General features: G+C 37.8%; 12 protein-coding genes and 1 pseudogene across 12 annotated transcripts in view; 11 read left to right on the top strand and 2 right to left on the bottom strand.

The window, feature by feature from the left end:
- LOC106653668 overlaps window positions 1–9,929 on the top strand; it is a 24,575-nt gene extending 14,646 nt beyond the window's left edge. The window contains exons 8-10 of the mRNA XM_023460962.1: window positions 2,949–3,654; window positions 4,128–6,161; window positions 6,838–9,929. Of these exons, the coding sequence (XP_023316730.1) occupies window positions 2,949–3,654; window positions 4,128–6,161; window positions 6,838–7,043 (2,946 nt within the window). The 3' untranslated portion in view covers window positions 7,044–9,929. The remainder of the gene's footprint in view (window positions 1–2,948; window positions 3,655–4,127; window positions 6,162–6,837) is intronic.
- A 216-nt stretch (window positions 9,930–10,145) lies between these two features.
- On the top strand, window positions 10,146–12,019 carry LOC111694094 (zinc finger protein OZF-like). Its single transcript, XM_023460899.1, has 4 exons — window positions 10,146–10,486; window positions 10,563–10,662; window positions 10,731–11,752; window positions 11,837–12,019. Exons 1-4 carry the CDS (start codon window positions 10,452–10,454, stop codon window positions 12,006–12,008), a joined length of 1,329 nt encoding a protein of 442 aa, XP_023316667.1. The 5' UTR covers window positions 10,146–10,451; the 3' UTR covers window positions 12,009–12,019.
- A 2,057-nt stretch (window positions 12,020–14,076) lies between these two features.
- LOC111694091 (zinc finger and BTB domain-containing protein 41-like) lies at window positions 14,077–16,112 on the top strand. Its single transcript, XM_023460889.1, has 3 exons — window positions 14,077–14,381; window positions 14,457–14,571; window positions 14,649–16,112. The coding sequence occupies exons 1-3, from the start codon at window positions 14,347–14,349 to the stop codon at window positions 15,921–15,923; spliced, it is 1,425 nt and encodes a 474-aa protein (XP_023316657.1). The 5' UTR covers window positions 14,077–14,346; the 3' UTR covers window positions 15,924–16,112.
- Window positions 16,113–18,040: 1,928 nt separating this feature from the next.
- Window positions 18,041–19,385, top strand: LOC106653737 (zinc finger protein 711-like). The gene is made up of 3 exons (XM_014373276.2): window positions 18,041–18,127; window positions 18,204–18,303; window positions 18,371–19,385. Exons 1-3 carry the CDS (start codon window positions 18,093–18,095, stop codon window positions 18,857–18,859), a joined length of 624 nt encoding a protein of 207 aa, XP_014228762.1. The 5' UTR covers window positions 18,041–18,092; the 3' UTR covers window positions 18,860–19,385.
- Window positions 19,386–20,121: 736 nt separating this feature from the next.
- LOC106653665 (zinc finger protein draculin-like) lies at window positions 20,122–22,277 on the top strand. Its single transcript, XM_014373196.2, has 3 exons — window positions 20,122–20,418; window positions 20,494–20,608; window positions 20,686–22,277. Exons 1-3 carry the CDS (start codon window positions 20,384–20,386, stop codon window positions 22,042–22,044), a joined length of 1,509 nt encoding a protein of 502 aa, XP_014228682.2. The 5' UTR covers window positions 20,122–20,383; the 3' UTR covers window positions 22,045–22,277.
- Window positions 22,278–30,501: 8,224 nt separating this feature from the next.
- LOC111694112 (zinc finger protein draculin-like) lies at window positions 30,502–31,900 on the top strand. The gene is made up of 3 exons (XM_023460907.1): window positions 30,502–30,588; window positions 30,665–30,764; window positions 30,833–31,900. Exons 1-3 carry the CDS (start codon window positions 30,554–30,556, stop codon window positions 31,856–31,858), a joined length of 1,161 nt encoding a protein of 386 aa, XP_023316675.1. The 5' UTR covers window positions 30,502–30,553; the 3' UTR covers window positions 31,859–31,900.
- A 1,078-nt stretch (window positions 31,901–32,978) lies between these two features.
- LOC106653724 (zinc finger and BTB domain-containing protein 41-like) lies at window positions 32,979–34,871 on the top strand. Its single transcript, XM_014373260.1, has 3 exons — window positions 32,979–33,066; window positions 33,142–33,256; window positions 33,334–34,871. Exons 1-3 carry the CDS (start codon window positions 33,032–33,034, stop codon window positions 34,543–34,545), a joined length of 1,362 nt encoding a protein of 453 aa, XP_014228746.1. The 5' UTR covers window positions 32,979–33,031; the 3' UTR covers window positions 34,546–34,871.
- Window positions 34,872–44,260: 9,389 nt separating this feature from the next.
- LOC106653722 (zinc finger protein 112-like) lies at window positions 44,261–46,133 on the top strand. The gene is made up of 4 exons (XM_023460884.1): window positions 44,261–44,321; window positions 44,397–44,511; window positions 44,589–45,529; window positions 45,614–46,133. Exons 1-4 carry the CDS (start codon window positions 44,287–44,289, stop codon window positions 46,026–46,028), a joined length of 1,506 nt encoding a protein of 501 aa, XP_023316652.1. The 5' UTR covers window positions 44,261–44,286; the 3' UTR covers window positions 46,029–46,133.
- A 10,108-nt stretch (window positions 46,134–56,241) lies between these two features.
- LOC111694129 lies at window positions 56,242–57,472 on the bottom strand (annotated as a pseudogene).
- A 124-nt stretch (window positions 57,473–57,596) lies between these two features.
- On the top strand, window positions 57,597–59,343 carry LOC111694093 (zinc finger protein OZF-like). The gene is made up of 3 exons (XM_023460895.1): window positions 57,597–57,671; window positions 57,748–57,856; window positions 57,926–59,343. Exons 1-3 carry the CDS (start codon window positions 57,616–57,618, stop codon window positions 59,117–59,119), a joined length of 1,359 nt encoding a protein of 452 aa, XP_023316663.1. The 5' UTR covers window positions 57,597–57,615; the 3' UTR covers window positions 59,120–59,343.
- Window positions 59,344–59,836: 493 nt separating this feature from the next.
- Window positions 59,837–60,418, bottom strand: LOC111694127 (kelch-like protein 10). The gene is made up of 2 exons (XM_023460949.1): window positions 60,002–60,418; window positions 59,837–59,916 (listed from the first exon to the last, which is right to left on the bottom strand). Exons 1-2 carry the CDS (start codon window positions 60,183–60,185, stop codon window positions 59,837–59,839), a joined length of 264 nt encoding a protein of 87 aa, XP_023316717.1. The 5' UTR covers window positions 60,186–60,418.
- Window positions 60,419–60,553: 135 nt separating this feature from the next.
- Window positions 60,554–61,997, top strand: LOC106653663 (zinc finger and BTB domain-containing protein 41-like). Its single transcript, XM_023460946.1, has 3 exons — window positions 60,554–60,636; window positions 60,713–60,821; window positions 60,891–61,997. The coding sequence occupies exons 1-3, from the start codon at window positions 60,581–60,583 to the stop codon at window positions 61,995–61,997; spliced, it is 1,272 nt and encodes a 423-aa protein (XP_023316714.1). The 5' UTR covers window positions 60,554–60,580.
- A 4,373-nt stretch (window positions 61,998–66,370) lies between these two features.
- LOC111694104 (zinc finger and BTB domain-containing protein 41-like) lies at window positions 66,371–69,020 on the top strand. The gene is made up of 3 exons (XM_023460901.1): window positions 66,371–66,420; window positions 67,393–67,510; window positions 67,579–69,020. The coding sequence occupies exons 1-3, from the start codon at window positions 66,386–66,388 to the stop codon at window positions 68,590–68,592; spliced, it is 1,167 nt and encodes a 388-aa protein (XP_023316669.1). The 5' UTR covers window positions 66,371–66,385; the 3' UTR covers window positions 68,593–69,020.
- The last annotated feature ends 14 nt before the right edge of the window (window positions 69,021–69,034 follow it).

Below are 69,034 nucleotides of genomic sequence, written 5' to 3'. Positions count from 1 at the left end.
GTGAAAAAATCAAGTTTGCTTACGCATCAAAAATTAATACATAAAGATCGTGAAGATTTTACTTGTGACAAATGCCAGAGAAAATTTGAAAATAAATCAACTTTACTCAAGCACAAAAAAATATTCCATGAAGTTTTCAAAGATTACTTATGTGAAAAGTGCGCCAAGAGATTTGCAAGCAAGCAGAGGTTACTCACACACGTAAAGAGAGTCCATAACGGTCGCAAAGATTTCGCTTGTGATGAGTGTGAGAAACAATTTGGATACAAATGGAATTTGCTCTTACACCAAAAGACAGTCCACGAAGGTTGCACGGACTATGCATGTGACATTTGTGAGCAGAAATTTGCATACAAATCGAGTTTAATTAAGCACCAAGAATACACGAAGGTCGTAAAGATTATGCATGCAATAAATGCGAGGAGAAATTTAGAAAAAACTCGCAATTGCTCTTCCATCTAAAGGCTGTACACAACGACTTCCAAAATTACTCATGCGACAATTGCGGGAAGAAATTTGGACAAAAACGGTCTTTACTTGCGCATCAAAAAATATTCCACGAAGGTCGGAGAGATTACCCATGTGACCAATGCGAAAAGAAATTTGCATATAAAAATAGTTTGTTCTTCCATAAAAATAAAATCCACGAAGGTCGCAGAGATTTTGCATGTGATAAGTGCGAGAAGAAATTCTGTCAAAAACCGTCTTTGCTTTTCCACCAAAAAGTAGTTCACGAAGGTCGCAGAGACTTTGCTTGTGACAACTGCGAGAAGAAATTTGGACAAAAATCAGATTTGACCAAGCATCAAAAGACAATCCACGAAGGTCAAAAAAATTACCCATGTGACAAATGCGAAAAGAAATTTGGGGTTCGATGCAATTTGATAGTACACCAAAAAATGACACATGAAAGTCGCAGAGATTTTACATGCGACAATTGTGGGAAAAAATTTACGCGAAAATTTGGTTTGCTTTATCACCAAAGGATAGTACACGAAGGTCGCAAAGATTATGTATGCGATAAATGTGAAAAGAAATTCGGGGATAAAGGTCATTTGACAAGGCACCAAAAAGTAGTCCATGAAGGTCGGAAAGACTTTCCCTGCGACAGGTGTGAAAAGAAATTTGGAGATCGAAGCAGTTTGAACCAACACCAAAAAACAGTCCACGAAGGTCGTAAAGATTACACTTGCGATAAATGCGAGAAAAAATTTCAACGAAAATCAATTTTGCTCATCCATAAAGAGGCAGTACACGATAGTCGCAAAGATTACGCATGCAATAAGTTTGTAAAGAAATTTGGATATAAAGACTATTTGCTTCTCCACCAAAAGACAGTTCACGAAGGTCGCAAAGATTACTCATGCGACAATTGCGGGAAGGTATTTGGAATTAAATCGAATTTATTTAAGCACCAAAAGACAGTTCACGAAGGTCGCAGAGATTACGCGTGTGATAAGTGCGAGAAGAAATTCGGTCAAAAACCGACTTTGCTTTTCCACCAAAAAGTAGTTCACGACGGTCGCAAGGATTACTCATGTGACAAATGTGAGAAAAAATTTGGACAAAAGTATAATTTGCTCGTTCACCAAATGATGATTCACGAAGGTCGCAAAGATTTTGCATGTGATAAGTGCGAAAAGAAATTTGGAGCTCGAAGCAATTTGTACAAACACCAAAAAAGAATCCATAAAATTCTCTGATTATTTTTTAATTAAAAGACTGGATATTTCACACCTGGTTCACAATGAATAATTGTAAAGAGATTTTAAGTTTATTAGGAATAAAGTATTGTCTATATTGAATAACTCGAATTTATCGCAGTCATATACTCTTAATATTATTATCTCATAAGAGAAAGGCGTGCATTCAATCGGTGAAATAATGACGTACGTTAATTTTTTTATTGACAATTGTAAATATGCGTATATTATGTTTCTACTATATTTATAATTTTTTATTTTATTTTTTTTTAAATATACATCATTCATTATCCTGGTTAATGCTTTATTTCTTAACTGTACACGACAACTATTTACTACTTTCTGCGCATTTTTTGACTCATGCAACGATCAGCCGAGAATTTTTTTGCACGTCTTATTTGGAACTATGAATGGGACGAGCGTTTAGCTGACTATCGAATTTTTTAGAAACGTGAGATAATGATGCGTGATCCAATTGACGAAACACGCCATTTTGAAAGATTTTGATAAGTTTGCGGACGGACATTGATTTATTCTGCCAAGAGAGCCTTGATCGGTAGTAACGATAACTTTTCATTATTATATAATTTTTTATTATCAGTTTATTGAAAAAACCAACGTGGAAACCAGACTTATACAAATTTTTAAAGATTGTAAAAAAGCTCTTATTGGTTTAAATTATACAATTAAGTCTTCTAATTTATGTAGTACTTTTCACAGTCCTATTTTAATTATACTTCGATATTAATTTTTCAATTTTTCAAAATTCGATTTAACTGACTGGAAAGTAACAGTGGGTGTAGGGCAGCACTTTTGTTAATCCGACACTGGCATTGCATTCTATAATTACTTCTCAACTGACGTTATTTGACTAGAACATGAATTCTCCTTGTCAAAAGTAGGCTATAAATCTAAATTACTAAAAAGAAAAATAAAAAAAATCTAAATCGTAAAAGAGAAATAGCTCGAGGATAAACATTATCCCATTTATTGTACGTGCAAATACCGTGCTTTCATTTGTACCAAAATTTTGACTTTGTCACTTGCAGATTGACTGATTTCAAGGTACTCGCCATCTAGTGACAGAAATTTAAAATAGTTTTACCGTACACAATGTGATTGAAAACTGATCTAAATTTTTGGAATTAGTTAAATTGTCATTTAAAATCCACTAAATATCTTCGACGTCGCTTTCAAAAATCGCCAATTGATCCAACTGACAAAAATCAATTATTCCGCTTTCAGAGATCTCGCGACAGCGACCTGTACGAGGACGCGCGCAATTACCTCAGCCGAAGTCGCGAGAGTCTTCTGCAGCATCGCAACGACATCAACAGCGGGGGCGGCGGCGGCAAAGCACGAGTCTCTCCCTCTCGAAAACGTTCCGATCAGCAGCAGCAGCGTCGCAATCACAACTCGATCGTCAACAACAATAACAACAACAAGAACAGCAGTAGCAGCAGCAGCAGCAACAACAACAATCACCAGCACCAGCACCACAACAACAATAACAAGGACTCGACGTACGACTCGATCTACAACGAGCCGAGCTTCAGGAACGGCCTGTCCAAGCTCTACGGCGGCGGTGATTCATCGCGCTCGAAGCAGAGCAGTCGGCCGCAGTCCGCGGCGCCGAGCATCAGGGTGAGCGGCGACTCCGGCTGCTGCTCGGCCGTGTCCACGATGGAGAGAAAATCAACGACTTCGTCGACCGGAGGTAGCGGTAGCGGTGGTCGTCATCATCCGCCGCCACCCATTGCTTATCAAGATTCCTTGTTACTCGGTGGTGGTGGCGGTGGTCGGCACATTTTGGAAACGGAGCACAACAACAACAACCACCACAAGGACAACGGCAAGGAGCCGTTGTCGCCCGTGGACGCGCTGAAATCGCCGAACCAGGACTCGTCCAGTCCTGCGCTGATGTCACCGGTGTCCGTCAATTCCTTTACAGGTATACAAAAGTGCAGATTCCTCTGTAAGCAAAATCTTATGCAAGTTCTTATTTATGATACTTACACGTGGTCTTACGTAAGATCTTATACTTGATCTTAAGTAAGATTTCACAGATGATCTTATGTAAGATTTCACAGATGATCTTATGTAAGATTTAAATACCATAATCGACGTTATAAATTATTATGTAAAAGGGGCTCTACTCAAAAGCCTTAAATATATGGGTAAGATCTTTCATAAGAACTTAGAACCTACGTAAAAGTTTCCTACGTACGATCTTGAATTGAGAAAATCATTTATTTTTGTTTAAGATCTAATGTGACACGTACTTCACAAAAGTTGTAACGCAAATTCCAACATGAGATCTTACATAAGATTTCTTGTAAGATCATATAATAAACCAGCATAAGAATTTACTCGATATTTTCATCAATCGAACATGCTTAATAAAAATATTCGATTCTCCCGCAGTTTACCCATCGGACCAGGAGCAAGGACAGCAGCAACCGGGTCCAGTCTTGACTCCGGACGGCAAGAGGCTCCGCTGCGCCAGCGTACCCACGGCCAAGAATAAAACAGTCGTGCCGCGCAGCGCCGTCTCCATGCCCTGCATGCCCAGCATCGCCCAGGAATCTCAGCAGCAGCAGCAGCAAGCGGCTATGGTGGCCAAACTGTCGCCGCCGAGCTCGAGGCCGACCAGTCCCGCGGAGAGCAGCAGCAGCGGCAGCGGCAGTAGTCACAGCAGCTCGTCGTCGTCGTCGTCGTCGTCCTCGAGCAATCTGACCTCGGAGCGCAGCGGCTGGGTGAGCAGCGGCGGCGACGCGGACACCAACTCGAGCTCCGAGCGACGGCCCAAACCGCATCATCATCGTCGTCGGCGTCATCATCAGCCGTCGTCGTCGTCGTCGTCGAAATTGTCCACGGAGCAGCTGAGGCAGAAGCTGGCCAAGATCGTGCAACAGCAGCAGCAACAGCAACCAGCGGCACCTCCACAACCCCCGCCGAGACATAAGAAAGAAAAGAAGGAAAAGAAACGCGACAGGCATAAACATCATCAAAGAGACAAACAACAGCCGACGACGACGACGGCGACGACGACGGCGACGTCGGGCGCGAAAAAAATCCCGGACTCGCCGGCGGCCGGTGGCGGCGATTCGAGCGCCACGTACGAGGAGCTGGTGCGACTGCCTCCGCCGAGGATGTTCATGGACGAGCCGCCGCCGCCCGAGGCGTTTCGCGACCCGTCGCCCCTGCCGCCCTCGATGATGGCCGCCGCCGCAGCGGCTGCGGGGATGATGATGCCACCCATGACCGTCGACAATCCGCTCTATCACGTGGTCGAGTCGGTCAAACAACAGCAGCAACAGCAGCAGCAGCAACAAAAGATGCTGATTCATCAACGTCAGAATCATCAACATCATCGTCATCATCAATATCAACAGCATCAACAGCAGCATCAAGTGCACCAGCAACAACAACAGCAGCACCAGCAGCATCATCATCCTCAAGGCCACGTCAACGGCAGCAACAAGTCGGTACGGGGCAGCCCCAAACAGACCAAGACAGCTCCGTGCTCGCCGCAGCGCAGCAAGCAGCGGGTCGCCACGGACGGCATACCCTACGGCAAGGGCAGCCGCCACGATCTCTGCTCCGACTGCTATCAGGAGGGCAAGGAGCTCCTCCAGAGCAGCCAGCAGAACAATCAGCAACAGCTTCCACAGTCGGGTCAGGATCATGGCGGTAGCGGCGACAACGCCAACTTCAACAAGAACAAGGAGGACTTCAAGCGTCAGACCTGCTTCCCGGGCAAGCTGTACAGCGATCTGCCGGCCGGGCAGCTGGCCTCGCAGCTGCCCTACTTTCACATAAGCGACGAGTACAGGCTGTACTCGCCCGAGGGCTGCCACCTCATCGTGTGCGTGCACGGCCTCGACGGCAACGCCGCGGATCTGCGCCTCGTCAAGACCTACCTGGAGCTCGGCCTGCCCGGCCAGCATCTCGACTTTCTCATGTCGGAGACCAACAAGGGCGACACGTTCTCGGACTTCGACACGATGACGGATCGCCTCGTGGCCGAGATACTGCATCACATCGAGTCGGGCGGCCTCGCCCCCACCAAGGTGAGCTTCGTCGGCCACTCGCTCGGCAACATCATCATCAGGAGCGCCCTGACCCGACCGCAGCTGCGCGGCCTCGTGCCGCGCCTGCACACCTTCCTGAGTCTGAGCGGACCCCATCTGGGCACCCTGTACAACACCTCGGGGCTGGTGAACGCGGGCATGTGGTTCATGCAGAAGTGGAAGAAGTCGGGCTCGCTGCTGCAGCTGGCGATGCGCGACTCCACGGACGTGCGACGCTCGTTCATGTTTCGGCTGAGCCAGAGGAGCAATCTGCAGAGGTTCAAGCACGTGCTGCTCTGCGGCAGCGCCCAGGACAGATACGTGCCGCTGCACTCGGCCAGGATCGAGCTGTGCAAGGCCGCGGTTCGAGATCCGTCCGAGCAGGGTGAGTACGGGAGTTTTTTTATTAGTTTCTTCGTGGGTACCCGAGTAAAAAAAACAGATCTTTTTAAGATCTTTTTAAGAACATCTCACTGAGGCTCATAATTAAGAAGTTCTTAAAACTTTTTTTTTTAACGCGGGTATAAACATTGAGTTTTGATCATTAATGTTGAGTACAAAAAAAATATTTGGAAAATGAAGAGGTGGGAAAATTTTCAAAAGGATATTTGTTCAATTTTTGTTTGTATTACGTTGCGTTATGAAGATACAAGTCACATTGATAAATCAATCGATACCAATACTGCTTTTATGCAGTGTACTTTGAAAAAAAATCTTCGTTGAACATCGACATACTCAAAAATGCCCAAAGTATCCATGAATACGCAATCTTGTGCATTAATTTTAACGTCAAAATAAACCAATGATATCCAATTCTATGGTCAAAATTAAATATTTCTATTGAAAATGAATGATTTGAAATCGATTCAGTTTTAGCATCGATCGCTAAAAAAATGTATGAAATTGAATCGTAATTAATAGCAGCCTCCGTTGCTAGATGGCGAGTCTGCGGTTATCTAAAAATCTGCAAGTGGCAAAGTAAAGATGATTGTACAAGTACAAGTCCGACGTTGCCAATTTTAGAAAGTTCGTCGTTTCATTCTCGCCTTAATTTGTTGCAGGCTCGGCCTATCGCGAGATGGTGCACAACATCCTTTACCCGATCATGTCGACGCCGGGCGTCAGTCTGGTGCGCTACGACGTGCATCACGCCCTGCCGCCCACCGCCAACGCGCTCATCGGCCGGGCGGCCCACATCGCCGTGCTCGACTCCGAGCTCTTCATCGAGAAGTTCCTCCTGGTCACGGGCCTCAAGTACTTCAAGTAAACGAGAAGAGAAAAGAAGAAGAAGAAGAAGAAGAAGAAGAAGAAGAAAAAGACGATTTAATAATGATACAGATATATTATTATTATAAAAAAAGTATATAAGTACCTCGTTGACGCTATGATATAACGACCTCCTCCAAACCCCTTCTCTAAAAACCCTACCTTACAACTTTCAACTCTTTATCTCTTGAAAAATACTATACTATCGTCTTGAATAATCTCTTAACCCAGCATCCAGAAGAATAAAAGTCTTTATCCCTGAGTATAATTATAAATATGATGAATAATACCGAAATATTTATTGTATAGAGAACGAACAAACGAAAAATAAAAAGGTGGTGCACGAGCGAGGGCTGAGATGTACACACAGACACATACTAAAGAAAAAAAAAAGAAAAAATAAACTGATCATTGTGATAGCCAATTAGCGACGATCGCTAACTCATCGGACGTCGATAATAATTAAAGAAAAATGATATATAAAAATTAATTTATTATTATTATTATTACTATTATGTATATAAATGACGAGTTGTGTAAATTACGAATAGTGTAATTTTTTTGTCACGAAAAACGATAAAAACGATAAAAAAAAAGCAGCTAACAACTAATCCATTGTACTCGTCGTTGTTGAAAGTGTTTATGAAATACTCATTATACGACGCAGAGGGTGTGTCTAACGTAATAGTTGAACATAGAAGATAAAATTATTTAAAAAATATATCACTGTGTAACGAAGAGACGTGCGAATGTTTTAGTTCCGTACGGAAAATGTATAAAGTAAGGCTTTTCTTTCGAGGATATGAACGACGCGTTAATTGAAAGATCAACGACGATTTGAGTTTTTCATTATCGATATAAGTACGACTATGTCTGTGTATATTTCTATTTCGTCGATTTTTTACCGATTTTTTAAGACGCAGGGCAGAGTCTTGAAAAAGAAAATAAAATAAATAAAGAAAAAGAAGAAAAGCTTGTAATTATAAGTAATCGTCATTTTTTTATTACAAAAAAAAAAAGAAACTTCGATTTAAGAGACGATCGTTCTCGAAGCACATCTCTCAAAAATGCACAACACAAAAAATGATTCGTGTCGATATTTATTGATAAACTGTCCTTTAGAAACTACGAACTGCCTAATTTCTTACGAATTATTCGAATTAAAGTATATATACGTATGTCCGTTCGTTTGTATTTTATAACACGTCGAGAATTTTTTTCCTTCATCTTGAGGGATGATACTTACGATTCAAAGTAAACAAAAAAGTAGCATGAGTGTGATAGTCAAATAAAATATGGCAAAGTGTCAAAATAAAATGAAAAGTTCATATAATCTAAAAAGAGTTGAAGAGCGAATATTATATAGAGTTGGGCTTGTTTGAAAACGAAAATAATAAAGGTATAAGTTTTTAGATGATATATCGTGTAACGACAGAAAAAAAGGTATCAATGTTTTCACGTTAGGAAAGTTTATGAAACGCATGTCAATTGTTCTCTAAAGATTTTCACGACCATCAAATTTCGAACAGGTAGTTAAACCGTTAAAAAAAAAAAGAAGATAACACATAACTTTTATCATTTGCTCGTGATACATGTATAGCGGAGAAGGAAAAAGAGAACGAAGGATATGATAAAAGGTGATGGATAATTTTTTCTAAAAATCAAAGAAGCTAATTAAAAAAAAATATAGATAGAAGCAGTAGTTTAAAAATTTAACTGAGAAAAAAATTGAAATACTTAGTAACCGTAAATGCAAATGGTTATATGTAACAAATCCCTCCAATCGCTGCACGAATAATAAAAGCATCTCAAGAACTTTTGCGTCGACTATAACTACAAACAAAAAAGAAAAGAAGTATATATTATGACGGAGTGCGAGGATTATAAGGTAATAGATAAAGAAAGGAACGCATAAGTATCGTTAAAATCGTAGAGAATTATATACTATATTTAACGCTAGTGAACAATCAATCTATTGTATTCGCTGATTTTTGTATAATTTTAATTTTAAAACGAAGAGAAAACGCAATTGAAATCGCAATGAATTACGTAGACACGGCAGATGAATCAAACACGAGCTTTTTTTCTATGATAATTAAAACGAGGATATTCAATTCAATAATATTGACTGAGATTAGGAGTAAAGGAGAGAAAAAAAATTTATTCGGCAAATTGAGACGACCTCACCTTTGTGTAAATTTTTTAATATCAATTCTAGATGTTAATTGAATGCCAAAAACACGAAAGACTTTCGCGTAATTATATAGTCAATCGTTTCTTTTGGAATCCTTGGAAATTTTGTATCTTTAAATTTTATTGTAATTAAACGTATTGTGATATGTAAATATTCAAATTGATTTCGACAAAATGCATAAGTGAATTAAAAAAAAAGCAAAGTGATCTCTACTCGTTGTACAGGACTTTTCTCTGGATAGGCGGGCATCGTGTCATCCGGATGGAAGCGATCAAAACCTATAAACATTTCTACTTGAATAAAAAAACATTTCAGCTCCATTTTTTTATAATAAAAATTATATTTCTGAAGCTCACTCCAAATCGATCTGTTAAATTCGGCTCTTTATTCTCGAGGATCCAATCCATCGGCGACAATAACAGTGCTGAAAGAAAAAAAATCTAAATTCTCTTGATTCCATTATGATTAATATACCTTTCAAGTCACCAAAAATGCCAAAAATGGCCCGAGACGGCGTATAAAACAAGTAGAAAACTTTACCAGCTCGCTGTTGTCGAATAAAATAGAATTGACTCCGTATTATATGATATAATTGTAAGTTGACTGTTTTATTAAGAGGGAACACCAAAAGAAAAATAATAAAAAAATCCGAACGACGATCGAGGGGAAGAAAAAAAAGTTAAACTATTAAACGCCGTATACGATACGTATACATTTTGGATTACTAAAAGAAAATACGATTGAAAAAATATCAATGAAAAAATGTAATGGATAATAATAAAAAAAATTGTCATTATTATCAAAAATGTGTGGGTTTGTTTCTTGTCCATATCTCAATCGTTTAATTTTTGCTCATTGAATCATAAATATTACATTAATAAATATGATATGATTTGTTGGGACCTTATAATCAGAACGCCAGGAATCAGCAATGATGTAAAAAGCATGACTTAACCTTCTTTTTTGCAATGGAATATAGTTTTAATGAACTTTTGATTTTTTGATAGATCTTTTATTTCTTTGAGATAAAATATAACTTTTTGAAAAATGATTGTTATTCACGAGGAAGATCGATAGCGTAATCTTGTTCCCCTTACTTTCATACCAATTTCTACATCATGATTTATAAGTATTATTGAACTGAGTTTGAGCTATTTCGACTCGTAACGTTAGTATTGACAGAGTAAGTCGCAAATAACATTTCTAACGAGTAAGATGGAATCGAGCAACGTATTCAATACTGCTATTAGGTAATGTTTATTTTATGAGTTTAAATTTATAAAAATGTTGAAACATGATCATGTAATTTTATCAAATGTATTTCAGAGTGAAAAATGAGCCACTGGATGATAATGATTACAAAATAATTGACACGATACCCGTCACTCAAAATATTAAATGCGAGATGTTTCGGCAAGAAAATTCAGTAAGCGTTAATAATTACGTTTGACTATCATTAATGAAACTTTCTTATAATAATTTTAATTTTTTCAGACCCCAGAGCTTTTTCAAGAATATGACGAAAATCAGAAAAATGAACTTGACGACCTGGAAATCGAAATGGAATGTATAGACATGAAGCCTAATTTATTATTAGTTGCGAAAATTGAAGATCATTCTCCAAATCAATGGCAGGATAGCGATGTTTATAAAAACGGAAGCAAAATAAAACTCGAAACTGTCGGGGCAGTGAAGAAAGAAGTTTTTTGTAAAGAAGAAACTGATTTGAATTTCGGGCGTGGACTCAGCGAGCAAAATAAACAAGGAACTGCCTCAAAAGAGCTTAGCAATGAAAATAGGCTCAAAACTGACAATGATACTACGCATAATAAAATCACACATGATTGTGATATTTGCGGAAAATCATTCAAATATAAGAGTTATCTCCAAAGACACATCGATTCGTTACATCGTAAAATCACACATCCATGCGATATATGCCAAAAGACATTCTCAGACAAGTGTAATCTCAAAAAGCACATCGATTCGGTACATCGTAATATAAGGTATCGATGTGATGAATGTGGAAAATCATTCAGATCTAAGAGTGATCTCCAAAGACACATCGATTCGTTACATCGTAAAATCACGCATCCATGCGATATATGCCAAAAGACATTCTCAGACAAGTGTAATCTCAAAAAGCACATCGATTCGGTGCATAATGGTGTTAGACATGCATGTGACATGTGTGGAAAGACATTCACTCAAAAAAACCACCTCACAACTCACATCGAATCGATACATCATAAAATTACTCATCCATGCGATATATGCCAAAAGACATTCTCAGACAGGAGTAATCTTAGAAATCACATTGATTCGGTGCATCGTAAAATAAGGTATCGATGTGATGAATGCGGAAAATCATTCAGATATAAGGGTCATCTCCAAAGACACATCGATTCGTTACACCGTAAAATCACGCATCCATGCCATATATGCCAAAAGACATTCTCAGACAAGAGTAGTCTCAAAACGCATATGGACGCGCTACACAATGGAATCACCCACGCATGTGATAAATGCCAAAAGACATACTTAGACAAAAGTAATCTCAAAACTCATATGGATGCGGAGCACAATGTAATCACCCATACATGTGATATTTGTAAAAGAAAATTTAAATATCGAAATAGTCTCGCTAGACATAACAGATTGTCTCATAATGGTACCACTTATTCATGCAAGACATGCGGCAAGACATTTAGACAGAAAAGAAATCTCAGAGCCCACATCGATATGGCGCATCGCTCGCTCAATATGACCTAATAAATGTTTAAAATTTATGTTGAATTAAGTTAGAAATAAAAATGTAAGATCAAGTGTTAATTTTCATTAATTATGTGATGAATTTCTATGCATTATGTTACTTCACTGTTACATATGGAAAGATATAAATAACATCCACGTAACACTTCCAATGCAGGGAAAGTTGCCGAAATCGAGGGTTCTGCGCTTTTCTTATAATATCGTTCGTTTCTTTATTTTTGAGAAGTTGCGGCCACTATAAGTTTTACGCATGTTCTTTCGTACTCGATGTTACTTGCTATCTCTTCACTAATGTGAGAATTATATTTTGCTCAAATTTATTAAACATCGTCGCGATCAGACTCGACTCTCTCGCTATGATACGATCTCTCGGTGCAAAGCCGGTGACCTAACTAAAGGCATATATATTCTCCTTCGAGTTCTTTTACCGCCGCGTTGGATTGTCCCCATGGTTCTTCGGAAAGGAACTCTTAAGTTCCGTTATTATCACCATCGGTCGTACACGAATTAATATCATTGCAGCCTCTCCTTGCGACTCGGAGGAAGAGAGTCTAATTCAGGTTCTCTGGAAATAGCCAGAGGTATGAGCGTCAAAGTAACGTCCTTTGGCAAATCTTGTGAGACTCGACCTTTCGGCTGCTCCGAACGTCGAAAGGGTTATATACCCGTTACCACTGGGTAATAACTTTATTATTTAAATATTAAATATTATTTTCTGTTGTGTCTGAGTGGAGAGGGATCATGAAATAAAGTGTATAACGCTCAAGTGAGATTTACACACAAGACTTTATTACAAGAAAACTAATTACTATTAAACAAGCTTACAAAATAAGTGTGGCCGATGCTCGTCGATCTGTAGGGCTGCAAACGCCGTCGGGACGCTACGGTTGTCGCTGTTGCTGGTGCGCTGCGCTGATGCTGTTTGGCCGTCGGTCGCGGCTGTTGCAGTGACGGTCGTGGCTGCTGTTGGGACGTTGCGCTGCTCGGCTGGTGGAAGCACTCACTCGAGCTTTACCGTTCGCGAATACAATTAATGATTTCGATGATCGCGGCGTATAAGTACAAGTACAAGTTAGTCGCTGTTATTGACTCGCGCTTGGTTCTCACTAAGTACAATATGTGCAATTCGCGTTGTATGACAAGTCCGTTAAATATTGCGAAGTCGCTATTACAATGATTCGATTATTCGCGCGCACAGAGCTTCGCCTTACTCAACTCTCTATAATGATCTGCCCAGAGCTTCGCCCTGCTCGACTGTATAAAATGATCTGCCCCGAGGCCTAATTTTTATGCACGTTATATACTAATTAAATCATGGACCTTTCGGCGGGGGTCCGTCTTGGGTTTTTTCCACAAGTCGCAAATCTACCAGCTATTTCGTCACTTATTGACTCAGTTTCCGCTAGACCAGGATGTTCCCAATGGTTATCTAAGGTCAAAGGCCAAACTTGGGGGAGATATGGGACTTGCGAGTGCGCGTGCGAACTTGCTTCGCCCCTTTGTACCAATTCGAATCATTCCACGAGTCTCGTCTCGCATGTGTGTGTTATGCCTTCTTTGTGTTCGGTTTGCACACACATGCGAGTACACATACACGGAATATATACGCGTGCGGGGCTTGATCTAGTGCGTCGGTAATGTTGCTCGCGCACGTCCGTACATACCTTCAACCTTTGTCTTGCTCTGTGTTCGGCTGATACACATATGCGCGCGGGTTCGATCTAATGCGCCGATGTGTGTTGGCCGCTTACATTCACACATACATTCATGCGACAGCGCTTGCCTGTCTCTGTGTTCATCTTACATACATGCCTCTTTACCCGCGAGATCAGGCGTCATACGTGTTAATTTGACGGTCTTATTTTAATTATTATATTTAAATTTTACTATACCCAACGCTGGGTTATTGGTATATAACAAAAGCATTGCTGCCGAGCTAAATTTGTCAGCTTGGGAGGTAGTATTCGGCTTTCTTAAAGGATGTGACTCGGAGTATAAAGAACCGTAATTCCATGATCAACTCATCGAATCCATCTCTTACAGTAACGAATTATCCTTCCTTCCTTTTTTACGTGAAATTATTCCAATGAATTCGTTTTCATATTTTTTTAATTTCTTCGAAAATAAAATATTATTTATAGGGAAATGATGTTTATTCATGAATTACATCGCTAACGTAATTTGTCCAATGTTATGAAACTAATGTTGCTTGGTTTACATTACTTTTAATTTCCATATCAAAAGTAGTAAATACTATTTATTTCAGTTTCAGTTCTATTTCGACTCGTAACGTAAGTATTGACAGAGTAAGTCGCAAGTCAGATTTCTAACGAGTAAGATGGAATGGAGCAATGTATTAAATCCTACCGTTAGGTAATTTTTATTTTATAAAAATTATGTTACGAAACTCTTATACTAAAATAATTAATCTAACTAAATCTATTTCAGAGTGAAAGATGAGCCTCTTGATGAACCTTTCAACGATGATAATGATTACAAAATAATTGACACTACACCCGTTACTCGAAATGTCAAATACGAAAGGTTTTGGCAAGAAAATTCAGTATGTGTTGATAATTATATGCAACAATCACGATAAAACTTTTCATGAAACTTTTCTCATGATTTAAATTTTTTCAGGGCCAAATGCTTCAAGAAATTGACAAAAATCATGAAAATGAATATGACGACATCCAAATCGAAATGGAATGTACCGACATGAAGCCCAACTTATTGGCGGTTATGAAAATTGAAGATTATTCTTCAAATCAATGGCCGAATAGTGACGAGTATGAAACTGGAAGCAAAATAAAACTAGAAACTGTCGGGACAGTGAAGAAAGAAATTTTAAGCGACGAAGAAACTGATTTGAATTCCAGACGTGAACTCAGCGAACAATCTGAAACAAGAAGTGTTTCAAAAGAGTCGAACTATAAGAGGAGTCTCAAAGCACACGTGGGTATAGTGCAAAGTGGTATCAATCATACATGCGATACATGCCAAAAGACATTCTCAAAAAAAAGTGATCTCAAAAGGCACATCGCTTCGTTGCATAATCAAGTCCGACATGCATGCAATAAATGCCCAAAGACATTCTCAGACAAAAGTAGTCTCAAAATCCACATCGATGCGGTGCATAATGGTTTCAGACATGCGTGCGGTATTTGCCAAAAGACATTCCCACACAAGGGTTATCTAAAAAAACACATTGATTTCGTGCACAATCAAGTCCGACATGCATGTAATAAATGCCAAAAGACATTCTCAGATAAGGGTTATTTAAAAAAACACATCGATTCGTTGCACAAGCGAATCGGACATACATGTGACATTTGTGGAAAGACATTCACACAAAAAATTAATCTCAATACTCACATCGAATCGATACATCATAAAATCACGCATCCATGTGATAAATGTCAAAAGATATTTTCACAAAAGGGTTCTCTCAAAAAGCACATCGATTCGGAGCATAATAATGTCAGACATACATGCGATATTTGCAAAAAGAAATTCACATCAAAGTATTATCTCCAAAACCATATTGATGCTGTGCACAATGGAATTGGCTTCGGATGTGAAGTTTGCGGATTTAGATTCATACTAAAAAGTAATCTCAAAAGGCATATGGATGCGGAGCACAATGGAATTACCCATCCATGTGATATGTGCACAAAGAAATTTACTGCGAAAAGTAGTCTGAAAGCCCATATCGATGCTGAGCACAATGGAATCACCCATCTATGTGATTTCTGTGAAAAAAAATTTAAATACCAAACTCAACTCCATAAGCACGTCAAATCGTCGCATAGTGCTATCATACATTCATGCGAGACATGCGGCAAGACATTTGGACAGAAAAGAAATCTCAGAGCTCACATCGTTATGGCGCATCGCTCGCTCAATATGACCTAATAAATGTATCAAAAATACTATAAAAACAATACATTTTAATATGAAAAGAGCCAGATCATGTTTCTTAAACAATAAATCGATTTATCCCTTAGCTTTATAATTTTACTTTGAATCTTTATTCTTATTAAATTCTCTATTATTCTGATAATCAGTACCTATGGTTCACAATATGACACTGACGACTTTACAAAAGACAGTCCACGAAGGTCGCAGAGATTACCCATGTGACAATTGCGAGAAAAAATTCGGTCAAAAATCGACTTTGCTTCTTCACCAAAATGTAATTCACGAAGGTCGCAAGGATTACCCGTGTGATATATGCGAGAAAAAATTTGGAAAGAAGTCTAATTTGCTCGTTCACCAAAGGATAGTACACAAAGGTTGTAAAAATTTTGCATGTAATGAGTGTGAAAAGAAATTTGGAGCTTCAAGCAATTTGTACAAACACCAAAAATTAGTCCATAAAATTCGCTGATTATTTTATTATCGGAAGTAAATGTTTAAAAGTAGTTTAAAAATTTAACTGAGAAAAAAATGAAATATTTAGTAACCGCAAATGCAAACGGTTATACTGTAACAAATCCCTCCAATCGCTGCACGAATAATAAAAGCTTCTCAAGAACTTTTGCGTCAACTAAAACTACAAACAAAAAAGAAAAGATGTATATATTATGACGGAGTGCGAGGATTATAAAGTAATAGATGAAGAAAGGAACGCATAAGTATCGTGAAAATGGTAGAGAATTATATACTATATTTAACGCTAGTGAACAATCAATCTATTGTATTCGCTGATTTTTGTATAATTTTAATTTTAATACGAAGAGAAAACGCAATTGAAATCGCAATGAAATACGTAGACACGGCAGATGAATCAAACACGAGCTTTTTTTCTATGATAATTAAAACGAGGATATTCAATTTAATAATATTGACTAAGATTAGGAGTGAAGGAGAGAAAATGAAAATTTATTCGGCAAATTGAAACGACCTCACCTTTGTGTAAATTTTTTAATATCAATTCTAGATGTTAATTGAATGCCAAAAACACGAAAGACTTTCGCGTAATTATATAGTCAATCGTTTCTTTTGGAATCCTTCGAAATTTTGTATCTTTAAATTTTATTGTAATTAAACGTATTGTGATATGTAAATATTCATATTGATTTCGACAAAATGCATAAGTGAATTAAAAAAAAAAAGCAAAGTGATCTCTACTCGTTGTACAGGACTTTTCTCTGGATAGGCGGGCATCGTGTCATCCGGATGGAAGCGATCAAAACCTATAAACATTTCTACTTGAATAAAAAAACATTTCAGCTTCATTTTTTTATAATAAAAATTATTCTTCTGAAGCTCACTCGAAATCGATCTGTCAAATTCGGCTCTTTATTCTCGAGGATTCAATCCATCGGTGACAATAACAGTGCTGAAAGAAAAAAAAGTCTCGAAATTCTCTTGATTCCATTATGATTAATATACCTTTCAAGTCACCGAAAATCATAAAATGATTTTAATTCCTGGTGCCCGAGACGTTGTAAAAAACAAGTAGAAAACATTACCAGCTCGCTGTTGTCGAATAAAATAGAATTGACTCCGTATTATATGATATAATTGTAAGTTGACTGTTTTATTAAGAGGGAACACCAAAAGAAAAATAATAAAAAAATCCGAACGACGATCGAGGGGAAGAAAAAAAAGTTAAACTATTAAACGCCGTATACGATACGTATACATTTTGGATTACTAAAAGAAAATACGATCAAAAAAATATCAATGCAAAAATGTAATGGATAATAATAAAAAAAATTGTCATTATTATCAAAAATGTGTGGATTTTTTTTCGTCCGTATCTCAATCTTTTAATTTTTGCTCATTGAATAATGAATCTTCAACATAAATAAATTATGATACGATTTTGCAATGGAATATAGTTTAATGAACTTTTGATTTTTTGATGAATCTTTTATTTCTTTGAGATAAAATATCACTTTTTGAAAAATGATTGTTATTCACGAGCAAGATTGATAGCGTAATGTTGCTTCCCTTACTTTCATACCAGTTTCTACATCATGATTTATCAATATTATTGAACTGAGTTTGAGCTATTTCGACTCGTAACGTTAGTATTGACAGAGTAAGTCGCAAATAACATTTCTAACGAGTAAGATGGAATCGAGCAACGTATTCAATACTGCTGTTAGGTAATGTTTATTTTATGAGTTTGAATTTATAAAAATGTTGAAACATAATCATGTAATTTTATCAAATGTATTTCAGAGTGAAAAATGAGCCACTTGATGATAATGATTACAAAATAATTGACACGATACCCGTCACTCAAAATACTAACTGCGAGATGTTTCGGCAAGAAAATTCAGTAAGCGTTAATAATTACGTTTGACTATCATTAATGAACCTTTCCTATAATAATTTTAATTTTTCAGTCCCAAGAGCTTTTTCAAGAATATGACGAAAATCACGAAAATGAGCTTGATGACCTGGAAATCGAAATGGAATGTATAGACATGAAGCCTAATTTATTATTAGTTGCGAAAATTGAAGATCATTCTCCAAATCAATGGCAGGATAGCGATGATTATAAAAGCGGAAGCAAAATAAAACTCGAAACTGTCGGGACAGTGAAGAAGAAAATTTTTAGCGAAGAAGAAACTGATTTGAATTTCGGACGTGGACTCAGCGAGCAAAATAAAACAGGAACTACCTCAAAAGAGCTGAGCAATGAAAATAGGCTCAAAACTCACAATGATACTACGCATAATAAAATCACACATGATTGTGATATTTGCGGAAAATCATTCAAATATAAGAGTTATTTCCAAAGACACATGGATTCGGTGCATCGTAAAATAAGGCATGAATGCGATATATGCCACAAGACATTCACACAGAAAACGAATCTCAAATCCACATAGATTCGGTACATCGTAAAATAAGGTATCGATGTGATGAATGTGGAAAATCATTCAGATACAAGAGAAATCTCCAAAGACACATTGATTCGTTACATCGTAAAATCACGCATCCATGCGATATATGCCAAAAGACATTATCAGAGAAGCGTAATCTCAAAAAGCATATGGACTCGATGCACAATGGAATCACCTACGCATGTGATATGTGCACAAAGAAATTTACTGCGAAAAGTAGTCTGAAAGCCCATATCGATGTGAATCACCCATCCATGTGATTTCTGTGAAAAAAAATTTAAACATCAAACGAGTCTCACTAGACATAACAGATTATTTCATAATGGTACCACTCATTCATGCGAGACATGCGGCAAGACATTTGGACAGAAAAGAAATCTCAGAGCTCACATCAAAGCGGCGCATCGCTCGCTCAATATGACCTAATAATTGTTTAAAATTTATGTTGAATTGAGTTACAAAGCAAAATGTAAGATCAAGTGTATCTCTTCAGACGACTGAATTAATAATTTTTATTAATTCTATGAAGAATTTATGTTACTTCACTGTTACATACGGAAAGATTTAAATAACGTCCACGTAACACTTCCAATGCAGGGAAAGTTGCCGAAATCGAGAGGACTGCGCTTTTCTTATAATATCGCTCGTTTCATTATTTATGGGAAGTTGCGGCCACTACAAATTTTATGGATGTTCTTTCGTACTCGATGTTACTTGCTATCTCTCCACTATTGTGAGAATTATATTTTGCTCAAATTTATTAAACATCGTCGCGATCAGACTCGACTCTCTCGCTATGGTACGATGTCTCGGTGCAAAGCCGGTGGCCTAAACAAAGGCTTATAATCTTCTTCGAGCTTTTTCAACGTCAAGTTAGGTCGTCCCCGTGGTTTTTCAGAAAGAAACTCCCAAGTTTCGTTATTATCACCATCTGTCGTACACGAATTACCATTATTGCAGCCTCTCTTTGCGACTCGGAGGAAGAGAGTCTAATTCAGGCTCTCTGGAAATATCTAGAGGATATAAGCGACAAAGTAACGTCCTGTGGCAGATCTTGTGAGATTCGATCTCTCGGCTGCTCCGAACTTGAAACGTATTGTTGCCGAGCTAAATTTGTCAGCTTGGGAGGTAGTATTCGGCTTTCTTAAAGGATGTGACTCGGAGTATAAAGAACCGTAATTCCATGATCAACTCATCGAATCCATCTCTTACAGTAACGAATTATCCTTCCTTCCTTTTTTACGTGAAATTATTCCAATGAATTCGTTTTCATATTTTTTTAATTTCTTCGAAAATAAAATATTATTTATAGGGAAATGATGTTTATTCATGAATTACATCGCTAACGTAATTTGTCCAATGTTATGAAACTAATGTTGCTTGGTTTACATTACTTTTAATTTCCATATCAAAAGTAGTAAATACTATTTATTTCAGTTTCAGTTCTATTTCGACTCGTAACGTAAGTATTGACAGAGTAAGTCGCAAGTCAGATTTCTAACGAGTAAGATGGAATGGAGCAATGTATTAAATCCTACCGTTAGGTAATTTTTATTTTATAAAAATTATGTTACGAAACTCTTATACTAAAATAATTAATCTAACTAAATCTATTTCAGAGTGAAAGATGAGCCTCTTGATGAACCTTTCAACGATGATAATGATTACAAAATAATTGACACTACACCCGTTACTCGAAATGTCAAATACGAAAGGTTTTGGCAAGAAAATTCAGTATGTGTTGATAATTATATGCAACAATCACGATAAAACTTTTCATGAAACTTTTCTCATGATTTAAATTTTTTCAGGGCCAAATGCTTCAAGAAATTGACAAAAATCATGAAAATGAATATGACGACATCCAAATCGAAATGGAATGTACCGACATGAAGCCCAACTTATTGGCGGTTATGAAAATTGAAGATTATTCTTCAAATCAATGGCCGAATAGTGACGAGTATGAAACTGGAAGCAAAATAAAACTAGAAACTGTCGGGACAGTGAAGAAAGAAATTTTAAGCGACGAAGAAACTGATTTGAATTCCAGACGTGAACTCAGCGAACAAACTGAAACAAGAAGTGTTTCAAAAAAGTCGATCTGTAAGAAGAGTCTTAAAGCACACGTGGGTATAGTGCAAAGTGGTATCAATTATGCATGCGATATATGCCAAAAGACATTCTCAGACAAGAGTAATCTGAAAAAACATATCGATTCGGTGCATAATAAAGTCCGGCATGCATGCGATAAATGCCCAAAGACATTCTCAGACAAGGGTTATCTCAAAAAGCACATAGGGTCGGTGCATAATGGTGTCGGACATGCATGCGATAGATGCCCAAAGAAATTCTCAGACAAGAGTGGTCTGAAAAGGCACATCGATTCGGTGCACACGAGAGTCGGACATGGATGTGATATTTGCCAAAAGACATTCTCAGACAAGAGTAATCTCAAAATACACATCGATTCCGTGCATAATGGTGTCAGACATGCGTGTGGTATTTGCCAAAAGACATTTCCACACAAGGGTTATCTCAAAATCCATATCGAATCGAAACATCATAAAATTACGCATCCTTGTAATAAATGCCAAAAGACATTCACAGATAAGGGTTATGTAAAAAAACACATCGATTCGATGCATAATGGTGTTGGACATGCATGCGATATTTGCGGAAACACATTCACACGAAGACATCATCTCAAAACCCACATAGAATCGGTGCATAATAGTGTCAGACATGCATGCGATATTTGCGAAAAGACATTCACAACAAAGTATTATCTCCAAAACCATATCGATGCTGTGCACAATGGAGTTGACTTCGCATGTGAAGTGTGCGGAAATAGATTCACACTAAAATATTATCTCAAAAGGCATATGGATGCGGAGCACAATGGAATTACCCATCCATGTGATATGTGCACAAAGAAATTTATTGCGAAAAGTAGTCTGAAAGCCCATATCGATGCTGAGCACAATGGAATCACCCACGCATGTGATTTCTGCGAAAAAAAATTTAAATATCAGAATTATCTCAATAAGCATGTGAAATCTTCGCATAATGTTATAACCCATTCATGCGAGACATGCGGCAAGACATTTGGACAGAAAAGAAATCTCAGAGCTCACATCGATGCGGCGCATCGCTCACGCAATGTGACTTAATAAATTTATCGAAAATACTATAAAAACAATACATTTTAATATAAAAAGAGCCAGAACATGTTTCTTAAACAATAAATCGATTTATCCCTTAGCTTTATAATTTTACTTTGAATCTTAATTCTTATTAAATTCTTTATTATTCTGATAATCTGTACCGATGGTTCACAATATGACACTGACGAATTTACTGTATATCATATATCAAACCGGTTCTATATAAATTTTTTTTTGATAAAAAAAAGTGTCCTTTTTTTCATTTCATATCACACCCATTTCAGTATTTTATACTGATAATTCAAATTCATTTCAAAACAATGTTCAAGAAATTTTTTTATAAAGTTATCCTTTCAGTCGAGTTGAACAAATTTTCTCAATTTTACTAAAAAATATAGAACTAAAAAATTAGACAACATCATTTATGGAAGGATGCCTTTTGTAAAAACTGCGTCAACAAAAGTACACTTAATAGTGATGTAAACTGCAACGATGTTTATGCCGATTGCAAAGGGCGTCCCCACGCACTAAGGCGAACTAACATAAGAGTGAAAGATGAACCGTATATAAGCGAAAATTTTCATAATGTAGATTTGAATCAATTAAAAGAGATGGTAGAAACCTCATTACTGACGAGCATCGACATTTCACCATTGTGAAGTTCTCTTACCTCTTGAAGACTGGATTATAGAATAATAAATAAAGAGAATTTATTGATGTTATTATTTTTTAATTATATTTTCTGCAATAAGAAAGGGTTTATACATTGATCAACAAAAATAACAAAAGAACATTTTTCATTTTCTTAATTTATGTAATAATTTATCCATTGTATTTGTATTATATCAGTATGAAAAATCGTATAGTTAAATTTGCTCTAACATAGGTATTTTCACGATATTTTTGAGAATTGGCCACGATTGATAAAAACATAGAAACGTTTTCTCTTCAATTATTCTTCGACTCCTCGATTCTTTACAAAATAATATATTCTTCAAAATTTTTTAAACAAGTAATGTTTACGTAAAAACGGTAAATCAAAAAATTCATTTTTCTCTCTCTTTTCTCACTTTGCCGCTACGTTTAGGCTGTCGTGAGAAAAAATAGTATTTTGAACCGGTGCAAATATAGTTTTATAACGAAATCATAACTGCACCATGAAATATATACTATCGTTTGCAACATTTTAGAAATATTTCATTAAGATCCGGATTCAGTATCAGTCCCAGACTAAACCATCGATCAATCCTTGCACAGTTTCTGAATCAAGCTCAAGAGTTTTTCGTCGACTTCGATGCCGTCCATTTAATAATTGTCAGCCCGTGCGTAGTATTGGTCGAGCTGCTCGTTGCACCATTCCGGCAGTTTCGCGTCGACGTACTGGCCCATACCCACGAGCAGCAAATCGATCATTTCGCTCGAGTATCTCGACAGCTCGCGAAACCGATTCCTGGGATGATTCAGCTGTATCTGCCACGTGGCGTAGGGACTGAGTACGGGCTTATTGACGGCTATTTTATCGTAAATCATGTTGGTGGTAGCTGGCGCGTGACTCTCGCGATGTTCGGCCATCGAGTATTTGATGGTCTCGCTGACGCTTGGAATCGTGTACACCCGGTCGTCGCATCTGTACAACGAGCGACCCAAATGGATCAGGGTGAGGCCATAGTCTCGCAACGATTCGCGCAATTTAAGTTGGACTGTTTTATTTGGCGATGTGAAGTCGATACCGATTTTATTGAATTTCACGGCGTTGCCTTCGAATCCGTGCTCTATGTCAGCTTTTAGCGTCACTTTCTGCCCGTGCAACAATTTTTTGATATTATTTTTGTGCTCATTGTGTTTCCACGTATAGAATGGCTTCGACCATCCTTCTTCGCCATGGAAAGCGACATTTGGAAGCACGAATTGATCGCGGTCGTAGACTATGGCTTTGTATTGCAACATTTTATTTCTTAATTTGTCAAGAAAGCTCGAAAAGTAAGTCATTATATCATCGTTGTGTTTCGAAGTCTTCAGAATATTTGGTAAATTATAATAACCGAAAAAGGCGTGAGCAAACGGAAAGACGTTGCGCTTAACGGCACTGGTGGCTACTTTGTAATGCTGCATCACAACGTTGTTTTGGATCACGAGCATCAAATCATTGACCGCCACGTCGATCTCGTTATTGCCCGTAACGACTGGCTTGGCAGGATGGGCGTTGATGTTGGCGATGAATCTGCCGAGCCCGATCTTGTATTGGTACTCGTCCATGATTTTGAACAATTCCACCATGACGTCTATGCCTTCCGAAACTTTGCTGAAGATTTGCATGATTTTTGGCTGCACTTCGAAACCATCGAAATGGCGATTCCGACCGCTGTGATTTTCTGCTGTTTTTCTGTAATCCCCCTATTAGTGTCAATGGAAGTGTCAGCAATGCTCAATATATTCTGAATAGTGTTAACTACATTTTTTTTTGAATGGTGATGGTTTTTACGGCAATGGAAAGCACGAGGTGCATCAGTTGAAGAGGCCGCGCAGTACCGATCGCATTTTGGACGATGTGAGTTTTGTAACTCGTAATAGTATTGAATATTTTAGGGGCGATGAAGATTGAAAGTAAATTTTTTTATCATTTATTGTATGTATTGTATAGGGATCTATTGACTCGGTATTGCAAAGATGATTTTTGAAGTTTATTTATAGTTTTAGAAAATTGATAAAATTTCTCGATAAGAATTTTAAACTGATTGAAATTTGGGAGGAGAATGTACAAACAGATAAACCGGTAATTTAATTGTAAACAATATATGATCATAAACGATTTTGACTTTTTGACAAACTGATCGTGTTTATGGTAACGACAAATTAGTTCGAATATTGTCTTCGAATGTCGATGAAACAAGCTACAAAACCAGAGATAGATTTTACTTATTCACATTTCTTCGTACTAAATAGAAAATCCATCGTTTTATTTAAGCACCAAAATGGATAAAAGTGAGAATAAAATCGAAGAAGTTACCATTCAAGGTAATACTAGTGACCATGTCATTGTTGTTTCTGAAGACAAAAAGTATATTTGTGATATTTGTCACGAGGCATTTACACTGGAATCAAGCATGATTACACACAGAGATACAATTCACAATAAACGAAAAGATTACGAATGTGAAAAGTGCGAAAAAAAATTCGAGTTTCGAAGTCAATTGAGTAGACACCAAATATCAGCCCACAAAATCCGCAACGATTTTGCATGTGACAGGTGTGAGAAGAAATTTGTGAAAAAATCAAGTTTGTTTACGCATCAAAAGTTGCTACACAAAGATCGAAAAGATTTCACATGTGACAAGTGCGAGAGAAAATTTGAAAATAAATCAACGTTACTCAAGCACAAAAAAATATTCCACGAAGTATTAAAAAATTACTTGTGTGAAATTTGCGCGAAGAAATTCGACACAAAACAAAATTTGCTCATGCACATAAAAGGAGTCCACAGTGGTCGCAAAGATTACGCTTGTGATGAGTGTGAGAAAACATTTGGAGACAAACGGAATTTGCTCTTACACCAAAAAACTGTCCACGAAGGTTGCACGGACTATGTATGTGACATTTGTGAAAAGAAATTCGGACGGAAATTGGCATTATTTAAGCACCAAAAGAAAATACACGAGGGTCTAAAAAATCATGTATGCAATAAATGCGAGGAAAAATTTAGAAAAAAATCTCAATTGCTCTTCCATCTAAAGGCAGTACACAATGACTTCAAAAATTACTCATGCGACAATTGCGGGAAGAAATTTGGACATAAACGGACTTTACTTGCGCATCAAAAAATATTCCACGAAGGTCAGAGAGATTACGCATGTGACCAATGCGAAAAAAAATTTGCATATAAAAATAGTTTGTTCTTCCATAAAAATAAAATCCACGAAGGTCGCAAAGATTTTGCATGCGAAAAATGCGATAAGAAATATGGACAAAAATCAGATTTGATCCAGCATCAAAAGATAATCCACGACGGTCGAAGAGATTACGCATGTGATAAATGCGAAAAGAAATTTGGGGTGCGAAGCAATTTGATAGTACACCAAAGAGCAATACATGAAGATTGCAGAGATTATATATGCGACAATTGTGGGAAGAAATTCAAGCGAAAATCTGGTTTGCTTTTGCACCAAAAGACGGTACACGAAGGTTACAAAGATTACGTATGCGATAAATGTGAAAAGAAATTCGGGGATAAAAGTCATTTGACAAGGCACCAAAAAGTAGTCCATGAAGGTCGGAAAGACTTTTCCTGTGACAGGTGTGAAAAGAAATTTGGAATGAAGTCGAATTTGCTTATTCACCAGAAGGCAGTCCACGAAGGTCGGAAAGATTTTGCATGTGATAGGTGCGAGAAGAAATTTGGAGAACGAAGCAGTTTGAACCAACACCAAAAAACAATCCACGAAGGTCGGAAAGATTACACTTGCGATAAATGCGAGAAAAAATTTCAACGAAAATCGCATTTGCTCTCCCACCAAAAGGCAGTGCACGAAGGTCGCAAAGATTACCCATGCAATACATGCGAAAAGAAATTTAGTTTTAAATCGACTTTGCTTAATCACAAAAAAATTAGTCCACGAAGGTCGTAAGGATTTTCCCTGCGACAAGTGCGAGAAGAAATTTGGACGAAAATACAATTTGCTCTCGCACCAAAAACAAGTCCACGAAAATCACAAAGATTACACGTGTGAAAAGTGCGAGAAGAAATTTGGAAGTGAATCAGATTTGTACAGGCACCAATGGAAGGTACACGAAGGTCGCAGAGATTATGAATGCGACAATTCCGAGAAAAAATTTAAAGAAAAACTGAATCTGCTCTTACATTTTTTTTTTTTTTTATAGATAGAGAAATGTGTTACGCACCGTAAGGAGGTTGGAGTTGAAGTCAACCCCGAACCTCCCCGTGTGTGGGACTCGCCCTCAACCGATTTGCGTCGGTGAGGGAATACCCACTAAAACTCTATCTGCCCGAGCGATGGAAGTGCTCGGACGCGGCTTTATTTCGTGGTGCTGTCTTAGATGGTGGGAGACCACGTTCTCCAAAAGATGTGCGCGAGATGATGCCAAGGCTACCCTATGCCTTCTCTTCTACCTGCAGAGTTAATACCTGTATAACCACTGATGTGCGTGGTCATTTTATTCCACCGGAGCCAATTCATGTACGAACCACGGAGAGCTCTAAACGTGATGGAATCCAAACATTTGCTCAATCCGAGTTCGCACAGACTCGCGGCGGAAGCAGCGGACCAGATACCCCGCCAGGAGATCGTGATCGAAGAGAACGAGATGTTATCGTTCTCGACCCCATACTCACTGGCGACCTGATGACGAATGTCAGGGGTATCATATTTAGCGACTTTCCGACGGTGCGAGTCGTCAAGGGACGATGAAGCGCTGATGACTTGCGCATCGATCACCTTGACAACCTGATCCTTTACAGCGACGATATCTGGCTTCCGCAAGCCTTCTCTGGTATGAAAGTGCGGCTCCTGCCGGACACTCCATCCCAACTGCCGGAGGCTACTGACTGCGATACGGCAAATTGCATCGTGTCGCAGTATTCGGCCTCCATGAGTGCGGTGACAGCCCTGAATGACGTGAGCTGCGGTTTCATTAGTACCACAGCCCGCTCGACACTCGATAGGCGGGCCACCGACTACGCGTCTGCCGCGTGATGTTCGAACGCGAGTTGGGAGAGTATTGACCCGTACGTGATGGAATTGTACATAGTCTCGTCCGGAGAGGGCCGCGCTGTTACGGTCTACCCACGAGTGGCTCGCACGAACACGAGCACACTCGGAGAGTTCCTTGCCATCATTCGCTTGATGGAGTAGCGAAGCCCAGTACTTGCCACGAGCCTCCTGGCCGATAAGAGGCCGCCCATGAAAGGACAGCGCCGTTTCGGCCCATCGGATCGAAGCCTGCACCGAGCGATGACAAAAGACACCTCTAACGGCGGCACAGGAAGACTCAGCCATATCCGAAAGCCTTGAATGAACCAAGGCCGGAATAGCTGTTCGGAAAGATGGAATTCCGAGTCCCCCGTCTAAACACCGCGCGTGGAAGTATCCAATGGGAACATCTTTTGGTAGCCGTAACCACTTGCGAACCGCAGCGCGTACTTGTCGGTCAAGACTCTTAAGAGTTTGAAGATGGCATCTCGACAAGACTAACTGGTGGTAAAATCGCGGCACGAGGAAGCAACGTAAGATCTTTAAACGCTGCTGGGGCTTTAGAGGAGCCGAGGCGATGTTAGCCAACTCCCGAACTAAAGTACCCCCGGTCTTCCGGATACCAGGGGAGAAAAATGCACCCCAAGGTATCTAAAGTGCTCGGTAGGGCCAAGCTGACGAATAGGCCCTCCGCCAATCTGAAAGCTTTCAGCAGTCGACACTTTATATGTCTTCCGCTTAGTGGAAATCAAGATTGACATCGCGATGCACGACCAAAAGACAGTCCACGAAAGTCGCAGAGATTACGCATTTGACAATTGCGAGAAAAAATTCGGTCAAAAATCGACTTAGCTTCTTCACCAAACAGTAATTCACGAAGGTCTCAAGGATTACCCGTGTGACATATGCGAGAAAAAATTTGGAAAGAAGTCTAATTTGCTCGTTCACCAAAGGATAGTACACGAAGGTTGTAAAAATTTTGCATGTAATGAGTGTGAAAAGAAATTTGGAGCTCCAAGCAATTTGTACAAACACCAAAAATTAGTCCATAAAATTCGCTGATTATTTTATTATCGAAAGTTAATGTTTAAAAGTAGTTTAAAAATTTAACTGAGAAAAAAATGAAATACTTAGTAACCGCAAATGCAAATGGTTATACTGTAACAAATCCCTCCAATCGCTGCACGAATAATAAAAGCATCTCAAGAACTTTTGCGTCAACTAAAACTACAAACAAAAAAGAAAAGAAGTATATATTATGACGGAGTGCGAGGATTATAAAGTAATAGATAAAGAAAGGAACGCATAAGTATCGTTAAAGTCGTAGAGAATTATATACTATATTTAACGCTAGTGAACAATCAATCTATTGTATTCGCTGATTGTTGTATAGTTTTAATTTTAAGACGAAAAGAAAACGCAATTGAAATCGCAATGAAATATGTAGACACGGCAGATGAATCAAACACGAGCTTTTTTTCTATGATAATTAAAACGAGGATATTCAATTTAATAATATTGACTGAGATTAGGAGTGAAGGAGAGAAAATGAAAATTTATTCGGCAAATTGAGACGACCTCACCTTTGTGTAAATTTTTTAATATCAATTCTAGATGTTAATTGAATGCCAAAAACACGAAAGACTTTCGCGTAATTATATAGTCAATCGTTTCTTTTGGAATCTTTGGAAATTTTGTATCTTTAAATTTTATTGTAATTAAACGTATTGTGAGATGTAAATATTCATGTTGATTTCGACAAAATACATAAGTGAATTAAAAAAAAAAAGCAAAGTGATCTCTACTCGTTGTACAGGACTTTTCTCTGGATAGGCGGGCATCGTGTCATCCGGATGGAAGCGATCAAAACCTATAAACATTTCTACTTGAATAAAAAAACATTTCAGCTTCATTTTTTTATAATAAAAATTATTCTTCTGAAGCTCACTCGAAATCGATCTGTCAATTTCGGCTCTTTATTCTCGAGGATCCAATTCATCGGTGACAATAACAGTGCTGAAAGAAAAAAAAGTCTCGAAATTCTCTTGATTCCATTATGATTAATATACCTTTCAAATCACCAAAAATGCCAAAAATGGCTCGAGACGGCGTAGAAAACAAGTAGAAAACTTTACCAGCTCGCTGTTGTCGAATAAAATAGAATTGACTCCGTATTATATGATATAATTGTAAGTTGACTGTTTTATTAAGAGGGAACACCAAAAGAAAAATAATAAAAAAATCCGAACGACGATCGAGGGGAAGAAAAAAAAGTTAAACTATTAAACGCCGTATACGATACGTATACATTTTGGATTACTAAAAGAAAATAAGATTAAAAAAATATCAATGAAAAAATGTAATGGATAATAATAAAAAAAATTGTCATTATTATCAAAAATGTGTGGGTTTGTTTCTTGTCCATATCTCAATCGTTTAATTTTTGCTCATTGAATCATAAATATTACTATCATTAATATGATATGATTTGTTGAGACCTTATAATCAGAACGCCAGGAATCAGCAATGATGTAAAAAGCATGACTTAACCTTCTTTTTTGCAATGGAATATAGTTTTAATGAACTTTTGATTTTTTGATAGATCTTTTATTTCTTTTAGATAAAATATCACTTTTTGAAAAATGATTGTTATTCACGAGGAAGATCGATAGCGTAATCTTGTTCCCCTTACTTTCATACCAGTTTCTACATCATGATTTATAAATATTATTGAACTGAGTTTGAGCTATTTCGACTCGTAACGTTAGTATTGACAGAGTAAGTCGCAAATAACATTTCTAACGAGTAAGATGGAATCGAGCAACGTATTCAATACTGCTGTTAGGTAATGTTTATTTTATGAGTTTAAATTTATAAAAATGTTGAAACATAATCATGTAATTTTATCAAATGTATTTCAGAGTGAAAAATGAGCCACTTGATGATAATGATTACAAAATAATTGACACGATACCCGTCACTCAAAATATTAAATGCGAGATGTTTCGGCAAGAAAATTCAGTAAGTGTTAATAATTACGTTTGACTATCATTAATGTCACTTTCTTATAATAATTTTAATTTTTTCAGACCCAAGAGCTTTTTCAAGAATATGACGAAAATCAGGAAAATGAACTTGACGACCTGGAAATCGAAATGGAATGTACCGACATCAAGCCTAATTTATTATTAGTTGCGAAAATTGAAGATCATTCTCCAAATCAATGGCAGGATAGCGATGTTTATAAAAACGGAAGCAAAATAAAACTTGAAACTGTCGGAGCAATGAAGAAAGAAGTTTTTTGTAAAGAAGGAACTGATTTGAATTTCGGGCGTGGACTCAGCGAGCAAAATAAACAAGGAACTGTTTCAAAAGAGCTGAACAATGAAAATAGGCTCAAAACTCACAATGATACTACGCATAATAAAATCACACATGATTGTGATATTTGCGGAAAATCATTCAAATATAAGTGTGATCTCCAAAGACACATGAATTCGGTGCATCGTAAAATAAGGCATGCATGCAACATATGCCAAAATACGTTCTCAGAGAAGAAAAGTCTCAGAAATCACATCGATTCGGTGCATAATGAAGTCAGACATGCGTGCGATAAATGCCCAAAGAAATTCTCAGACAAGGGTAATCTCAGAAGGCACATCGATTCGGTGCATCGTAAAATAAGGTATCGATGTGATGAATGTGGGAAATCATTCAGATATAAGGGTCATCTCCAAAGACACATCGATTCGTTACATCGTAAAATCATGCATCCATGCGATATATTCCAAAAGACATTCTCAGACAAGAGTAGTCTCAAAACGCATATGGACGCGCTACAAAATGGAATCACCCACGCATGTGATAAATGCCAAAAGACATACTTAGACAAAAGTAATCTCAAAAAGCATATGGATGCGGAGCACAGTGTAATCACCCATACATGTGATATTTGTAAAAGAAAATTTAAATATCGAAATAGTCTCGCTAGACATAACAGATTGTCTCATAATGGTACCACTTATTCATGCAAGACATGCGGCAAGACATTTAGACAGAAAAGAAATCTCAGAGCCCACATCGATATGGCGCATCGCTCGCTCAATATGACCTAATAAATGTTTAAAATTTATGTTGAATTAAGTTACAAATCAAAATGTAAGATCAAGTGTATCTCTTCAGACGACTCAATTAATAATTTTTATTAATTCTATGAAGAATTTATGTTACTTCACTGTTACATATGGAAAGATATAAAAAACGTCCACGTAACACTTCCAATGCAATTTCTTTATTTTTGAGAAGTTGCGGCCACTATAAGTTTTATGAATGTTCTTTCGTACTCGATGTTACTTGCTATCTCTCCACTATCGTGAGAATTATATTTTGCTCAAATTTATTAAACATCGTCGCGATCAGACTCGACTCTCTCGCTATGGTACGATGTCTCGGTGCAAAGCCGGTGGCCTAAACAAAGGCTTATAAGTCTTCTTCGAGCTTTTTCAACGTCAAGTTGGGTCGTCCCCGTGGTGCTTCGGAAAGGAACTCCCAAATTTCGTTATTATCACCATCGGTCGTACGCGAATTACTATCATTACAGCCTCTGCTTGAGACTCCTCGGAGGAGAGTCTAATTCAGGTTCTCTGAAAATAGCCAGAGGTATGAGCTGCAAAGTAATGTACTGTGGCAAATCTTGTGAGATTCAACCTCTCGGCTGCTCCGAACGTCGAAAGTATTACTGCCGGGCTAAATTTGTCAGCTTGTGAGGTAGTATTTAGCTTTTTTAAAGGATGTGACTCGGAGAATAAAGAACCGTAATTCCAATTCCATGATCAACTCATCGAATCCATCTCTTACACTAACGAATTATCCTTCCTTCCTTTTTTACGTGAAATTATTCCAATGAACTCGTTTTCATATTTTTTTAATTTCTTTGAAAATAAAATATTATTTATAGGGAAATGATGTTTATTCATGAGTTACATCGCTAACGTAATTTGTCCAAAATTAGGGATTTTTTAGCATTCTCCAAATGATCCGTTTAGGCAGTATGGGAAAATAAAATGAGTTAAAAACACATTATATTTCCGTTTTTCGGCAAAGACTGCCGAAGTCATTTATTAGCCAAGTAATTTGTCCAATGTTATGAAACTAATGTTGATTCATTTCGATTAGTTTCAATTCCCACATCGCGATTCGTAAATATTATCAAACTGAGTTTGAGCTATTTCGACTCGTAACGTAGGTATTGAAAGAGTAAGTCGCAAATCAGATTTCCAACGAGTAAGATGGAATCGAGTAATGTATTAAATCCTACCGTTAGGTAATTTTTATTTTATAAAAATTATGTTACGAAACTCTTATACTAAAATAATTAAGCTAACTAAATTTATTTCAGAGTTAAACATGAGCCTCTTGATGAACCTTTCAACGATGATAATGATTACAAAATAATTGACACTACACCCGTTACTCATAATGTTAAATACGAAAGTTTTTGGCGAGAAAATTCAGTATGTGTTGATAATTATATGCAACTATAACGATAAAACTTTTCATGAAACTTTTCTCATAATTTAAATTTTTTCAGGGCCAAATGCTTCAAGAAATTGACAAAAATCATGAAAATGAATATGACAACATCCAAATCGAATTGGAATGTACAGACATGAAGCCCAATTTATTGGCAGTTGTGAAAATTGAAGATTATTCTTCAAATCAATGGCCGAATAGTGACGAGTATAAAACTGGAAGCAAAATTAAATTAGAAACTGTTGGGACAGTAAAGAAAGAAGTTTTTGGTAAAGAAGAAACTGATTTGAATTTCGGACGTGGACTTAGCGAGCAAAATGAAACAAGAAGTGTTTCAAAAGAGTCGAACTATAAGAGGAGTCTCAAAGCACATGTGGGTATAGTGCAAAGTGGTATCAATCATGCATGCGATATATGCCAAAAGACATTCTTAAAAAAATGTGATCTCAATAGGCACATAGATTCGGTGCATAATGGTGTCCGGCATGCATGCGATAAATGCCCAAAGACATTCTCAGACAAGAGTTATCTCAAAAAGCACATTGATTTCGTGCACAATCAAGTCCAACATGCATGTAATAAATGCCCAAAGACATTCTCAGGTAAGGGTTATCTAAAAAAACACATCAATTGGATGCACAAGCGAGTCGGACATACTTGTGACATTTGTGGAAAGACATTCGCACACAAAAGTAATCTCAATACTCACATCGAATCGATACATCATAAAATCGCGCATCCATGTGATAAATGTCAAAAGACATTTTCAGGAAAGGGTTATCTCAAAAAGCACATCGTTTCGGAGCATAATGGTTTCCCTAATGCGTGTGACATTTGTGGGAAGACATTCTCACAAAAAAGTAATCTCAAAACTCACATCGATGCGATGCATAATAGTGTCAGACATGCATGCGATATTTGCGAAATGAAGTTCACATCAAAGTATTATCTCCAAAACCATATCGATGCTGTGCACAATGGAATCGGCTTCGCATGTGATATGTGCACAAAGAAATTTACTGCGAAAAATAGTCTTAAAGCCCATATCGATGCGGATCACAATGGAATCACCCACGCATGTGATTTCTGTGTAAAAAAATTTAAATATCAAACTCAACTCCGTAAGCATGTCAAATCGTCGCATAGTGATATCATACATTCATGCGAGACATGCGGTAAGACATTTGGACAGAAAAAAAATCTCAGAGCTCATCGATGCGGCGCATCGCTTACGCAATGTGACCTAATAAATGTATCGAAAATACTATAAAAACAATACATTTTAATATAAAAAGAGCCAGAACATGTTTCTCAAACAATAAATCGATGTATCCCTTAGCTTTATAATTTGGCTTTGAGTCTTAGTTCTTATCAAATTCTCTACTCTTCTGATAATCTGTACCGATGGTTCACAATATGACACTGACGACTTTACTGAATATCATATATCAAACCGGTTCTATATAAATTTTTTTGATAAAAAAAAGTGTCCTTTTTTTCTTTTCATGTCACACCCATTTCAGTATTTTATACTGATAATTCAAATTCATTTCAAAACAATTTTCAAGAGTTTTTTTTATAAAGTTATCCTTTCAGCCGAGTTAAACAAATTTTCTCAAATTTACCAAAAAGTACCGAACTAAAAAATTAAACAATCTCATTTATGGAAGGATGCCTTTTGTAAAATTCAGAGTCGTTTCTCCGTCTTTGGATTTAAAAATTCGATTCGATTTCGACCGAAAAAATCAGCTGCATCAACAATAGTACACGTACTTGTTAGTAGCAATGCAAACTGCAACGATGTTTACGCCGATTGCCAAGGGAGCGCTCACGCACTAAGGCGAACTACGAGTGAAACAGCAATCGAGTGCGAGCGAAAATTTTTATAATGTACACTTGAATCAATAAAAAGAGATGATAGAAACCTCATTACTGAAGAGCATCGACATTTTACCATTTTTAAGTTCTGTTACCTCTTGAAGGCTGGATTATAGAATAATAAATAAAAAGAATTTATTGATGTAATTTTTAAATTATATGATCTGTAATAAAAAAGTGTTTATACATTGATTAACGACTATAACAAATAATAATTTTTTATTTTTTGTACTTTATGTATAATAATTTATCCATTGCAGTAGTCTTATATTAGTATGACAAATCGTATAGTTAAATTTGCTCTAACATAGTAATTTTCACGATATATTTAAGAATTGGCCACGATTGATAAAAACATAGTAACGTTTTCTCTTCAATTAATCTTCGACTCTTCGATTCTTTACAAAATAATATATATACTTTTTTTAAACAAGTAATGTTTACGCAAAAACGGTAAATCAAAAAATTCATTTTTCTGTCTCTTTTTTCACTTTGCCGCTACGTTTAGGCTGTCGCGAGCAAAAATAGTATTTTGAACCGGTGCAAATATAGTTTTATAACGAATCATAACTGCACCATGAAAAATATACTATCGTTTGCAACATTTTAGAAATATTTCATTAAGATCCGGATTCAGTATCAGTTCCAAACTAAACCATAAATCGATCAATTATTGCACAGTTTCTGAATCAAGCTCAAGATTTTTTCGTCAAATTCGATGCCGTCCATTTAATAATTGTCAGCCCGTACGTAGTATTGGTCGAGCTGATCGTTGCACCATTCCGGCAGTTTCGCGTCGACGTACTGGCCCATACCCACGAGCAGCAAATCGACCATTTCGCTCGAGTATCTCGACAGCTCGTGAAACCGATTCCTGGGATGATTCAGCTGTATCTGCCATGTGGCGTAGGGACTGAGTACGGGCTTATTGACGGCTATTTTATCGTAAATCATGTTGGTGGTAGCTGGCGCGTGACTCTCGCGATGTTCGGCCATCGAGTATTTGATGGTCTCGCTGACGCTTGGAATCGTGTACACCCGGTCGTCGCATCTGTACAACGAGCGACCCAAATGGATCAGGGTGAGGCTGTAGTCTCGCAACGATTCGCGTAATTCAAGTTGGACTGTTTTATTCGGCGATGTAAAGTCGATACCGATTTTGTTGAATTTTACGGCGTTGCCTTCGAATCCGTGCCTGATATCAGCTTTTAGCGTCACTTTCTGCCCGTGCAACAATTTCTCGATATTAGTCTTGTGCTCGTCGTGCTTCCACGCGTAGAATGGCTCCGTCTGTCCTTCCGTACCATCGAAAGCGATATTTTGATGCACGAATTGATCGTGGTCGTAGATCACGGAGTTGGATTTCAACAGTTCGTTTTTCAATTGGCCAAGTTGGTTCGAGACGTAGCTCGCTGTCTCGTTGGTGTCGTTGTTGGTCGTCAGATTCTGCGGCAAGTCGTAATAGCCGAAAAAGGCCCGAGCGAACGGAAAGACGTTGCGCTTGACGGCACCGGTGGCCACTTTGTAATGCTGCATCACCACATTGTTTTGGATCACGAGCATCAAATCATTGACCGCCACGTCGATCTCGTTATTGCCCGTAACGACTGGCTTGGCCGGATGGGCGTTGATGTTGGCGATGAATCTGCCGAGCCCGATCTTGTATTGGTACTCGTCCATGATTTTGAACAATTCCACCATGACGTCTATGCCATCCGAAACTTTGGTGAAGATTTGCATGATTTTTGGCTGCACTTCGAAACCGTTGGTCATTTCTTTGATATGCCTCGCGATGCCTGTCAAGGAGCTCTGGATCTGCCACCGGCCGACGACGAGACCCGCCGATGATTTGCCTTCGAGCTGTTCCCGCGCCTCGTCGACACTGGCTTGGACCTCTTTGCATAAGGGAACGATGATACTGTAAACTTGGCGCTCGTATCGCTGCAGTTGATTGATTTCTTTAGAGACATTTTGAATGGCGATTCCGACCGCTGTGATTTTCTGCTGTTTATCCGTAATCGCCCTATAGGTGTTAATGGAAGTGTCAGCAATGCTCAATACACTCTGAATTTTGGTAACTATATTCATTTTGTCAACCGCATTCAAATCTTGTTCAACCAATTTTTTCTTCAATTCTTCACTCTTTTCCAAGCATAACTCTTTAATCTCATTTCTCAAGGAATTTATTCTATCAACGGAAGCTGAATCTAATGTCTCGCCTTTGTTTTTTTCATTCTTCAATGCCTTTAGATGATCTATGATTTTTTTATGAATGTCTTTCAAATCGACTCTTTTTTCTTCCGATAATTTGAACAACGTAGCATTGGCATCAAGCAGTTGTTGTTGGAGTAGCTCTTTTTTGTCCTTAAAATACTTTGCCATTGGCTCCAGAGATTTCTTAAGCACAGCTGGTAAATGGAGCAAAACAGTTTCATCGACATCTACAGAATCGACAAGCACAGATTCGGACATAGAAGTAACTCCGACAATGCCCGTACTTACTGCCGTTCCGAGTGGACCCAAGAAATTCAAAAATAAACCCGCCATTTTGATTACACCGAATACTCCGTTCATAATCATCTGTTTTTTCAACTTTTCTTTTTTCTTGATCAATTCCTCCTTTTTGTGGTAAGCAGCCTCCTGAAGACGAACAACTTCATCGACCAAGTCGTCCACTGTTTTGTCCAACTCCGTAGTAGTGCTTGAGATTTCCGGTATTACGACGTCGGTCAAGTAATGCTGAGCGTCTTTAGTTTTTACCTCGAATTCTTGCAGATAATTCTTTTTGTATCCATGGATAGTCTGGGCATTTTTTAACTGTACTTGAAAGTCGACGTCGCGCTTGATCGAATCCAAAAAGTTATCCAAGTCAACAACCAAATTAGAGCCGGCATTATTTTCCAAATTCACGATCTTACTCAGTGCAGCAGTGTACAGGTACCGAAGCACAATGACTTTGTCTCGTGACAGCTCCTTCAAATCCTCAAGCCGTTTTACGTACTTTGAGATGTGATCTATCAAGAATCGATAAGCTAATAGCGACATCTTGGGGCTCATCTTCCAGAATTGATCCTCGAGTCCTCGGAATTCATCTATTAATCCTGAGACGTCATAAAAATCGACGACAGCTTCACTATCGGCTAAAAGCCTGGAGAATTTTTCCAAAAATGACCCTCGCATATTGTCCACCTGATGTTCTCTGAGATAACGTTTATAGCTGTTGATGGAATGACCGAACGTCGCTGGCTTCAGTAATTCCCATCGTTTGCTATTCAAATCGGTCAAGTTGCGTGCATTACTCGAACTACCCACAATAATATCGACCATCAATCTGTACGAAGGATGGACATGTACGTTTGGTTTCGATGTCTCCAATCCAATGATCGTTACAGTACCTGCGTCGTCTTTTTCCGATGCAAGGCCTTTCGAATTTTGGGCGATCTGTATTAAACTGCTGACATCATTATGATGCGTTGATGCGAATCTGCCGTGGTCATCGGCGTAGTCATTACCAAAACTGTGCAAGAATCTGTCCCTGTCATTAAGAGAACTCGCGAAGAATCTGCCAATACCAAGAAAATTACTTTTGTGAAGCATTTGGATCCACACATTACGATTGACCAAATCCCAAATTGGGGCTACGATCGTCCAATGTACATCTTTCATTGTGTCAAAACTTTCATCAAAAAATATTTTATTAAAAGCGAATATTTCAATGAAATTTGCCTGGCTGCATTCGGATTCTTCGCTCCACATACGACGTACATGTGACGTACTGATGTACGAACCGATGATTGTTAATTTTTCGGATTTTTCATCGCACTCTATTCTCGTGTTATTGTGCATCAACGTTGCAGATAATAATTTTTGTAACGCCTTCAATTTCGGTACTTCCAAGTTATTATATTTCAAGTCTTTGATATTGAGGGTATGGTTTCCATGTATTGCATTCAAGAAGTTTACCAAACTTCCGCTGATGTTATTCTTTTTATTGCGCTTGGCCGTTTCTATGTCCACGAGTAGTTTCGACTTTACCACTTCGTATCGACTAATATCTTTCTGTATTATCCAATCGGACAAAAATTCTTGATCTAAATAAAATAAGAATTCATACCATTCGTACGATGGATGCACGTACTCCTGCGCAGGCATTAATTTTTCGATAATCGACGTCATATTTACTGGCACATCGGTTCCTTCGAAGAAAACCAAGTACTTTGCGCGGTTGACAAATAATTCGAGACTTTCACGAGGCACATCGACGCTTAATTTTCTTAAGTTTTCGACGACGAATTTAATCGCTTCTTCGGCATTCATCGCTTCGTTCGCTAGTCCTATATAAATATGGTTATATATTTTATCTGCACGCTGGAAGTAGAAAAATAATTTTTTCAAGTCGGGCTCTTGTTCTTCGACCGCTGCGTGAGTAACGATCATATCTCGTCCGATCTGTCCGTATCCTTCGGATAATTTTCGTCTCAGTAGATCGATCAGACTGTCGCAAATGCTCGGCTCGTCGTGGCATGGCGCGTAGATAAAATCATTGCCATCTAGACTCGCAAAGTGAATCGTTTCGTAGATCATGCGCTCCAGATCTTTCATTTTGTAACTCTCCAAAGAGCTACCACTTGGACTCTCGATGAATCCCAATCCATTCCAATCGTCCTTTCCCTCGTATTCGATGTGTAACGCATCGATGATCGAGGCAATTTTGTTCGATCTGTTAGGTGAGCTGAGCAGGTTTTTCAAATGATCCTTAACTTTTTGAATTTGCTGCTCGTTCTGTACTTGCGTGACGATGAGACCGATGCTGCCCAGAAATTTATTGGCATCCTCGATGGATTCTGCGGCTTTTTCCAAGAGAGTGTCGATCTGCTTATGGAACGAGGGAAAATCAACGAGTAGAAGCAGCTTTACTGCACTTACCAAGTTGACAATCTTGCTGGTAAAATAAATTCTTGGTATGCGTTGCGTCGATTCGATTTCCTCGTTTACAATGGAGAAGTCCAAAAATTGAGTTTTCGTACGAGTATTCAGCATCAAGTGCGGCAAAATTGTTGCTTTGGGGGTCAAGTCAACGAATTCAGAGGCGCGATCACTGATAAAGTCCTCCCTCGCTTTGGAGCTTCCCACGAGGAGTACCAGATCTTGACCAGGTAAACCAACATCCTTTTCAAAATCGTCGAATTCCTCTTGGCCCAGGATAAATCTATCCAATATTTCTTCAGGCAATTCGTCATCCTTTAAGGAATGTACACGTTGGTGACTGAATAAACTCAGCAACAATGTAGAAAAAATTAGCCCAATACGCATGGTAAAGACCTTTACGTCGTAGAAAATTAAAATTAAACTTTCTTTTGTAGCGTTACTTGCCTGAAATTCCCCTAGTCGATAATTAGGAGAAATATGGGAAAAAATCCGGATTTCGGCGTTTTAAAGCGAAAAAGTGCACATGTTGCACGCAAAAGTAATAATTTTAAACTTTTTTAGTACACAAAGCAATGACGTATATTGTGCCTAAAAATTTTCCTGCTCCAACAGATCGTGATAATTTGAAAACAATTTATTGCCATATGATTTTGAATACATTTTTTTTGTACATTTTCCTTTATTGTCATCAGCTTCGTAACTGTAAGGAATATTTTAGAAGAATTTAATACTTTAAAATATTCCATCTTATTGCTTGAAATTAGTGGAAAAGATGTCTCTCATTTCTGAGCTACGGCGTAAGACAGCTTTGATCACTAATGTAATGTGAGAAATATTTTAGGGCTAATATGATATTATGATTTTATATTACTATTTACAGTATTAGACTAAAAAAGTAAAATATATTTTTTTTCAAACAGGCATAGCAGTTTTCTCGATTGTTTATTTGGAAGTACTTTAAGGTGACTCTTCACCTTCAAACGTGTTTCTATACAAGGTCTTGAAATGATAGGAGTACGTTAATGAGTAATCTATAACTATCTCTATTTAACACAACTCGTTACAGCACTCGCCTTCGGCTCGTGCTATAATCCCTCGTTTTGCTAAAAAACCATATGTGCACCCGTTGAGAAATATACTATTTTTACGCGGAATATTTGACAAGATACGTGAGCGTTTTTTAAGCATTATGTAAGTTTTACGATTTTAAAACTTTCGGACTAGATCGAAAGAAATAATACTTCTGTCTGATAAAAAAAAGTAGAAAGGTAAACAAATGTAATCTATTACTAGTCAATTTCATTAATAATAATTGAATCAGAACGTAGATAAATCGATCTGCCGCTAAAATATGGATGATCATGAATCTATACGAAAAAATCGAATTATCATGATTCAAAATGTCGAGCTTCGACAGTACACCTATCAAAACTCGTGATACTTTGAGTCATAAAAATTTGACAGTTATAGAGAAGTAGAAGTCGCTAGCGCATCTGGCATAAAACGTGTTTTGCAGGCATCGTAAGTTTTACGACTTTAAAACTTGAAAAAAAAATTTTTTAGTTCGACAGAAAGTGAAAAGAGCACATGCTTATCGAAGTACATCGGGGCTTAGATTATATTATTTACCGAGTTCATAATATTATGCTTGAAGACTCGACTGGAAAGATTATTTACAGCTCTGAAGCGGAACTTGCACGTAGGCTACCAAACACTTCAAATATCATCTATCTGAATCGTTTTAGAATGAAGAAAGCTACCTACTACATCTTATACGGTCAAATTCAAAGAATCAACAAAAATTTAAATCTCCAATTGAAAGAACAATAAACGAATAGCCTTCACTTTTTTTGTTTCGAGAGTTAGATACAATTATCAGTAAATTAAACATCTACATAATTCAATGATTACATTGACAATTTATAATAAAATAAAGTAAATGAAAATAATATTCAAGTTAAAATTATAAAATTGTAATAACTGAAAAAACTGTTATTTAATCTAAAACTGAATAATTAGAAATAATAATAATACAGTAAAACAGGAATTACTTAGAACTAATACTGTATCAATGGTGAACTCGAATTAAAAAAAAAACTTTAATACTTGACACAAAGAAGCGGGCGTTACAATCAATTGTAGTAATTGCTTTCACTCCTGAACATGTTCAGCTGTCTAGAATAGCTCGCGAACCGAGGAAGATCGCGGATCTATCGCAGCACGAGATTTTCGTGGAAAACTATTTTATTTCAGAAGCATTATGTCCTCGCCCAGCGACGATGAATGCTTCGTTCTCTGGTGCTCGACGGGTTCCGAAGACGAGGAGCAACTTGGAAAAGTCGACGTAGAAAAAGTGAAGCGCCCACGAGGCACAGCGACGATTGGGCGGTGGAGCAGTTCCTCGAGAGATCTGCGACAAGAAGCGCCAAGAGGTGCGGCACGATGCGCGGGATAATTTGGACCGTACACCTCTGCAATTTGATGTACTCTTGGATTGTTGGGCCGATCTGTCCAACTTCGTTTTCCCCGATAAGAGTTACTTTGAGCCGAGATTTTTCTGGGAAGACGACGACGATACGTTCAGGACATTTTACCGAGCTTCCGGTGCTACGGACGTGGTCGAAAGTCTCGAAAAAAGAGGATACCAACTGAAACGAGACGACGTCCTGACGATCATGAAGTACTGACGCGCCATCGGGTGCCAATCAGGTGCTCCGAGACGATCCTCGGGCAGCTAAGTAACAAAGATTCATGACATATTTGCTTGGCAGCTACACTGACGAATTCACAAGGACAGTAAAAATATTATAATAACATAAGATCTGTGAATTGAAAAAGCTGCAGAAAAGCTCCAAATAATCTACAAGATTATGAATGCTAAGAAATTTCTCTTTATATCATCGCTGTAAAACTATAAATGATAGTAATAACATTAATATCAAAGATGTTGAAAATAATTGTTCAAATCTTACAAATAATAATAAATCAACCATGATTTTGTGCATAATGGTGTCAGACTTGCATGTGATTTCTGCGAAAGAAATATAAATGTCAATCTGATCTCGTTTGACATAATAAATTGTCTCAAAGCATACATCGATGTGGCGCATTGCTCACTCAGTATGGGATAATAATTGTTTAAAATTTATGTTGAATTAAGTTACAAATTCAAATGTTAGATCAACTGTATCTCTTCAGACGACTCAATTAATAATTTTTATTAATTCCATGAAAAATTTATGTTACTTCGCTGTTATAAATAACGTCCACGTAACACTTCGAATGCAGGGAAAGTTGCCGAAATCGAGAGGACTGCACTTATCTTATAATATCGTTCGTTTCTTTATTTTTGAGAAGTGGTAGCCTCAACAAATTTTACGGATGTTCTTTCGTACTCGATGTTACTTGCTATCTCTCCACTATTGTGAGAATTATATTTTGCTCAAATTTATTAAACATCGTCGCGATCAGACTCGACTCTCTCGTTATGATACGATCTCTCGGTGCAAAGCCGGTGACCTAACTAAAGGCATATATATTCTCCTTCAAGTTCTTTCACCGCCGCGTTGGATTGTCCCCATGGTTCTTCGAAAAGGAACTCCCAAATTTCGTTATTATCACCATCGGTCGTACGCGAATTACTATCATTACAGCCTCTGCTTGCGACTCGGAGGAAGAGAGTCTAATTCAGGCTCTCTGGAAATAGCCAGAGGTATGAGCGGCAAAGTAACGTCCTGTGGCAAATCTTGTGAGATTCGATCTCTCTGCTGCACCGAACTTGGAACGTATTGTTGCCGAGCTAAATTTGTCAGCTTATTAGGTAGTATTCGGCTTTCTTAAAGATGTGACTCGGAGTATAAAGAACCGTAATGCCAATTCCATGATCAACTCATCCAATCCATCTCTTACACTAACGAATTATCCTTCCTTCCTTTTTTACGTGAAATTATTCCAATGAACTCGTTTTCATATTTTTTTAATTTCTTTGAAAATAAAATATTATTTATAGGGAAATGATGTTTATTCATGAGTTACATCGCTAACGTAATTTGTCCAATGTTATGAAACTAATGTTGATTCATTTCGATTAGTTTCAATTCCCACATCACGATTCGTAAATATTATTAAACTGAGTTAAAACTACTTCGACCCGTAATGTTAGTATTGAAAGAGTCAGTCGCAAATCAGATTTCCAACGAGTAAGATGGAACCGAGCAATGTATTAAATCCTACCGTTAGGTAATTTTTCTTTTATAAAAATTATATTACGAAATTATCATAATAAAATAGTTAATCTTACTTAATCTATTTCAGAGTGAAAGATGAGCCTCTTGATGAATCTTGCAATGATGATAATGATTACAAAATATTTGACCCTACACCCGTTACTCAAAATGTTAAATACGAAAGGTTTTGGCGAGAAAATGTAGTATGTGTTGATAATTATGTGCAACTATCACGATAAAACTTTTCATAAAACTTTTCTCATAATTTAAATTTTTTCAGGGCCAAATGCTTGGAGAAATTGACAAAAATCATGAAAATGAACTTGACGACATCCAAATCGAATTGGAATGTACAGACATGAAGCCCAATTTATTGGCGAAAATTGAATATTTCTCTCCAAATCACGGACAGTATAGTGATGATTATAAAACTGGAAGCACAATTAAATCAGAAACTGTTGGGACAGTGAAGAAAGAAATTTTTAGCGAAAAAGAAAGTGATTTGAAGTTAGGTTATGGACTCTGCGAGAAAAATGAAACAGGAAGTGTTTCAAAAGAGATTAACTATAATCATAGGCTAAAAACTCAGACTGAATCAGCCCGTAATGGCAATATCATACCTTCATGTGGTATTTGCGGAAAAGTGTTCAAACGAATAGGTCATCTCAATAGGCACATCAACTTGGTGCATCGTAAAATAAGACATGCATGCGATATATGCCAAAATACGTTCTCAGAGAAGAAAAGTCTCAGAAATCACATCGATTCGGTGCATTATAAAATTATGCATCCATGTGATGTATGTCAAAAGACATTCTCAAACAGGAGTAATCTCAGAAAGCACATCGAGTCGGTGCATAATAGTGTCAGATATGAATGCGATATATGCCAAAAGACATTCTCAGATAAGGGTTATCTAAAAACCCACATCGATTCGGTGCATCGTAAAATAAGACATGCATGCGACATATGCCAAAATACGTTCTCAGAGAAGAAAAGTCTCAGAAATCACATCGATTCGATGCACAATGGTGTCAAATATCCGTGCGATAAATGCCCAAAGAAATTCTCACACAAGAGTTATCTCAAAACCCACGTCGAATCGATACATCATAAAATTACGTATTCTTGCAATAAATGTCAAAAGACATTTTCAGAAAAGGGTTATGTCAAAACTCACGTCGATTCGGTGCATAATGGTGTCAGACATGCATGCGGTATTTGCCAAAAGACATTCCCACGCAAGGGTTATCTAAAAAAACACATTGATTTCGTGCACAAACAAGTCCGTCATGCATGCTATATTTGCCAAAAGACATTCTCAAATAAGGGTTATCTAAAAAAACACATTGATTCGATTCATAATAGTGTCAGACATGCATGCGATATTTGTGAAAAGACATTCACAACAAAGAATTATCTCCAAAACCATATCGACGCTGTGCACAATGGAATTGGCTTCGCATGTGATATGTGCACAAAGAAATTTACTGCGAAAAGTAGTCTGAAAGCCCATATCGATGCTGAGCACAATGGAATCACCCACACATGTGATTTCTGTGGAAAAAAATTTAAATATCAGACTCAACTCCGTAAGCATGTCAAATCCTCACATAGTGGTATCGTATATTCATGCGAGACATGCGGCAAGACATTTGGACAGAAAAGAAATCTCAGAGCTCACATCGATATGGCGCATCGCTCACGCAATCAGACCTAATAAATGTATTAAGTTTATGTTCAATTAAGTTACAAATTCAAATGTACGATCACGTGGATCTCCTTAGACGACTGAATTAATAATTTTTATTAATTATATGATCAATTTCTCTGTAATGTGTTTTTTTTCTACCTATATAAAATGTTGCTCTCTCCTAAAGTCCTCGGCAGATGATCCGGTCGAGGCTGCAGACCCCTTGATAAGCTTGTGGCGTCGAGTCCATCCACGAGGACAGACTTACCATCTCTCGACTCTGTGTGACAATGATATGCGCCTAAGCACGAATTATTCTTCATTTTTTTACGTGAAATTATTCGATAATTGGACGTGTAATGAATTATAGTTGTTGCTAGGAACATTTCTTAGTGATCATTTATAGAAAAATTATTGTTATTCATGAGGTAGATCAATAACGAATTTCTTTAATGTTGAAACTAATGTTGCTTCATTTCCATTACTTTTAATTTACATATCAAGAGTAGTAAATATTATTGAATTCAGTTCTATTTCGACTCGTAACGTAAGTATTGTAAGTCGCAAATGATATTTCCATCGAGGAGATGGAATCGAGCAACGTATTAAATCCTACCGTTAGGTAATTTTTATTTCATGAGTATCAAAATATAAAAATATTGAAACATAATCATGTAATCTTAGTGATAAAAGAGCCTTGTGATGAGCCTCTCATTGATAATAATATATAATCAATTATAAAATAATTGGCACGACACCCGTTATTCAACATATTAATTACGGAAGGCTTTGGCAAGAAAATTCAGTAAGTGTCGATAATCATCAATAAAATTTTCCTAATAATTTTATTTTTTTTCAGACCCAAGAGCTTCTTCAAGAATGTGACGAAAATCACGAAAATGAACTTGGCGACGTACAAATCGGGTTGGAATGTACAGACATGAAGCCCAATTTATTTGCAGTTGCGTGTGGATCTCTTCGGATGACTGAATTAATAATTTTTATTAATTATATTATCAATTTCTCTGTAATTTGCTTTTTTTTCTACCTTTATAAAATGTGTATAGGCTCTTTCCTAAAGTCCTCGATAGCCGAGCTTTTCCAATTTCATTGAAAACTATTTACCGAAATTAAAAATCAGACATATTTCGTTGGCGAAAAAGTGTCCCTTCCAAAATTTAGAGTCATATCTTCGTTTTCAAATTTACGATTTCTACATCAAGAAAACTAACCGCATATACAGTTATACGCAATAAAATCGCGGGACATAAACTGCATAACTCGGAGCGAACTACTGGTGGAAAAAGAAGTAATTTAATTTGATTTCTTTACTGATGGGGTCGGAGTTATAACCTTATAGGGCCACGATGCAAGTACACAATAGATAGACAAAGAAATGAGTAAGAGCCACTATGTTTTATTACTTTGAAGCCAGAGTTTCGGTGAGCGATGTATACGGGGTAAAAGTATGGAAACACCTGGAAATTTTGCGAAATAAACACAGAAAAAAAGTCTTGTGGTTTTTTTTTCATTAACGAAGTCAATTTGGGGAAGCTAAAATACTAAAATACGCGAAGTGGCATCTTTCAGCACTGGCACGTCGACTTATTCTTAAATTATATGATCTTTAATAAAAAAGCGTTTATGTATTGATTAACTTACAAAACAAAAGAATATGTTTTATTTTCATAATGAATGTACCAATTTATTCATTACATTAGTATTTTTATTCAATAAATCAATGCACAAAAAAAATACCTCAAAAAAATTACTTCTACCACAAACCGTAGGAAAATTTGCTTTAAGGAGGTTCCCTTGCAAAGTTCGCAAGAAGTACATATATCAATATCGATAGATTTTGACCTCCCGAATCCAATGGTATAACCCTCATATGCCCAAGCCAGGCAAAATCTCGAGAAAAACGCGATCAAAGTTTCGAAAATTAACATGGGCAACATAGGAATTTATGAACTTTTGAGCTACATTTACAATTTATGAAAAAAAATCAAAGTTCGCAGAGGAATGATTATATACAAATTGTAGAGAAAGTTCTTATCTTTCAAAAACCGTGTCTCAAAGTAGAGGTAGCCTGTTGTTTTTTCAATATTTTTTTAATAAAAGACGCGAAAACACGACTTTTTCGGCTCGTTTTAGGGCTAGCAGACGACAAGCCAGCTAACTTAACCCATGTTACTGCGCGAACTCTCAATTGACTAGCGTGTTACCCGAGGGAACCTCCTTAACATAGTATTTTCAATAAAATGTTTGTAGAACAGCTTTCTTCTCCTTTTTTTCAAAATAATTTATTCTTAAAAATTGTTTTTAAAGAAATTTCATCAAGCTCTAGATTTTTTAGTCGAAGTGGATGTCGTCGATTTCATAATTCTCAGACAGTTCGTAGTATTTATCTAGCTGTTTGTAATTGTCAGATAGTTCGTAGTATTTATCTAGCTGTTCGTAATTGTCAGACCGTTCGTAGTATTTATCTAGCTGTTCGTTGCACCATTCTGGCTGATTCAATTTGACGTATTGGCCCATACCCACGAGCAGCAAATCGATCATTTCGCTCGAGTATTTCGACAGCTCGTGAAACCGATTCCTGGGATGAATCAGTTGTACCTGCCATGTGGCATACGGACTAAGAACAGGCGTATTATTGGCTATTTTTTCATAAACCATGTTTTTGATAACTGGGACGTGACTTTCACGATGTTGAGTCATCGAGTATTCGATGGTCTGCTTGGCATTCGGAATCATGTATATTCTGTTGTCGCATCTGTAAAATGAGTGGCCCAAATGGATCATGATGACTCTGTAGTCTTGCAACAATTCGCGTAATTTAAGTTGGACTGTTTTATTTGGCGATGTGAAGTCGATACCGATTTTATTGAATTTCACGGCGTTGCCTTCGAATCCGTGCTCTATGTCAGCTTTTAGCGTCACTTTCTGCCCGTGCAACAATTTTTTGATATTATTTTTGTGCTCATTGTGTTTCCACGTATAGAATGGCTTCGACCATCCTTCTTCGCCATGGAAAGCGACATTTGGAAGCACGAATTGATCGCGGTCGTAGACTATGGCTTTGTATTGCAACATTTTATTTCTTAATTTGTCAAGAAAGCTCGAAAAGTAAGTCATTATATCATCGTTGTGTTTCGAAGTCTTCAGAATATTTGGTAAATTATAATAACCGAAAAAGGCGTGAGCAAACGGAAAGACGTTGCGCTTAACGGCACTGGTGGCTACTTTATAATGCTGCATCACAACATTGTTTTGGATCTCAAGCATCAAATCATTGACTGCCTTGTCGAGGTTGTTATTGCCCGTAACGACTGCTTGGGAACCACGAGCGTTGATGTTGGCAATGAACTTGCCGAGCCCGATCTTGTATTGGTACTCGTCCATGATTTTGTACAATTCCACCATGACGTTTATACCTTCTTCAACCTTTTTGAAAATCCCTAAAAATTCTCCCTGCACTTTGAAACCTTTGGTCATATCTTTGATCTGCTCCATAACGTTTTTCAAGACGCTCTGGATCTGCCACTGGCTGACGACGAGACCTGCCGACGATTTACCTTTGAGTTTCTCCTGCACCTGATCGACACTGTCTTGAATTTTTTTGCAAACAGGAACGATGACGCTGTAAATTTGGCTCTCATATCTCTTCAATTTTTGGATATCTTCATCTGCGCTTTTAATTTGGCTTCCAACCACATCAATTTTATTTTTATACGAACTAATTTTTTGGACGGTGGTCACCGATGTCTGAAAAATGCTTAATGTATTTCGAACTCGGCCAACTATTTTTAATACTTTTTCAACCCGTGGCTTTTTTGCCTGCAATTCTTTTATCTGATCGGAGCATAAATCTTCAATCCTTTTCGACAAGTTATTCATTTTATCAACGGAAGCTTCATCTAGTGACTTGCCTTTGTCCATTTCTCTGTGCAATTCCTCTCGAGCATCGTTGATTTCTTTTTTGATCTTTGAAATTGAATCGTCTTTGAGATCTAACTTTTCTTGTTTCGAAAAGTCATTAAGCATAGTTTGGGCATCTTCCAATTTTTTATCGAGTACATCCTTCTTGTTTTTGAGATAATCTGTCAGTGGCTCCAGTGATTGCTTCACCGCTCCGGGCAACTGGTATAAAGCATTTTCATTGACATCTGAATCGTCGAGGAAAGATTCGGCCGTAGAAGTGACTACGTTAATTCCCGCACCTACTGCCATTCCGATTGGACCCAAGAAAGTCAAGACCGTACTCGCCATTTTTACTATACCGAATAATGCGCTCCACATCATTGATCGATTTAAACTTTTTTGTTTCTCGATTAGTTCCTCTTTTCTCTGTCGGGCAACTTTCTGAAGCGCGACAGTTTCATCAATCAACTTGAGCACTTTTTTGTCCAATCTTTGAATAGTGTTATGTATTTCTGGGGCTATGACGTCGGTGACGTAAAGCTGAGCTTCTTTTATTTTCGTCTCAAATTCTTGAACGTAATCCCTCTTATATCCATATATAATCTGTGAATCTTTCAATTTTAGTAAATCATCGACGTCGTCTCTGATTGATTCAAAAAAGGTATTTAAGTCGACAACCAAATTAGAGTTGACATCATTTTCCAAATTGACGATTTTACTCAGTGCAGCAGTATACAGGTACCGAAGCACATTCACTTTATCTTGGGTCAGCTGCTTCAAATCTTCAAGTCGTTTTACATACTTCGAGATGTGATTTAGTAAGGATCGATAAGCTGTCAATAGAGACATCTTGGGGCTCAGCTGCCAGAATTGATCTTCGAGTCCTTGGAATTCATCTATTAATCCCGCGACGTCATAAAAATCCATGACAGCTTCATTATCAGTTAAAAGCCTGGAGAATTCTTCCAAAAATGACCCTCGTATATTGTCCACCTGATATTCTCTGAGATAGCGTTTGTAGCTGTTGATGGAATGACCGAATGTCGCTGGCTTCAGTAATTCCCATCGTTTGCTATTCAAATCGGTCAAGTTGCGTGTCTTGCTGGAATTAGTGTAACTGATATCGACGATCGCATCTCCTGGAAGTTCGACTATTATTTGTGGTTTCGAATCATCCAATCCAATGATCGTTACAGTATCTGAAAAGTTGTCAGGACTCTTAGTAAATAGGTAGAGCCTTATAGATGTTAAATCCTCATCCACTAATAATGACAATTCCAAATCCAATTCGTCGATGTCAGCATAAGATCTTGGTGAAAAATCATCATCAATACTCGGTAAGAATCTGCGGTAGGTATCGGAAGTACTCGTAAAAAATCTGCCGATACCCAGAAAATGAATCGGTGCATCATCTCCTATGAATAAATCGCTGAAATTTGCTTCTTCTTTTATGCTGAATAGGCCTAAAATTGACCTATGCTCGATTATAGCCCAAAATGGGGCTATGATCGTTAAGTGCAAATTTTTACCCTCAACTTCCGTAGAGTTATCAAAAAATATTGTATTAAAAGCAAATATTTCTATGAAATTTACATTGTCGCAGTTGGATTTGGGTACGTCGCTCAATTTGATGAACGACCCGATAATTGTTAATTTTTTGGATTTGGTATCGCACTTTACGCTTGGACCATTATGCATCAACCTGGCAGACAATAATTGTTTTAATGCTTCTAATTTCGGCAATTCCAAATGAATTACTTTTACGTCTAAGAGACTCTCAGCGGCATAATAACTTTCCGGTATTGAGCTCAATAAGTTATTTAAATTTTCGGTAATGTTATTATTTGTATTATGTTTGGTCACTTCTATTTCTTTTAGAAGTTGCGACGTTGCATTTTTGTAGGGACTAATATCTTCCTGAACTATCCAATCGGATAGAAATTTTCGATCTAAATTAAATATAAATTTGTACCACTGTTTTGATGATTCCACGTACTCCTTTACAGCCTGTAATTGATTGAGAATTAACGAATTGTCTGATGACACATCGGGTCTTTGGAGGAAAACTAAATATTTCGCATAGTTGACGGATAACTGGAGATTTTCGCTGGATACATCGATCGTTACATCTCTTGAGTATTTCACGATTTGTTCCATCATTTGTCCAGAATTTATCCCTTTCCGCGATAGTTGCATAAACACTGAGGAAAGACTGTTATTTACGCGTGAAAAGTAGAAATACAATTCTTTCAAGTCATGCTTTTGCTTTTCAACCGATAAATAAAATTGGATCATATCTTGCCCGATTTTTCTGACACTTTCGGACAAATGTCGCTTTAATGGGTAGATCAGACTGGTGCAAATGGACAGCTCATTCTGGCATGGCGCGTAGATAAAATCATTGCCGTCTAGACTCGCAAAGTGAATCGTTTCGTAGATCATGCGCTCCAGATCTTTCATTTTGTAACTCTTCAAAGAGCTACCACTTGGACTCTCGACGAATCCCAATCTATTCCAATCGTCTTTTCCCTCGTATTCGATGTGTAACGCATCGATGATCGAGGCAATTTTGTTCGATCTGTTAGGTGAGCTGAGCAGGTTTTTCAAATGATCCTTAACTTTTTGAATTTGCTGCTCGTTCTGTACTTGAGTGACGATGAGACCGATGCTGCCCAGAAATTTTTTTGCGTCCTCGATGGATTCTGCGGCTTTTTCCAAGAGAGCGTCGATCTGCTTATGGAACGAGGGAAAATCAACGAGAAGAAGCAGCTTTACTGCACTTACCAAGTTGACAATCTTGCTGGTAAAATAAATTCTTGGTATACGCTGGGCTGATTTGATTTCCTCGTTCACGATAGAAAAGTCCAAAAACTCGGTTTTCGTTCGAGTATTCAGCATCAAACGCGGCAGAATCACTGAATTGCTGGTCAAGTCGATGGTTTCGGAGGCGTGATCACTGAAAAAGTCCTCTCTCGCTCTAGAGCTTGCTATGAGCAGTACCAGGTTTTGATGTAAATCACCATTTTTTTCAAGTTCGTCAAATTCCTCTTGGCCAAGGCTGAATCCATCCAATATTTCTTCGGACAATTCGTTATTCGCTAAGGAATGAACACGTTGGTGACTGAATAAACTCAGCAAAAAGGTAGAAAAAATTAGCACAATACGCATGGTGTTGGTTTTACAATATGTCGTATGAAATTATTAAAATGATTTTATTTTGCGGCGTTACTTGCCCGAAATTCCCCAAGTCTATAACTAGGAGAAATGTGGTAAAATACTCGGATTTCGCCGTTTTAAAGCCTATCGTTTGCACGATTTTTGGTTAATGCGTTGAACAATTCCCTACTCCAGCAAAATCGTGATAATTCAAAAACAATTAATTGCCATATAATTTCGAATGTGTTCTCTTTGTACTTACACAATAAATACTAACATTTTCTGCGATGTTAAAAAAAATGAATTGTTTTCTTGTTAACTATCGAGTTGGGAGTAAACATTTATAAAACATAAAAGTCTTATTGAAAATTTTGAATACTTCTTGTACTGACTCTACCTAAATATTTATTTAATATTATATATGAATAATTTTCATTTAATTGTAATCTTTATTTATTAAATATTACTAGGAGCAATCGCATCTTTTGATTTATTATATTTTTCCTCGATTTTAATCTTTTTGTTTGTACTGACATCTTCCCTTCATCATTCTCGTCTTATCAAAAAACAGAATATTTGAATAAACATTTCGTTTAAGAGTTTTTGAGTAAGATTTTGTTTCCCATTTCTTTATATATTCGCATTGTCAAGCTTTGCATACCTATCACAACTCGTGATGCTTAGAGTCATAAAACATTGACAGTTACAAAAGGAAAAGTCACCAGCTGTACCTGGCACGACACGGAAGCGTTTTGTAGGCATTTCAAGTTTTACGACTTTAAAATTTTTGAAGAAAAAATATTTCTGTCTGACGAAAAATGAATAGAGCACATGCCTATATTAAAGTATATCGGGCTTAGCGAGAACCTATCGAGAGAATTTTTTCGGCGATACGCGCTGGTTAACAAAGCCGTATGGCACATCTGCTTGGCGGCTACATTGCCAAGTTCACAAGGACATTTAAAAAATATCGTAATGAAATAAGATCTGTGAATCGAAAAAGCTCTAAAAAAGTTCCAAAAAAGTTCTCTATATCATTGCTGTAAAACTATCATCTAGTAATAACATTATTATCAAAGACGCATGTATTTGTTCCTTTCGTTTCCATATCCCAAATGATTTATTCATTCTTTTTTTTTGCTTATCGATGATGGTAAATCTTAAAAATAAATAAATCAACCATGATTCGTTTATAACGTTAAAATCTGAAATCACCGATCGTCAACAATAACTCTCATCGTTATTAAAATATAGATGTTTCACATCAAAAATACACGTGGCTCTCTAAAAAAAAAATCTAAAATTACGTTAAGATAAAATAAAATATGTACTCTTGCGCCGTCGCCCGGTAATAATGCAAGATTTAAAAAAAGGCTGATGAGTATAAAAAGTCGCAAAAAAGCTTAAAATATTACCGGCGACTGCCGTCAAAAAAAAAACCAACAGAGTCGACAGAAAAAGAGATCTCGGTTTTTCGCTAAAAATCAGTCATAATGTTCAAGAAAATCGTCTCTGTCTCTCTCCCTCAACCGATCACGTTGCCACCGATGCCGTTGCTCTGCTGCTGTCTCGGCCGATCGTTGCTTTGTAGGCATTGTAAGTTTTACGATTTTAAAACTTTTGTATATGATCGGAAAAAATAATATTTCTGGCTGATGAAAAAAAAGAAGAAGATCAAACAAATATAAGATATTATTGATCAATTTTTATCAGTAGTACTTGAATCTTGAATCTACAAAGTAGATAAAGTGATTTACAGCTAAAATATAGATGATCTTGAAAAAAATTCGATTGATTGAGATTCAAATTTTCAAGCTCTGACGGTATACCTATCAGAGCTCGTGACGCTTGAAGGCATAAAAAATTGGACACTCGTAAAAGGAAAAGTCACTTGCGCCTCTGGTACGATATGTGAGCGTTTTGTAGGCATTGCATGTTTTACGACTTTAAAACTTTTGAAAAAAAATATTTTTGTCTGACAAAAAATGAAAGGAGCACATACTTATACCGAAGTATATCGGGCTTTGAGTACGCTTGTTCATAGCATACACAAGGGTGTTGTGTCACAATTATAAACGATCATGAAATAATGTCATGTGTGAAGAATACCGTGTATCTGAATCGTTTTAGAACAAAGAAAATGATCTCATATATCTAATGCGTACAAATTAATGACTCGACAAAAATTAAAAACTTTAATTGAATGAATAATAAACGAAAATCCTCCACTCTATATGAGTAAATTAAATATTTATTAATTAATGTAAATGAAATAATATAATTAAACTAATAATGTATGAACCCGTAGGAAAAAGTTGTGTGAAAAAGATTCGGCAAAAATTCCCCAAAGAAAATTACACAGAAAATCCCAAGGGTCATTCTGCGGGATTTACTAAGGATAATTTTGGACCGCATGATTCTGAATGATTTCTTGCATAAATTATAATGACTGAATCCTCTTGCGTAGCTGAGGTGCCATCGGCAGCCAATCAAGTGTTACGAGACGATCCGGTAGCCAAGTAACAAATATTTGTGGCGCATTTGCTTGGCGGTTAACCTACCGAATTCACAAGTTCAGTAAAAATATCGTAATATTAGACGATCTGTGAATTGATAAAGCTCTAAAAAAGCTCCAAAAAATCTACAAGATTGTGTATGCTAAGAAATTTTTCTTCATATCATTGCTGTAGAACGATAATTGGTAGTAATAACATTATTATCAAAGATGCATGTATTTGTTCTTTTTGTTTCCATATCCCAAATGATTTATTCTTTCTTTTTTTTTTTTGCTTATCGATGATAGTAAATCTTAAAAATAAATAAATCAACCATGATTCGTTTATGACGTTAAAATCTGAAATCACCGATCGTCAACAATAATTCTCATCGTTATTAAAAATACACGTGGCTCTCTAAAAAGAAAAAATCTAAAATTACGTTAAAATAAAATAAAATATGTACTCTTGCGCAGTCGCCCGGTAATAATGCAATATTTAAAAAAAGGCTGATGAGTATAAAAAGTCGCAAAAAAGCTTAAAATATTACCGGCGACTGGCGGCAAAAAAAAAAGCAACAGAGTCGACAGGAAAAGAGATCTCGGTTTCCTCGTTAAAAATCAGTCATAATGTTCAAGAAAATCGTCTCTCTCTCTCTCTCTCCCTCAACCGATCACGTTGCCACCGATGCCGTTGCTCTGCTGCTGCTGTCTCGGCCGATCGTTGCTCGTATTATCCTCGGCGCCGTCGTCCCTCCTACCCTCCTCCCGATGAAACGAGTACTCGCGGGCGTTGGGCAGGCCCGCCAGCACGCAGGCGCCCAGCGCCGATCGGCTGAGATTCATGGGGGCCGAGGCGCGCCACGAGTCGGTCTCGGGCTCGTAGCACTCGCAGCTGGGCACGGGCAGGCTGCCGTCGAAGCCGCCCACCGCGTACAGTCGGCCGTCCAGCACCGCCGTGGCGAAGTTGCTGCGCGCGTCCAGCATCGCGCCGCACGGCTGCCAAGTCGCGTTGCCACTGCTCTCGGGATCGTATCTCTCGCAGGAGCTGAGCCGATCGACGCCGTTGAAGCCGCCGAGGGCGTAGAGGCAGCCCCTGAAGGCGACGAGGCTCACGCCCGACCGGGGCTGGCTCATGAAGGCCAGATAGGACCACTGGTTCTGGGCGCAGTCGTAGACCTCGACGTAGTCGAGCACGAGCTGGCCGTCGAAGCCACCGACGATGTAGATCTTGTCGTCGAGGGCCGCTGCCGAGGCGTCGGAGCGCGGCCAGTTCATCGGGGCTATGAGCTGCCACTGATTGGCCGCCGGGTCGTAGCGCTCGCACGAGGACAGTCGGGTCATGCCGCTGTTGCCGCCCAGAGCGTAGATCTTTCCGTCTGCGAAGCGAAAAAGTAACGGCGATAGAGAGAAGCTGTCGGATTTTCTTTTCTTTTTTTTTTTTTCTTTTTTGGCGCTTTATACCGTGAACGCACGTGCTGACGTAGCACCTGGCGTGATACATGCAGGCCCGCTCGCGCCACTCCTTGCTCACCGGGTCGAAGCTGCGCACCGTGTGGAAGTAATTGTGGCCGTCGTAGCCGCCGATTATGTAGATGAGCCGGTCGAGGCTGCAGACCCCGTGATAGGCCCGGGGCGTCGAGTCCATCCACGCGGACAGGTACCATCTGTCGGCTCTGCGGGCGATCATGTAAAGTAATACCAATTATCCTTTCTTTGCACGTGAAACAACTCGGTATTTAGACGCGTAATGAATTATTCTCGTTGGCAGGGACATTTTTGAGACGCGAGATCATTTTTTTATTATAATTTTGATTTCGCAGTGATATAATGATCATTTATAGAAAAATTATTGTTATTCGTCAGATAGATCGATAACATAATTTGTTCCATGCAATGAAACTTATGTTGATTCATTTCGGCACTAATGTTGATTTTATTTCGATTAGTTTCTACTTCCACATCATGATTCGTAAATATTATTGAAGTGAGCTTTGAGCTAGTTCGACTCGTAACGTTAGTATTGACAGTAAGTCGCAAATGATATTTCCATCAAGTAAGATGGAATCGGGCAATCTATTCGATTCTACCGTTAGGTAATTTTTATTTTATGAGTATGATAATATAAAAATATTTAAACATAATCATGTAATCTTATCAAACCTATTTCAGAGTGAAAAAAGAACCTTGGGATGATCATCTCGATGATATTAATGATGTAATTGACACAACACCCGTTACTCAAAATATAAAATACGAAAGGTTTCGGCGAGAAAATTCAGTATGTCTTGATAATTATTGCATCCATCATAGTTTATTTAAACTTTCTTCATAATTAAAATTTTTTTAGAATCAAATACATCAAGAATTTGACGGAAATCATGGAAATGAACTTGACGACCTGGAAATCGAAATGGAATGTACAGACATGAAGCCCAATTTATTGGCAGTTGCAAAAATTGAAGATTATTCTCCAGATCAATGGCCGGATAGCGATGAGTATAAAACTGGAAGCAAAATAAAACTAGAAACTGTCGCAACAGTGAAGAAAGAAATTTTAAGCGAAGAAGAAACTGATTTGAATTTCGGACGTGGACTGAGCGAGAAAAATGAAACAGGAAGTGTTTCAAAAGAGATTAAATATAATCATTGGCTAAAAACTCACACTGAATCGGCCCGTAATGGCAATATTACACCTGCATGTGATATTTGCGGAAAAGTGTTCAAACTAAGAGGTCATCTCAATAGACACATCCATTCGGTGCATCGTAAAATAAGGCATACATGTGATATTTGCGAAAAGACATTCACACAGAAGGGTCATATCAAAATCCATATCGAATCGATACATCATAAAATTACGCATCCTTGTAATAAATGTCCAAAGACATTCTCAAAGAAGAGTACTCTCAAAAATCACATAGAGTCGGTGCATGATGGTATTTCACATGCGTGTAATATATGCCCGAAGACATACACAGACAAGAGTTGTCTCAAGAAACACATCGATTCAATACATCATAAAATTACGCATCCGTGTGATAAATGCCAAAAGACATTCTCAGACAAGGGTAATCGTCAAAAACACATCGATGCGATGCATAATAGTGTCAGACATGCATGCGATATTTGCAAAAAGAAGTTCACATCAAAGTATTATCTCCAAAACCATATCGATGCTGTGCACAATGGAATTGACTTCGCATGTGAAGTGTGCGGAAATAGATTCACACTAAAATATAATCTCAAAAGGCATATGGATGCGGAGCACAATGGAATTACCCATCCATGTGATATGTGCACAAAGAAATTTACTGCGAAAAGTAGTCTGAAAGCCCATATCGATGCTGAGCACAATGGAATCACCTATTCATGTGATTTATGTGAAAAAAAATATAAATACCAAACTCAACTCAATAGGCATGTCAAATCCTCGCATAGTGGTATCATACATTCATGCGAGACATGCGGCAAGACATTTGGAAAGAAAAGAAGTCTCAGAGCTCACATCGATGTGGCGCATCGCTCACGCAATCAGACCTAATAAATGTATTAAATTTATGTTCAATTAAGTTACAAATTAGAATTTAAGATCAAGTGTATCTCTTCAGACGACTGAATTAATAATTTTTATTAATTGTACGATGAAATTCTCGGTGTTATGTTTTTTCTGACTCTATAATATGTCTTTAGGCTCTCTCCTAAAGTCCTCTTTAGCCGAGTTTTTCCCCAATTTCACTAAAAAATAAATGTCGAAGTAGAAAATCAGATATTCTTTATTTAAGAAAATGCACCCCTTAAAAAAATTCAGACTTATATCTCCGTTTTCGGTTTCACAATTTCTGTACATCAAGAGAATCAACCGCGTACACAGTAACACTTGACAAAATCGCGCGACGTAAACAGCAACGATGTTTACGTCGATTGCAAGAGGGCGTCCCCGCGCACCATTAAAGCGAACACTACTATATAAAAATTAGAAAAAATTCATAAAGATACGAATGAAAAAAATTAGCTATTTCTGAACATCTGCAAGATGTGAAACGTCTTAATTAATCAATTAAAGAATTTTCATTCAATTTTTGAAAAGGACTTTTCTTTCCCTTATTTCATTGCATTTTTTAAACTCTGTAAAGCTGATTCTCTAATGATATACAGCACTTTCGAGTCGTTCTTTCATTCTTATAAAAATCGAAATGAATACTATACAAGTAGTTCCAGTGAATTCGACATCAATTTTGAACGAATTCGAAATTAAAATTTATTCGAATTTNTCGTAGCGCTCGCACGAGGACAGTCGGGTCATGCCGCTGTTGCCGCCCAGAGCGTAGATCTTTCCGTCTGCGAAGCGAAAAAGTAACGGCGATAGAGAGAAGCTGTCGGATTTTCTTTTCTTTTTTTTTTTTTCTTTTTTGGCGCTTTATACCGTGAACGCACGTGCTGACGTAGCACCTGGCGTGATACATGCAGGCCCGCTCGCGCCACTCCTTGCTCACCGGGTCGAAGCTGCGCACCGTGTGGAAGTAATTGTGGCCGTCGTAGCCGCCGATTATGTAGATGAGCCGGTCGAGGCTGCAGACCCCGTGATAGGCCCGGGGCGTCGAGTCCATCCACGCGGACAGGTACCATCTGTCGGCTCTGCGGGGCGATCATGTAAAGTAATACCAATTATCCTTTCTTTGCACGTGAAACAACTCGGTATTTAGACGCGTAATGAATTATTCTCGTTGGCAAGGACATTTTTGAGACGCGAGATCATTTTTTTATTATAATTTTGATTTCGCAGTGATATAATGATCATTTATAGAAAAATTATTGTTATTCGTCAGATAGATCGATAACATAATTTGCTCCATGCAATGAAACTTATGTTGATTCATTTCGGCACTAATGTTGATTTCATTTCGATTAGTTTCTACTTCCACATCATGATTCATAAATATTATTGAAGTGAGTTTTGAGCTAGTTCGACTCGTAACGTTAGTATTGACAGAGTAAGTCGCAAATGATATTTTCATCGAGTAAGATGGAATCGGGCAATCTATTCAATTCTACCTTTAGGTAATTTTTATTTTATGAGTATGATAATATAAAAATATTTAAACATAATCATGTAATCTTATCAAACCTATTTCAGAGTGAAAAAAGAACCTTGGGACGATCATCTCAATGATAATAATGATATAATTGACACAACACCCGTTACTCAAAATATAAAATACGAAAGGTTTCGGCGAGAAAATTCAGTATGTGTTGATAATTATTGCATCCATCGTAGTTTATTTAAACTTTCTTCATAATTAAAATTTTTTTAGAATCAAATACATCAAGAATTTGACGGAAATCATGGAAATGAACTTGACGACCTGGAAATCGAAATGGAATGTACAGACATGAAGCCCAATTTATTGGCAGTTGCGAAAATTGAAGATTATTCTCCAAATCAATGGCCGGATAGCGATGAGTATAAAACTGGAAGCAAAATAAAACTAGAAACTGTCGCGACAGTGAAGAAAGAAATTTTAAGCGAAGAAGAAACTGATTTGAATTTCGGACGTGGACTCAGCGAGCAAAATGAAACAGGAAGTGTTTCAAAAGAGTCGAACTATAAGAGGAGTCTCAAAGCACACGTGGGTATAGTGCAAAGTGGTATTAATAATGCATGCGATATATGCCAAAAAACATTATCAGACAAGGGTAATCTCAAAAGACACATGGATTCGGTGCATCGTAAAATAAGGCACGCTTGCGATGTATGCCAAAAGACATTCTCAAACAGGAGTAATCTCAGAAAGCACATTGATTCGGTGCATCGTAAAATAAGGCATGCATGTGATATTTGTGGAAAGACATTTACTCGAAAAGATCATCTCAAAATCCACATAGAATCGGTGCATAATAGTGTCAGACATGCATGCGATATTTGTGAAAAAACATTCACAACAAAGTATTATCTCCAAAACCATATCGATGCTGTGCACAATGGAATCGGCTTCGCATGTGACGTATGTGGAAAGACATACATACAGAATAGTCAACTCAAAGTCCACATCGATGCAATGCATAATAATATTACTCACGCATGTAATATATGCGGAAATAAATTCACACAAAAAATTAATCTCAAAACCCATATCGAAGCTGAGCACAATGGAATCACCCATCCTTATGATATGTGCACAAAGAAATTTACTGCGAAAAGTAGTCTGAAAACCCATATCGATGCTGAGCACAATGGAATCACCCATCCATGTGATTTCTGTGAAAAAAAATTTAAATACCAAACTCAACTCAACAAGCACGTCAAATTTTCGCATAGTGATATCATACATTCATGCGAGACCTGCGGCAAGACATTCGGAAAGAAAAGAAGTCTCAGAGCTCACATCGATGTGGCACATCACCCACGCAATCAGACCTAATATATGTATTCAATTTATGTTCAATCAAGTCACAAATTCAAATGTACGATCGAAAGGATCTCTTCAGATGACTGAATTAATAATTTTTATTAATTATACGATGAAATTCTCGGTGTTATGTTTTTTCTGCCTCTATAATATGCCTTTAGGCTCTCTCCTAAAGTCCTCTCCAGCTGAGCTTTTCCCCAATTTCACTAAAAAATATATGTCGAAGTAGAAAATCAGATATTTTTTTTTAAAGAAAAGGCATCCCTTAAAAAAATTCAGAGTCATGCTTCATATTCAGTTTCACGATTTCTACATCAAGAGAATCAACCGTGTACACAGTAACACTTGACGAAATTGCGCGACGTAAACAGTAACGATGTTTACGTCGATTGCAAGAGGGTGTCCCCGCGCACCATTAAAGCGAAGACTACTATATAAAAATTAAAAAAAAGTCATAAAGATACGAATGAAAAAAATCAGCTATTTCTGAACATCTGCAAGATGTGAAAAGTCTTAATCAATTAATTAAAGAATTTTCATTCAATTTTTGAAAAGGACTTTACTTTCCCTTATTTCATTGCATTTTTTAAACTCTGTAAAGCTGATTCTCTAACGGTATACAGCACTTTCGAGTCGTTCTTTCATTCTTATAAAAATCGAAATGAATACTATACAAGTAGTTCCAGTGAATTCGACATCAATTTTGAACTAATTCGAAATTAAAATTTATTCGAATTTAAAATGTACTTGAAATTGCTTAATTATTTGAGTTGAATTTTGTAATAAAATTAAAAGAAATGTATTTTAATTTAAATTTAATTTTATTGATTGCCATAGCTGGCTTTGCAGACCAGAATGAGACAAGCGCAGATCACGATAGTGTTACCAAATAATAATTTTAAATAAATAGAAGATGTAATTATGAGAAAATTCGATTTTATTGATTAAACTTTTGTACACATGAAATAGAAAAAAATTTTCATTTCCTTTAAGGTGATGCCGAAGCCCCGATTTCGATCGACCGAGCATTAAAAATGTAAATTGAAATAACTTTTTTACTAGACCGATTTTCGAAAAACGGCATTGTGGAGCCCTCCGTAGCTGTGAATAATTGCACCAAATTTCATCCCATTTCATCGGGTAGTTTTTTCGGAAAACAGGATCAAAATTTTTGATTACTGTTTTCAGGATAAAAGACTTTGATCCTGTTTTCCCGGAAAATTATCCGATGAAATCGGCTGAAATGTGGCGCAGTCGTTCACAGCAACAATAGGGAAGGCTCCGCAGATCTGTGTTTCTAAAATCAGCCTGGAAAAAAAGTTACGAACATATACATTATCTGTGCTTGGCCGATGAGAATTGTGGCCTAGGTATCGTCTTTATTTATTTTTGCTAAATCCAAAATCAAATAATATTACAATGGAGCATATTTTGAAAATAATTCTCAATTTTGCTCTATGGAATAATGAATAATACAAGAACATAAATACAGTACTGGAAATACATTTATCGTTATGACGAGGTTTGGCCTGGAGCCGCCAAGCAGATATTGCACAAATCTTGGTTGTTCAGCTTCTCCAGGACCATCTCGCAGCACTCGATAGGCAGACGTTTGTGAATCAACTCGAAGAACGGGTCCAGGGCCCAACGTCGAAAAAATCCTCTCGATAGTTTTTCGCACAGATGCAAAATACAATTCTCTTGGTGTCTTTCTGGGATCCTCCACAATTTATTGCCAAGCAAGAGCACGAAGTAGTCTGTATACGTGAGTAGCTCTTCCTCCTCTTTGGGTCCTAAGTGGATCAGATCGTAGAGCGACAGACTCGGAACGATTATTATCTCTTTGGCTTCGTTTGTGAACTCCTGATCATCACGAAGAGATTCTTCAAGATTCGACGACTTTTCGAACAAATCGTGTTTAGCAAAGAGTTTCATGATCGTCAGGGCGTCGCTTCGGCTGAAGCGATATCCTCTTGCCTCGAGATGTTCAGCAACGGCCAAAGCACCGGAAGCTAATCTCATTTTCAAGTCAAACAGTGAATTTTTTAGGAGATTCGTATCAATTGAAGTCGGAAAAAAGCAGTTGGACATATCTGCGCCACGATTCAAGAGCATATCGGTGATTTCTGGCGATAGATTCGCCACGGCGAACTGCAATGGTGTCTTACCGTCATTATCTCGGGCATTGATCTGGACCGTCTGATGGATGTCGTCGCAGATCTCAAACAAGATCCGGGCGAATTCATCGTGGCGGTCACTTTTGCAGATAACGTGAAGAGGTGTCCTTCCGTCATTGTCGATTAGATTCGGACTGGCGCCACATCTCAGCAGCAATTCGAACGCCTCCTTTCGGCGCAACTCCAGAGCCAAGTGCAGCGGCGTCCAACCCTCTTCGTCCCGGGCATCGATGTGCACCTGCTGCCCGACTTCGTCGCAGACCTTCAAGAACCTCTCGATCCTGTCGGGGCTACCGTAATAGCACAACCTGTGAAGAGGCGTCGATCCGCCTCGATCGGCTGCATTCGGATCGGCGCCGTTTCTCAGCAGCAGCTCGATCGTTCGTGAATCGTCGTCTTCGGCCAACGAAGCCAAGAGTAGCGGCGTGTCGCCCGTTTCTCTCTGTCGGAGATTGGGATCCATGCCGAGTTCGAGGAATTTCTCCACCGCGTCGTGACCGGCGAATTTGCAGGCCATGTGGAAATGCTCCGGACGGGTCTCCTCGTCGAAGTAATTCGCATCGAATTTCGCGTATACTTCGAAAATCAGCCAACAAGGAACGTCGTGAGGCTGCAGGCGATATTCAGACTGAGCCATGAAACAAGATCTAGCTAAACGTTGCAGCAATGCGACCTCGTCGAGTTCGAGGTTGCTTTCGTTAATGCCGGCTCGGATCACGAACACGATGAATCGCAGATATTCCTCGCCGCGATCATCGTATCCGGCGAAGAGAAGGCCTTTCGCCGAATCCCAGATAAGACGCCTGATTTCTTCGGATTGAAATACCTTCGAAAGGTTGGGAAGTTGGCCCTTCCAGTTTTCGATCAAAGGGCGCAGTCGACGGAGAAACTCACGTCGCTCCGTCTCGACCTCCCAATTGACCTTCTCTCGCAAGCACTTTACTTTTTCTAAATCAACGTTCTCGGCAATTGTTCGCACTCGCATTCGCTTTTTGAACAGTCGCGATGTAACAAAATTCATTTCTTTTTTCTACACAAGTCACTTGAGGCGCAGTCGCTGCGTTTATTTCTCGTTGTTCACACTGCCGCGTTCGAACGTATACTGATCTCCACGTTTTAGTGAGTAAAAAACACATGGTCGAATCATTAGAGACAGAGAAAGCCAAGTTGTAGTTCGAGAGTAACGGCAGTTGTAGCAGTCGTAGTAGCCGGAAGTATGTATAATAGCTGCAGCAAGTGGCACATGGCTACTTTCATAAGCTTTCTAATCGTTAATCGATGTACATCATAAACGTCGCCTATACTGCATTGCGTCGTCGTTTGACCGAGCAACTCAATCGACCGATGATTGAATGCCACGAGCTAAAAAATTCATAACGACGCGGCATCGATTATTGTTTTGAGAAAATCCCAATCTCTGAAATAAATTAACGGTTTACACGAATAATAATAATAAAAAAATCGAAAACTACCACGGCATAAATATAGAGTAACTGGAAGTGTTTTGATTCTCAGAAATTTTAGTTTTAATCAAAATGACAACTGAACAACGATAATATTTGCACCATCGCTCTGCTATCGGACCGACATTTATTTCCTCGACTTATTTTTGTGAGTTACAATTTTACCCTGGTTCAGTTCAGCGCACTGAAAAAAATTTCATTGACAAGAAAATACATGTTTTTTTCTTCCACGCACCATCAATCGATTGAGCATTTACATAAGGTAATGAAAATAGTTAAAATATCTCGGGGAAAATAATCTCGCATTATACCGAGTATTATTTAGATGGGAAGCGGCGAATAATCTATTATTTTTCGTCGGCGAGTAAAATTGTCGAGTAATCGCGACCGCGACGATCCGCCTACATTATAATTCAAATGAATTATTTGATCGATTAATTTTCTTTTTTTTATTTTATTTGTCTTTGAATGTTTAATTCTTTAATTAATTGATAAAAATGTTTCACATCTCTTGCAGCTGTTTTAGTTAATTTTTTAATTTCTTAGTGATATAATGATTATTTTCAGAAAAGTGATTATTATGAATGAGGTAGATCGATAACGTAATTTGTTTAATATTGAAACTAATGTTGCTTCGTTTACATTACTTTCAATTTCCACATCATAATAAGTAAATATTATTGAAGTAAGTTTGAGCTAGTTCGGCTCGTAACGAAAGTATTAACACAGTAAGTCGCAAATAACATTTCCATCGAGTAAGATGGAATCGAGCAATGTATTAAATCCTACCGCCAGGTAATTTTTCTTTTATAAAAATTGTAAGGAAGTAGTCCAGCACAGGGTCCGACGGTACTCCTTCCTTGTATAATATATCCTAAAATTCCTTCCGCCCGAGAGAGAGCTTGGAAATAAGCGAGCCTATTGGTATTGCGGATCGGCGCCAATTTATCGATAAGCGCCGAGTTTGCAGAGAGAGAGAGAGAGCCGTGATCAACGCTAAGTGCGTAGAAGGGTCTTGCGCGTACTGCCTTATGAGCAGACGAAAGCCTGTCAAGTGGAAAGGGAGGCCTATGATGACTGACGAGCCGACGAGGAGTTGATGAAGCGAACACTCTGTGTTGGACCTCGCGTGAAATAGCTTCGAGCTACCGACCCCTCTCGTGTGGGACCTGCGATGGCCAGCGTGTGTGAGAGTGAGTCTGCCATCCTGGAGAGCATCAACATCTGGCTACCTTCTCGTCTGCCCTCGCTATTTTCGCAGTCTTCGTCAGGCCCAATCAACCACCAATAAACCATAGAGTCAACGAATGTAAGTCGCCTATATCTCTCTCGCGTAATGCGCTATAACTATCTCTGTTCGTTACGCTCGATCTCTCTCGGTCTTGTCCCCGCCTAGCCCAAACTCACGACCGTCGTATCTGCCGCTCTAGCCGAGGTGGCCTAATCGCGTGTGTATATTGTACCGGAGTAAACTTATATGTCAATTGCGTGTTGGAACCCGATAACTCATTGTCGATTCATTGAATGTAATATATATAATCAGGCGTCACACTCGTGACTGGCGCCTTTTCTAATAATAAATTAAGCCTTGTTATATTTTTGCCTTGTTAAATGATCGAGTAAGTTATTTCGACACCCCGTTTATTCCGTTTACAGCAACGCAAGATTTCGCCGGATCATTCGTCTGCATCCCGAGGGCGAACGGTTACAAAATGACATTACGAAATTCTCATAAAAAAATAATTAATCTAATTAAATCTATTTCAGAGTGAAAGATGAGCCTCTTGATGAACCTTTCAATGATGATAATGATTATGAAATAACTGACATTACATCTACAGTTACTCAAAATATTAAGTACGAAAGTTTTTGGCAAGAAAATTCAGTAAGTGTTGATAATCAATGTCGACTATCATTAATGAATCTTTCCTAATAATTTTAATTTTTTTTCAGACCCAAGAGCTTCTTCAAGAATGTGACGAAAATCACGAAAATAAACTTGGCGACGTACAAATCGAGTTGGAATATACAGACATGAAGCCCAATTTATTGGCCAAAATTGAAGATTTCTCTCCAAATCACGGGCAGCATAGTGATGATTATAAAACCGGAAGCAAGATTAAACTAGAAATTGTCGGGACAGTGAAGAAAGAAATTTTTAGCGAAAAAGAAAGTTATTTGAATTTAGGATGTGGACTCAGCGAGAAAAATGAAAAAGGAACTGTTTCAAAGGAGATGAACTCTAAACATATGCTCAAAACTCAGACTGAATCAGTCCGTTATGGCAATATCATACCTGCATGTGATACTTGCGGAAAAGTGTTCAAACTAAGAGGTCATCTCAATAGGCACATCGATTCGGTGCATCGTAAAATCACGCATTCATGCGATATATGCCTAAAGACATTCTCAAATAAAAGTAATCTTAAAATACACAGTGATTCAGTGCATAATGGTGTTTCACATGCGTGTGATATTTGTGGGAAGACATTCACTCGGAAAGATAATCTCAAAAGCCACGTCGAATCGATACATCATAAAATTATGCATCCTTGTAATAAATGCCCAAAGACATTCTCAGACAAGGGTAGCCTAAAAAGGCACATCGATTCGGTGCACAAGCGAGTCAGACATGCATGTGATGTTTGTGGAAAGAAGTTTACACAAAATAGTTCTCTCAAAATACATATCGCATCGGAGCATAATGGTGTCAGGCATGCATGTGATATGTGCACAAAGAAATTTACTGCGAAAAGAAGTCTTAAAGCCCATATCGATGCGGAGCACAATGGAATCACCCATCCATGTGATTTCTGTGGAAAAAAATTTAAATATCAAACTCAACTCCGTAAGCATGTCAAATCGTCGCATAGTGGTATCATACATTCATGCGAGACATGCGGCAAGACATTTGGACAGAAAAAAAATCTCAGAGCTCACATCGATATGGCGCATCGCTCACGATAAACATAAACTGCATAACTCGGAGCGAACTACTGGTGGAAAAAGAAGTAATTTAATTTGATTTCTTTACTGATGGGGTCGGAGTTATAACCTTATAGGGCCACGAAGCAAGTACACAATAGATAGACAAAGAAATGAGTGAGAGCCACTATGTTTTATTACTTTGAAGCCAGAGTTTCGGTGAACGATGTATACGGGGTAAAAGTATGGAAACACTTGGAAATTTTGCGAAATAAACACAGAAAAAAAGTCTTGTGGTTTTTTTTTCATTAACGAAGTCAATTTGGGGAAGCTAAAATACTAAAATACGCGAAGTGGCATCTTTCAGCACTGGCACGTCGACTTATTCTTAAATTATATGATCTTTAATAAAAAAGCGTTTATGTATTGATTAACTTACAAAACAAAAGAATATGTTTTATTTTCTTAATGAATGTACCAATTT

This window comes from Trichogramma pretiosum, unplaced genomic scaffold (assembly GCF_000599845.2).
Source record: "Trichogramma pretiosum strain Unisexual culture from Peru unplaced genomic scaffold, Tpre_2.0 scaffold133, whole genome shotgun sequence".
NCBI lineage: Eukaryota > Metazoa > Arthropoda > Insecta > Hymenoptera > Trichogrammatidae > Trichogramma > Trichogramma pretiosum.
The sequence above is the reverse complement of the archived record's forward strand: the minus strand, read 5'-3'. Positions and strand labels throughout refer to the sequence as shown.

Excerpts from the sequence above, each read along its gene's own strand:
- LOC106653665 (XM_014373196.2), top strand. The coding sequence starts at position 20,384 with ATGGAATGGAGCAATGTATTAAATCCTACCGTTAG. Across the intron at positions 20,419-20,493 it reads GTATTAAATCCTACCGTTAG|AGTGAAAGATGAGCCTCTTG; the intron begins GTAATTTTTATT and ends AATCTATTTCAG. Across the intron at positions 20,609-20,685 it reads GGTTTTGGCAAGAAAATTCA|GGCCAAATGCTTCAAGAAAT; the intron begins GTATGTGTTGAT and ends AAATTTTTTCAG.
- LOC111694093 (XM_023460895.1), top strand. The coding sequence starts at position 57,616 with ATGATATTTCCATCAAGTAAGATGGAATCGGGCAATCTATTCGATTCT. Across the intron at positions 57,672-57,747 it reads CTATTCGATTCTACCGTTAG|AGTGAAAAAAGAACCTTGGG; the intron begins GTAATTTTTATT and ends AACCTATTTCAG. Across the intron at positions 57,857-57,925 it reads GGTTTCGGCGAGAAAATTCA|AATCAAATACATCAAGAATT; the intron begins GTATGTCTTGAT and ends AAATTTTTTTAG.
- LOC111694104 (XM_023460901.1), top strand. The coding sequence starts at position 66,386 with ATGGAATCGAGCAATGTATTAAATCCTACCGCCAG. Across the intron at positions 66,421-67,392 it reads GTATTAAATCCTACCGCCAG|AGTGAAAGATGAGCCTCTTG; the intron begins GTAATTTTTCTT and ends AATCTATTTCAG. Across the intron at positions 67,511-67,578 it reads GTTTTTGGCAAGAAAATTCA|ACCCAAGAGCTTCTTCAAGA; the intron begins GTAAGTGTTGAT and ends ATTTTTTTTCAG.
- LOC111694094 (XM_023460899.1), top strand. The coding sequence starts at position 10,452 with ATGGAATCGAGCAACGTATTCAATACTGCTATTAG. Across the intron at positions 10,487-10,562 it reads GTATTCAATACTGCTATTAG|AGTGAAAAATGAGCCACTGG; the intron begins GTAATGTTTATT and ends AATGTATTTCAG. Across the intron at positions 10,663-10,730 it reads TGTTTCGGCAAGAAAATTCA|ACCCCAGAGCTTTTTCAAGA; the intron begins GTAAGCGTTAAT and ends TAATTTTTTCAG.
- LOC106653663 (XM_023460946.1), top strand. The coding sequence starts at position 60,581 with ATGATATTTTCATCGAGTAAGATGGAATCGGGCAATCTATTCAATTCT. Across the intron at positions 60,637-60,712 it reads CTATTCAATTCTACCTTTAG|AGTGAAAAAAGAACCTTGGG; the intron begins GTAATTTTTATT and ends AACCTATTTCAG. Across the intron at positions 60,822-60,890 it reads GGTTTCGGCGAGAAAATTCA|AATCAAATACATCAAGAATT; the intron begins GTATGTGTTGAT and ends AAATTTTTTTAG.
- LOC106653737 (XM_014373276.2), top strand. The coding sequence starts at position 18,093 with ATGGAATCGAGCAACGTATTCAATACTGCTGTTAG. Across the intron at positions 18,128-18,203 it reads GTATTCAATACTGCTGTTAG|AGTGAAAAATGAGCCACTTG; the intron begins GTAATGTTTATT and ends AATGTATTTCAG. Across the intron at positions 18,304-18,370 it reads TGTTTCGGCAAGAAAATTCA|TCCCAAGAGCTTTTTCAAGA; the intron begins GTAAGCGTTAAT and ends TTAATTTTTCAG.
- LOC106653722 (XM_023460884.1), top strand. The coding sequence starts at position 44,287 with ATGGAACCGAGCAATGTATTAAATCCTACCGTTAG. Across the intron at positions 44,512-44,588 it reads GGTTTTGGCGAGAAAATGTA|GGCCAAATGCTTGGAGAAAT; the intron begins GTATGTGTTGAT and ends AAATTTTTTCAG. Across the intron at positions 45,530-45,613 it reads GTCAGACATGCATGCGGTAT|TTGCCAAAAGACATTCTCAA; the intron begins TTGCCAAAAGAC and ends TGCATGCTATAT.
- LOC111694091 (XM_023460889.1), top strand. The coding sequence starts at position 14,347 with ATGGAATGGAGCAATGTATTAAATCCTACCGTTAG. Across the intron at positions 14,382-14,456 it reads GTATTAAATCCTACCGTTAG|AGTGAAAGATGAGCCTCTTG; the intron begins GTAATTTTTATT and ends AATCTATTTCAG. Across the intron at positions 14,572-14,648 it reads GGTTTTGGCAAGAAAATTCA|GGCCAAATGCTTCAAGAAAT; the intron begins GTATGTGTTGAT and ends AAATTTTTTCAG.
- LOC111694112 (XM_023460907.1), top strand. The coding sequence starts at position 30,554 with ATGGAATCGAGCAACGTATTCAATACTGCTGTTAG. Across the intron at positions 30,589-30,664 it reads GTATTCAATACTGCTGTTAG|AGTGAAAAATGAGCCACTTG; the intron begins GTAATGTTTATT and ends AATGTATTTCAG. Across the intron at positions 30,765-30,832 it reads TGTTTCGGCAAGAAAATTCA|ACCCAAGAGCTTTTTCAAGA; the intron begins GTAAGTGTTAAT and ends TAATTTTTTCAG.
- LOC106653724 (XM_014373260.1), top strand. The coding sequence starts at position 33,032 with ATGGAATCGAGTAATGTATTAAATCCTACCGTTAG. Across the intron at positions 33,067-33,141 it reads GTATTAAATCCTACCGTTAG|AGTTAAACATGAGCCTCTTG; the intron begins GTAATTTTTATT and ends AATTTATTTCAG. Across the intron at positions 33,257-33,333 it reads GTTTTTGGCGAGAAAATTCA|GGCCAAATGCTTCAAGAAAT; the intron begins GTATGTGTTGAT and ends AAATTTTTTCAG.